The sequence below is a fragment of the Budorcas taxicolor genome, chromosome 12, assembly GCF_023091745.1.
Source record: "Budorcas taxicolor isolate Tak-1 chromosome 12, Takin1.1, whole genome shotgun sequence".
Classification (NCBI taxonomy): domain Eukaryota; kingdom Metazoa; phylum Chordata; class Mammalia; order Artiodactyla; family Bovidae; genus Budorcas; species Budorcas taxicolor.
Window position 1 is genome coordinate 32,204,620 of NC_068921.1, and position 70,817 is coordinate 32,275,436.

Genomic DNA, 70,817 nt, shown 5'->3' on the forward strand with positions numbered 1-70,817 from the left:
ACAGGAGTCTGATGTCATCACCTGAGCACCTGGGTACAGCTGTGCCTGAAGGCGTTTCCTTCCCTTGGGTGCTCAAGTCCGTCTGTACTGGCCTTCTGCCACTTGTACCCGGAAGAGGCCTGATCAATATTAGCAAAGCAACTGAAGTTCTCAATGAAGCTTCTGGTGAGGCCAATCGCACCTGAACAGTGGCCTCCCCCAGGGCCCTACACACTCCCTCCTTTTCTCAAGTCCCTTGGCTGGCAGCACTTTGAAACCCTCTGTGTCATTTAAATTTTCCATGGCCTTTCAGTAGGGACTGTCTTCACAGTGGAGGCTCCAGGAGGTATTGGGGTCTAGCTGGACTTGGAGGCCAGGGTGCAAGACTGCTCCTGCTTTCTGTAAACTGAGAACTGTACTGTTCATGCTTAGCATGGTTGCTGATGTGTGTTGTTTGCTCGGTAAGTGTTTGTTGGATGAACGAGCAGCAGGGCTGTGCAGATCTCTCCTAGGTCTTGTGAGGAAACACAAGACCTGGAAATGTAAATATCTGACCCCCATCTGAGTCCCTTGCCCCCTTTCTGCTTCCCTGCAGGACAGACGGGTTTGATGTGCCTGGGGGAAGGGGACAGGAAGGACACAGGTGGGTGGAGGGGCTGGATCTTGTGGGAATGCCCAGGTCAGCCCCAGTGGTCCTACTGTCTCCTGATGGGTTCTGGGAGGCATATCCAAGCCAACACCCGGATGCACTTTTTCCAGGATCTTGAAGCCCATCCACTTCTTCCGTCTCCGAGACTCAGACCACCATATTTTGCAGCGGGACCACTGTACCTGCTCCCTGATTCTTTCAGTGATATGTGTGTGTGTGTGTGTGTGTGTGCGCATGCATGGTGCTCATGCTCACTGCACACAGTCCCAGTGCTGCGTGTGTGTGTGTGTGTGTGTGTGTGTGTGTGTGTGTACGCGCACTAGGCAGACCTGCCATGTCTCTGAGCTGCAGGAGGCAACCGGACATGATGGACACAAACAAATATCTAACTAACCTTTCAAGAAGGATGAGAAAGCATGTGAGCAATGACAGGGAACAAAGGGAGTGGGAGCCCTGTGGGGACAGCTGTCAGCACCCCTGGAGGGAGTGGACACTTTAGCTAAGATCAAAGGATTTCCAGAAAGTGACGAGAGAGGGAGGGATGCTGGGAAGGGTGTTACAGCCAGAGGGAACAGCATGTGCGGGGCCCTGAGGTGGGAAGAGTGGTATGGGTCTGTGAAAGGGAGAGGAGACCGTGGGAGCAGACTGGGTAAGGCAGGGGCGCATGGGAGTGGGGGTGGGGACGAGCCTGGGCAGGGGTGGACCCGACTGAGCTCAGAGGGAGGCCGCAGGAAGGGATTTGGAGTCCAGCGATCATGAAGTCCTGGGAAGGCTTCCACAGAGGCCCGATCTGGATCCCAGGCGTGTTTGGCAGGGGATGGAGCCTGGGAGCCTGGTGAGGAGACCGTCTCAGCGACAGGAGAGAGGCTGGTGGCCGTGAGGAGAGAAGATGAGGAACAGATTCTGGGTGCTTAGGGTAGGTGGGAATGGCAGGTGTGTTGATGGGCTGGGCGAGGGGCTGAGATGCAGGCTGCCCGGCATATCCCAGCTTGAGCAGCCGGCCAGGGTGGGTGGTGCTGCCTCTTGAGATGGGAAGCCTGTCTGGGGGTCCCCATGGCTCAGAGGCGGGGTGAAGCCCTATGAGAGCCACCCATCCTCTCTCTGCATGTGTGCTAAGTTGCTCAGTCGTGCCTGACTCTTTGTGACCCCATGGACTGTAGCCCACCTGGCTCCTCTGTCCATGGGTTTCTCCAGGCAAGAATACTGAAGTGAGTTGCTCTTCCCTCCTCCAGGGGATGTTCCCAGCCCAGGGATCGAACCCAAGTCTCTTATGTCTCCTGCATTGGCAGCTGTGTTCTTTACCCCTAGCACCTCCTGGGAAGCCCCATCCTCTCTCTACACCCCCTCATCCCTTCCGGATTCTCATTTCCTGCCAGAGGTCCTGCCCTGGCTTCTCCCTCCACCCTGAGATCCACGGGCCTAAACCGGCATCCCCTTCAGGGCTTTGCTCAGGGCCCAGCTACTCAGGGGGGTTTCCCCTGCACCCTCAGAACTTAGCAGTCTATGATTTCCCCCACTGCATCCATCACCATCTGTAGTACACAACAACTAGGTCTGTGAAGAAAGCTGAGCACTGAAGAAATTGATGCTTTATAACAGTGGTGTTGGAGAAGACTCTTGAGAGTCCCTTGGACTGCAAGGAGATCCAACCAGTCCATCCTAAAGGAGATCAGTCCTGGGTGTTCATTGGAGGGACTGTTGCTGAAGCTGAAACCTCAATACTTTGGCCACCTGATGTGAAGAGTTGACTCATTGGAAAAGACCCTGATGCTGGGAGGGATGGGGGGCAGGAGGAGAAGGGGACGACAGAGGATGAGATGGCTGGATGGCATCACCGACTCGAAGAACATGAGTTTGGGTCAACTCCAGGAGCCTGGTGTGCTGCGTTCATGGGGTCGCAATCGGACACGACTGAGCGACTGAACTGAACTGAACATTTTTTTGGAGTATAGCTGACTTACAGTGTAGTGTTAATTTCTGCTGTATAGCAAAGTGACTCAGTTATACATATGCATATGCATTCTTTTTCATATTCTCTTCCATTATGGTTTATCACAGGATGTTGAATATAGTTTCCTGAGCTGCACAGTAGGATCCTGTGGTTGATCCATCCTGTGTGTAATAGTTTGCACCTGCTAATTCCAACCTCCCAGTCCATCCCCCCCATACACCTACCCTCCCCCATGGCCACCTCAAGTCTGTTCTATGTCTGTGAGTCTGTTTCTGTTTCATAGTTATGCTTATTTGTGTCATATTTGAGTTTCCACGTGGAAGTGATAACATATGATATTTATCTTTTGCTATCTGACTTACTTCATTTAGTATGATAATCTCCAGGTCCATGTATGTTGCTGCAGATGGTATTATTTTGTGCTTTTTAATGGCTGGGTAGTATTCCATTAGAGAAGGCGATGGCACCCCACTCCATTACTCTTGCCTGGAAAATCCCATGGACGGAGGAGCCTGGTAGGCTGCAGTCCATGGGGTCGTGAAGAGTCGGACACCACTGAGCGACTTCCTTTTCACTTCTCACGTTCATGCACTGGAGAAGGGAATGGCAACCCACTCCAGTGTTCTTGCCTGGAGAATCCCAGGGACGGGGGAGCCTGGTGGGGTGGTGTCTTTGGGGTCGCACAGAGTCGGACACGACCGAGGCGACTCAGCAGCAGCAGCGTTCCATTGTGTGTGTGCAGCACATTTTTATCCATTCATCCATCCAAGGACATTTAGATTGTCTCCATGTCTTGGGTATTGTAAACAGTGCTGCTGCGAACACAGGGGTGGATATATCTTTTCAAATTACCGTTTTGTCTGGATATATGCCCAGGTGTGGGATTGCAGAATCCTGCTGCCACTCTATTTTTAGTTCCTTGAGGAACCTCCTTGCTGTTCTCCATAGTCTTGCACCAACTTCTCTTCCCACCAAGAGTGTGGGAGGGTTCCCTTTTCTCCACACCCTCTCTCACATTCAGACAACTTATTTTTTGTGTTTATTGTTTATTGCATACCTCCCGAAGTAGAACAGGAACTCCAGGAGGGCGGGAGTGTTGTCTGCCTCATTCAGTGTGGTAACCTGAGCACTGAGAACAATGCCTGACAAATAACTGGCTCGGGGTTTGTTGAATGAATAAATGACTCACTTTGGAACATGATGGCTTTTAAAGTAAGGGGGCTGAAAAGGGTGTAAGGGAAGGAGATAGTTCCAGGATGGGAGAAGGGCTGGCTAAGCAGAGGAGAGTCAGCCACGGAGACAGGAAGGGGTCGTCCGCTGGGTCAGGGGACACCAGGAGCGAAGGTTGTCACGGAGGCTCAGCCCCTCCATCTGTTCCCTGCCAAGACCATCCTTCACGCTCTCAGGTCGTGGGTCAGTCCGACACCGAGTGGCTTCTCGTCAACTCAGCGATGCCCAGCTCCTGCGCGTGACATCCGGCTTCTCTCTGGGGCCATGTTTCTCCTCGCTTCTCTGCCTCCAACCCCAGTGCCCCACAGTCCGAGGGCATTCTTTGGCCTGTCCTCATGCTAAGCTGCCTGTCACTTCCTGCAAGTGCTAACCTCTTCTTCTGGCACCATAGACTCGTCTACCCGTCCCTCTTCCTGGGACTCCCCATCCTGGGTACCAAAGCCCTTTCCCTGATGAGTGCTGACCCCCATCCAGGGAGCAGTGGAGATGAGGCTTCCTCCTGAGGGTGCTGGCCTGGAACGTCCACGACTGGGCCAGGGACCCCTCCAGTGCCTGCGTGTGTGTGCATGTATGCGATGTGTGATGTGTGTGTGTGTGTGTGAGGTGTGTCTGTGTGTGTGGCATGTGTCTAGTGTGATGTGTGTGTACACACTCCTAGTTCTTCCCCCATCACAGCACTTTGTGATATAACTTACTAACTTGGCCACCTGATGCAAAGAGCCGACTCACTGGCAAAGACCCTGATGCTGGGAAAGAAGGAGGGCAGGAGGAGAAGGGGGTGACAGAGGGTGAGATGGTTGGATGGCATCACCGACTCGATGGACATGAGTATGAGCAAGCTCCGGGAGATGGTGAAGGATGGGGAAGTCTGCAGTCCATGGCGTTGCAAAGAGTCAGACACGACTTAGCCACTAAACACCACCACCTCCTGTTAACAGCGTGCCGGGCTTGATTCTAAGTGTGTTGGTGTGTCCCTCTCCCCTCTAAGTGAGGTGGTGCCCCTCTCCTTGTCTCATAGATAAACCGGGTCCCCTGCCCACAGGAGGTGGATGAGGTTCAGAGCCTGAGGTGGTCTGGCCTGAGCCCACATTCTCCACCCACAGCTGCGTCACCCCCTCCCGATGCCCATTCTTTCTTGCCGACTAAGGTTTCTTAGCCAGAGGTGACTTTGCCCCCAAGGGACATTTGGCCGCATCTGGAGGTGTTCTGGTGGTCACAACTCAGGGAGGAGGCACTGTGGCATCTGGGGCTGGAGGTCGGGCTGCTGCGGAGAGTCCTGCAGTGTGCGGGGCGGCCTCCAACCGCTGTGCTAACAGGGCTGAGGTCGTGATCCCCACAGAGGGCTTGAGCTCCCCTCCCCGGTCCTCCCCATGGCCTCCGTGGGCTCTGAGCACCGGGAGCTCTTCAGCTCCCCGTCCTCTGTCCTCTTCTCCACCTCGCTCAGTCCAGGGTCTCCAGACTGACTTCTCGTGACTCTCGAATTGGCATCTCACACTAACTACTCAGTGCCATGTGCGGCGCCCAGCACACCACAAGGGCAGCTGAACTGGAAATTGTAACAGGAGGCAAGTTCGTCCTTGTGAGCAACCACGTTTCTTCTCTCACCAGCTCCCTCTCATCTCAGATTCTCTCTTCCCTTTTTGTCCTTATTTCCTTTCCTTTCTGCTGACAGAGCTGTGAATGCCTGCGCCAGCTGTCTACTCAGCCTCTCCACTCGGACGTCTGATGGGTTTTGTTAGTGTAACGTGGCCAAAGCAGAGCCCTTGGAAGACGCCCCCCACCCCATCCTTCCCCACCCTGACCTCCCTCTCGCCTGTCTTCCCCAGCTCAGGAGGCGATGAGACCATTCGTCCAGTGGCTCAGGCCAGAAATCCATTCATCGCTCAGTATTCTGCTCCTGTTCTCACGTCTAACCCAGCAGCCAGCGCTGTCTTCGCCCCCTGAGCACATCCTGCCACCACACTGCCCACCTTCACAGCCCTCTCTGGCCCCTCTGCCTCGAGCTCTGCCCTGCAATACCGACGCCACCTGCCCCCTACCTGGTCGCCCTCCTTCTAATCTAGTGTCCTGCACTCTGTCCTCAGAGCAGCCTTTCAGAAACACGAATCAGACGATTTCACTCCCTTGCTAAGAACAAACCAATGCGGACTTCCCTGGCCTCCAGTGCTTCCAACACACGGGGCACCGGTTCAATCCCTGGTTGGGGAATGAAGATCCCACATGCCTTAAGGCAAAAAATAAACAGATAAAAGATCATCAGAGATCCATGAAGGGCAAAAGGGAAGGATATGCTCAGCCAAATGCAGAGTTCCAGAGAATAGCAAGGAGAGAGAAGAAGGCCTTCTTCAATGAACAATGCAAACAAGTAGAGGAAAACAATAGAATGGAAAAGACTAGAGATTTCTTCAAGAAAGTTGGAGAGATCAAGGGAATATTTCATGCAAAGATGGGCATGGTAAAGGGCAGAAATGGTAAAGACCTAACAGAGGCAGAAGAGATTAAGATGAAGTGGCAAGAATACACAGAAGAGCTATACAAAAAAGGTCTTAATGACCCAGATAACCAACCATGATGGTGTGGCCACTCACCTTGAGCCAGAAATCCTGAAGTGTAAAGTCAAGTGGGCCTTAGGAAGCATTGCTACAAACAAAGCTAGTGGAGGTGGTGGAATTCCAGCTGAGCTATTTCAAATCCTAAAGGATGATGCTGTCAAAGTGCTGCAGTCAATATGCCAGCAAAATTGGAAAGCTCAACAGTGGCCACCAGACTGAAGAAAGTTTTCATTCCAATTCCAAAGAAAGGCAATGCCAAAGAATGTTCAAACTACTGGACAATTGTGTTCATTTTGCATGGTAGGAAGGTTATGCTCAAAATCCTTCAAGCTAGGCTTCAGCAGTACGTGAACCAAGAACCAATTAATATACAACGTAGATTTAGAAAATGCAGAGAAACCAGAAATCAAATTGCCAACATTTGCTGGATCATAGAGAAAGCAAGGGATTCCAGAAAAACATCTGCTTCATTGACTATGCTAAAGCCTTTGACTATGTGGATCACAACAAACTGGAAAATTCTTTAAGAGATGGGAATAGCAGACCACCTTATCTGTCTCCTGAGAAATCTGTATGTGGGTCAAGAAGAAACAGTTAGAGCCTTATATGGAACAACTGTATTAATGGTTTTTCCAGTAGTACAGATGTGAGAGCTGGACCATAAGGAAGTCTGAGCTCCAAAGAATTGATGCTTTTGTACTGTGGTGCTGGAGAAGACTCTTGAGAGTCCCTTCAACAGCAAAGAGATCAAACCAGTCAATCCTAAAGGAAATCAACCCTGAATAGTCACTGGAAGGACTGATGCTGAAGCGCCAATACTTTGTCCACCTGATGTAAAAAGCCAACTCATGGGAAAAGACCCCGATGCTGGGAAAGATTGAGGGCAGGAGGAGAAGGGGACAACAGAGAATGAAACGGTTGGATGGCATCACTGACTCAGTGGACATGAGTTTGAGCAAACTCTGGGAGATAGTGAAGGACAGGGAAGCCTCGTGTGCTGCAGTTCATGGGATCACCAAGAGTTGGACGTGACTCAGCAACTGAACAACAACATCATAGACCAAAGAAAGAATATGAAAAATAAAATTTAAAAATAAAATCTAACTCTTTTACCTGCCCTTAAGTCTGCTTGTCATGTGACCTCATCCTGTTTTCCAGCTGGAGCCCCTCTATGCCCCTTGCTCCAATGAGATGAACCTTGTTTCTCTTCTGCTCAAGTCTCTCTCTGCCCCAGGGCCTTTACACACGCTGGGTTTTCCACACAGAGTGCCCCTCTTCCAGCTCTTGCCACCTCCATCTCCTGCTCATTATTCAAGTTTCCAGTGGTCGTTCCTTCTTGGCAAAGGCTCCCCGGACCACTCTGCTGAAAATGGCTCCTCCATAACTCCCATATTCTTTGTAACACACCCATTTCTGTATCTTGTTCGTGTATTGCTTCGGGGGCTTCTTTCACCCACTGGTCTGAAAGCAGTGACCTTGTCCATCTGGTTACTGCTGTGTCTTTAAAACCACTGGTCTGGCGCATTGAAGAAACGCGGTAGAGCATGTTTCGTGAACGCATGGGGGTTTAAAGGTTTTAAGGCTGAGATATAGGTCGGGACAGTTGTGTTTGCCTTTCAGTGGGCACATTTGAGGGCTTCCCTAGTGGCTCAGTGGTAAAGAATCTGCCTGGGTTTGAGGGTTTGACCCTTGGGTCAGGAAGATCCCCTGGAGAAGGAAATGGCAACCCACTCCAGTATTCTTGCCTGGGAAATCCCATGGACAGAGGAGCCTGGCGGGCTACAGTCCCTGGGGTTGCAAAGAGTTGGACACGACTGAACAACTAACGCTAACACATTTGAGGAGTTTTTTCCATTAAAGAGACTGGAGCTATTCAAACTCCCCTGAAAATCCAGGGTTTTACTGTTTACAAAGCAAGCACACATGGTTTCCCCTGTGATGATGGGGGATTCATTTAATGAGTGTTCATTGTGCTTTCCTGTGTGCCAGTCCCTTGCCAGTGGGGTCTGGGGTGGTCCTCACACTCATCCTCCATGGGGCCGCTGCCTGGATTCTCCAGAGTGGGCTCCCAAGAACTGTGGTTGAGGTGGACACAGCCTCAGACCTATGGCCCCCGTCTGTGTCCTGACTCTTAACAGCTCTGGGCTGTGTGACGACCTGAGGCAAGTTGCTCAGCTTCTCTGAACTGAAGCTTATGTGTGAAACAGAAATAATAGTAGTAAAGAGCTCGAAGGATTAAGGATTCAACCCTTCTCCTCCTGGCTGCACCGCCCATGCTCCTCCCCGCTCTCTGGAACTCTCTCCTGCCTCCCACAGCTGGGCCTGGTCTAGCGCTGGCCCGGGGAAGCTCGGTTCTGAGATCCTGCCTTCCTGGCAAGTGCTTGTCCACTGTGTTCATTTCTGGTAACTTGTCCAAGCTGGGCATGCAGGGGGGCATTGTCCTGCAGGAACGTTTGCATGTACCAGGGCTCCAGACTTTGACTTGAAAGAGCAGGCCTTTCATGGAAGAACCTAGCTCTGCAGCAGGCAGATGAGAGAACTTTCCGAACAGAGTGAAGGCGCCCTTTGCTGGGAGGTGATTTTGTTTTCGTCCAGGTTTGTCCCTGCAAGAACGGCAAGAACGGTCTCGACAATGCCCGCTGCTGCTGCTGCTAAGTCACTTCAGTCGTGTCCGACTCTGTGCGACCCCATAGATGGCAGCCCACCAGGCTTCCCCATCCCTGGGATTCTCCAGGCAAGAACACTGGAGTGGGTTACCATTTCCTTCTCCAATGCATGAAAGTGGAAAATGAAAGTGAACTCGCTCAGTCGTGTCTGACTCTAGCGACCCCATGGACTGCAGCCTACCAGGCTCCTCCATCCGTGGGATTTTCCGGGCAAGAGTACTGGAGTGGGGTGCCATTGCCCTCTCCGCAACACCTGCTGGCTTCCCCCTAAAGACTTTTGCCTCCCTCCCGTCGGTTTTCCGTGCTGCAGCCAAGGCGATCCCTTCAAAAGACAGGTGTGATTGAGGCAAGCCTCTGCTTAAACCTCTACAATGGGTTCCACTGCTCTTTTCAAAGAATATCTTTATTTACTTACTTGCTGCATCTGGTCTTCGTTGCGTCATGAAAGGTCTTTCACTGCAGCACAGACTCTAGTTGTGGTGTGCAGGCTCAGTAGTTGCTCTGCAACATGTGGGAGCTTCCTGAACAAGGGCTCAAACCTGCATCCCCCACATTGCAAGGTGGACCCTTAAGCACCGACCACCAGGGCAGTCCCTCCAGTGCTCTTAGAACGAACCCTCAAGCCTTAGTCCAGCTAACCAGGTTCAGTACTAGGCGCACACCTGCCCTTTGCCCTCTCACCCCTGGGCCTCCTGGCTCTGGCAGAGAGCCTCGTGCTTTGTGACCCCATGTCCTCTGCACGGGCTGCCGTGGGCGGGACTTCCTTCTACACCTAGACCTTGGCCTGGTTTACTCCTCTCCATCCTGAAGATCTCAGGTCCCTCCCAGTCCTGATCAAGTTTTTCTCTTCTGCTTTCTTCATTGGGCTGTGGGTTTTTCTCTAATTTGTGGTGATTTGCTTACAGTCTTTGTCCCCCTCTCAGATGTAAGCGTCCTCTCAGGATAGTTTTTCTCACCGTTACCTGATACATAGACTAGTTGTGCTCGGCAGGTCCTTGATGAGGAAGCAGATGCATGATCAGGGCAGGGGGTCTGAGTTTGTGGGGGAGTTTTGTAGAGGCACCAGGGCTCCGTGGCTATCTGGCCCTGCCTGGGCACTCCTGGGAAGGGCCACACACCCCAGGAGGGGCAGCTCGTGTGGCATTTCACACCCAGGCGGCCCTGTCAGAACTCCCACATCTGGCTGAGGATTAGATTTCACAGCAATAAGAGAACAGATGCTGTATGATTTCAATACCTTTCACTCTGTTCAGTTCAGTGGCTCAGTCGTGTCCGACTCTTGTGACCCCATGGACTGCAGCACGCCAGGCTTGCCTGTCCATCACCAACTCCCAGAGCCTACTTAAACTCATGTTCATCGAGTCAGTGATGCCATCCAACCATCTTATCCTCTGTCGTCCCCTTCTCCTCCTGCCTTCAACCTTGCCCAGCATCAAGGTCTCTTCCAATGAGTCAGTTCTTCGCATCAGTTGGCCAAAGTATTAGAGATTCAGCTTCAGCATCAGTCCTTCCAATGAATATTCAGGACTGACTTCCTTTAGGATTGACTGGTTGAATCTCCTTGCAGTCCAAGGGACTCTCTACTGTCAAGAGTTTTCTCCAACACCACAGTTTAAAAGCATCAATTCTTTGGCCCTCAGCTTTCTTTATAGTCCAACGCTCACATCCATACATGACCACTGGAGAAACCATAGCCTTGACTAGACGGACCTTTGTTGGCAAAGTAATGTCTCTGCTGCTTAAGATGCTATCTAGGTTGGTCATAGTTTTTCTTCCAAGGAGCAAGAGTCTTTTAATTTTATGGCTACAGTCATCATCTGCAGTGATTTTGGAGCCCAGAAAAATAAAGTCAGCCACTGTTTCCACTGTTTCCCCATCAATTTGCCATGAAGTGATGGGACCGGATGCCATGATCTTAGTTTTCTGAATGTTGAGCTTTAAGCCAACTTTTTTACTCTCCTGTTTCACCTTCATTAAGAGGCTCTTTAGTTCTTCTTCACTTTCTGCCATAAGGGTGGTGTCATCTGTGTATCTGAAGTTATTGATATCACTCCTGGCAATCTTGATTCCAGTTTGTGCTTCATCCAGCCTGGCATTTCTCATGATATACTCTGCATATAAGTTAAATAAGCAGGGTGACAATATACAGCCGTGATGTACTCCTTTCCCAATTTGGAACCAGTCTGTTGTTCCATGTCCAGTTCTAACTATTGCTTCTTGACCTGCATACAGATTTCTCAGGAGGTACGTAAGATGGTCTGGTATTCACATCTCTTGAAGAACATTTCACAGTTTGTTGCAATCTACATAGTCAAAGGCTTTGGCATAGTCAATAAAGCGGATTTTTTTCTGGAATTCTCTTGCTTTTTCTATGATCTGATGGATGTGGCTAATTTGTTACCTGGTTCCTCTGCCTTTCTGAATCCAGCTTGAACATCCTGAAGTTCACGGTTCACATGCTGTTGCAGCCTGGCTTGGAGAATTTTGAGCATGACTTTGCTCACGTTTGAGATGAGTGCAATTGTGTGGTAGTTTGAACATTCTTTGGCAATTGCCCTTCTTTGGGACTGGAATGAAAACTGTCCTTTTCTAGTCCTGTGGCCACTGCTAAGTTTTCCAAATTTGCTGGCATATTGAGTGCAGCACTTTCACAGCATCATCTTTTAGGATTTGAAATAGCTCAACTGGAATTCCATCAACTTCACAAGCTTTGTTCATAGTGATGCTTCCTAAGGCCCACTTGACTTTGCATTCCAGGATGTCTGGCTCTAGGTGAGTGATCACATTGTCATGGTTATCCTGGTCATGAAGATCTTTTTTGTATAGTTCTTCTGTGTATTCTTGCCACGTCTTCTTAACATCTTCTGCCTCTGTTAGGTCCATACCATTTCTGTCCTTCATTGTGCCCATCTTGGCGTGAAATGTTCTCTTGGTGTCTCTAATTTTCAGACCATGAAATTTTTGCACCTTGTTTTATGCCCTTGGATATGTTAGTGTCTCCAGGTTCTGTGGTCTGTGGGAACTTGAATAGAATTTGTATCCTGCTGTTATGTGAAAACTGTATGAGTCTTAATTGTGTTGAATTGGTTCATAGCGCTTTTCAGGTCTGCTGTATCCTTCTGCTTTTCTGTTCTGTCTCTTCTCTGCATGAAGAGAAGATGTGTATGTGTGCTGGATGTCTTAGCGGCTCAGGCTGCCAGGACAAACACTGCAGGCTGAGGGGCTTAAGCAGCAGATGGAATGTCCTCACAGTCTGGAGGCCGGAGGCGCGAGATCAGGGCTCGGCAGGGCTGGTTCCTCCTGAAGCCTCTGTTCTTGTCTTGCAGGCGGTGCCCTTCTCGCTGTGTCCACATGGCTTGCCCACTGTGGGTGTGGTATGTCTGTGCCCAGATTTCCTCTTCTAGTAAGAACACCAGTCAGGATGGATTAGGGGCTGCACCCATAGTCTTGTTTTTAACTTCATCACCTCTCTCAAGGCCCTCACTCCAAATACAGCCACATTCTGAGCCCCCGGGGGTCAGAGCTTCCACCTGTGAATCTGGGGGGATACTGTTCACCCCATCACAGTGGGTGATGGGAGTGATCAGAGGAGGCAGGCAGACCTGGAGGCAGGTTCAGACAGGGACCTCAGTTGTTTCTGAACGAGACCGTGTAGGACAGTTTTGGCTCCACGACCAAACCTGTACCCCACAAGGGCAGCACGGCCTAGTTCTCTCGTGGTGCCTCGGGGCACGTCTCCACAGTCAGTGGGCGGTTCACGAGGCAGCTGCTCTCCCTGTGGGCTGCCCACTCTCCACCACATGTGCCTGCTCCTGAGATCACAGGCTCTGGGGTGACTGTTGGGGGGCTGATGTCCTTTTCCAGCGAAGGCGTCTTTAGGGCTGGCCTCCCAGACAAGGGGCTCTTCAGAGAAATGGGTTCTGAGGTCACTGACAAAAGCCTCGGCGTGGGTTTGGAAGGAACAATGGGCAGGGGGTTGGATGGGGAGCAGAGCCCTTCCCCCGGCGAGCAGGAGGCCAGCAGGGAGGTGCAGAGGCTGGGTTGCAGCAGCAGGGGCACGGAACCAGGACTCCGAGGGGTCAGACCCAGCATCTGGCCTCGAGGAGCACCACTTAGGTTGGGAGCCACAGCGGTGGGGGGCGGGGGCAGCCAGGCCCAGCAGGGAAAACGCACTGATGCATTCATTAAATGAATGAGATGGACCCTTCCTGAGATGGACAGTCTGGTCCCGCCGCCCGGAAGGCCTAGGAGGCTTCCCAGAGGAGGTTGAGGAAGGAGTTGGCCGGTCGGAATGGGAGAAGAAACAGCTCTGAGAAGGTGAGCCTGGGCCAAGGCATGGTGCAGCCAGGGGTGGAGGGTTGGCACACCATTCACACCCAGCCCCCCAATTGCTGATCAAGGGGTCCATGCACCCACCCGTCTTCATGCTGGTCCTATTCCAATGGCGTCTGACGTCTCCCTTCGGCCTTCCATGTGTGCATTCCAAGTCTGATTGGGCACGCCGGCTTGTGCGGCCCTTTATGGTGTGCACGGCGCTGTCGGGCGTCTAAAGACGGTGTGACTGGGAATTTGGTATTAAGCTGTATTATTGAGTTCACAAACTCGACGTTCAGAACTCTAACCAAACAAGGGATTTGCAAAACAGTTTCAAACAGAGCAGCGCCGACTACATTTCCCATGACAATCGGCTTGTTTACCGCTCCGAGGTGCCCCGTAACTGCTGTTGACACGCTCATTTGCATGCCAATACCCAGAATGCTTTTCCAGCCCCACTGAGCTTGGGTTCTGCCAGGGAGCTGAAAGGTTTATTTATACGTACAATACATGACAACTTCATTTTCTGAAGCATCTTTCATACAAACCGTATCCCCAAAATGCCTTAAGTTGATGAAAGAATTTCAGAATCCTTTTAGAGTTTAAACCCTTCTTTCTGGGCTGAAGTGGGGTTGATATTTAATTAACATTTTAATTAAAAGATGCTGGTGGGCCAGGGGGGTTGCGGTTACCCAGCGTGTGTCATATTAGGTTTGGTGTGCTGGGCCAAGGTTATGAAGAGAAATCGCATGGCAGAGATAGATCAGAGGCTGTGAGAGCCCAGCAGAGAGGGAGCCAGGATCAGAGAGTGTTTAACTGGATGGCTTTCTCACAGCCAGAATCCCTTTGCATTCTGTCTCCCATGAAGACATCCCTCTCGTGGCACTGGGCATCGCCGCATGGGTGACAGAAACACACATAAGTACGTGCAGTTTTCCAGTGTTGAGAGTGTAACAGTAAAAAGCAAAAGCGATGGGAGCTGGTAATCCTGCAAGCTCTCAGGAGTGGGGCTGGGCTTGGAGAGTGGAACAGGACACCCTTCTGCCTTCCTGTCCCTGGTGGAAAGCAATGTAAAAGTCCCTTAGGAAAGCCAAATGGGAATGTATTGTGTAGGAAAAAGTTAGATTTTGTGCCCAAGGTAACTTTTTAAAGTGGTCTGTTGTATTTTTGAAATCACTTCTGCAGGCACTAGGCTTGGCCCTCGGACTGGGTAGGTGAGGGAGGCCGTGTTGTCTGAGAGTCCCTAGTTGTGTGAAATAGGGAACCAGGCTGTTTACCTCAACAGACAATGTCAACGAGCCCCAATTCCCTACTCTTGCCATAGAATCCACCTGACGCCATCCCTGCCCACAGCCACGGGATTGACACGTGGTCCGAGCAGAGCTGCCCTGTGGTTAGGATGGTCACCTCTAGGGTTGCCACCTTGGACAACCCCTGCCGCCCCTCTGGCCACCACCATGGGAGCAGGAGAAGTGTGGTTCAGCTGGGATGAGGTGAGCCTGGAGCTGGCTGTGTCCATTGCCACATTTTGCCTGCTCCCAGCCCCACACTCCCACCTGCAAGGACAGAACCTCCACAGCAGGAAAGGCGGGAACCTCGTGGCCAGAGAGGAGCAAAGCCAAGGGCAGGGGAGGGGGTGAGCTGTCTCCTCGGGTTGTCACGTCTCTGGAGCCCCTGAGGACAACTGCACTCTCCAGGAACTTAATTGGTTCGGTGAACCAACAAGACACCTTTTAGCCTAAAGTAGCTTGAAATCAGTTTCTGATACACATGATAAAAAGGCCTGTGATGAGTAGAGTTATTGAGTGCCTCTACAACATTAAAAAAAAAGTACCTTTATTTATTTGGCTGTGCTGGGTCTTAGCTGCAGCGTGAGGTATCTAGTTCCTGGACCAAGGATCAAACCCGAGTCCCCTGCATTGGGAGCGAGAAGTCTTAACTGCTGGACCACCGGAGAAGTCCCAGGACGTTCTTAACTAGCATGGAGCATCTTAGAGAGCCGGTAGATTCTTCCCTGGTAGGAGCAAAGTACCCCACAGACTGAGAAGTTCAATGAGTGTGTCCAACGGGGACAGCCACCTCAGAGGGCCTGGCCAGGTGGGATGGATGGAGAAGTTGTGTCCTGAGTCCCCGTGCACACCTGAGCATGGCTTCCCTGCCGCCCCCGCAGGAAGCCCAGCGGCGCTCCAGGGTGGGGCCAGCTCATGCACCAGCTGCGACTCGTGCCCTCACACCTGGACGTTGAACTCTGAAACCATCCACACAGGTCTAACTGCCCCATTGCCTTCAAGGGGGACGCATGGACACCAGCCTAAAAGCCCTGGTCCAGGGACCCCTACGTGCAGCAGTGCTGGTCACAGAGACTGACTCTGTTCCAGGGACGGAATAGTCACGCTTGTCCCAGGCCTGGTCACGGTCCTGTGCGGGATTTAAACAGCTCTGACGTGGCATGGATTCCTGAATCACTCAGAGATCTCAGCTGCAGACAACAGAAACCATTTCCCACTACCTAAGCAGAAAAGGTGTTGAATGAGAAGCCATCTGGTAGTTCACAGAATCAATGGGCAAACTGGTGAAATGGCCGGGAAACCAGGCAGGAAGGGAGGGAAGAGACAGCCAAGGTCTCTCCACCAGGCAGTCTGAGTGGACGTGGCCTCTGGGGCTCGCTGGACAGTTCGTTCCACCACTGTCATAGTTCATCTGCCATCACTCAGAGGCTCTTAGCTTCACAGTCATGGGAAATAATCTCTAGCTGAAACATCCATCTCTGAGTCACTCCCCTCCAAATTCAGACTTCTGGGGAAGATGTGGGGTCCAGGTCCTACGCCCAGCAGTAAATATCTGGTCCTCGCTGGGTTCTGTTGTGGAACATGGGTGCCTGGCTATGGGGAAGTCTTTCAGTGTGTGAATGTCTACCTCAATGGGGGCCTCCTTTTTGCCCCCATAATTCACATTTGACAATATCCCGATGTTTATTAGAAAGTGTGGGAGGGGGACTTCCCTGGTGGTCCAGTGGTTAATGCAGGGGATGCAGGTTCGATCCCTGGTCAGGGCGCTAAGGTCCGTCGTGCAGCAGGGTAACTAGGCCCTCTCGTGGCAACTAGAGAGAAGCCCCTGCACTGCAGTGAAAATTCCATGTGCCGCAACCAAGACACAATGTAGCCAAAATTAAATAAATAAGTAAATAAATATTTAGAGTAAAAAGAAGAAAGAAGGGAAACAGTCCTGGTCAGACAAAGAAAAGGAAAACCCCACTGATGTCACTGGTACCCCCTGACTTGAGAGAAAAGGAGGCTGAGATCCAGAAATATCATGATCTGTGCAAAGTTGGTGGCATAAGTGGGTGTGGACCTCAGGTGTCCGAGGGGCCTGACTCCCAGCACAGTGCCCTTGGCATCCCACTCTTCTTATATCCTTGCTTTCGTGGCGGGGGTGGGGATGAGTCTGGAGAGCTCTCACCTGAATCAGAGGTTGTCTTAGTCTCCTAGGGTTGGCGTACCAAATGCCGCACACAGACTGCATGGCTTCACAACAGAAGTTTATCTTCTCTCCATTATGGCTGCCGGAGGTCTTGGATCAAGGTGTTGGCAGGGTCAGTTTCTCCCGAGGCCTCTCTCCTCCATTTGCTTTCCCCTCCTGGGGCTTCCCCGGTGGCTCAGTGGTAAAGAATCCGCCTGCCAAAGCAGGAGCTGCAAGAGACGCAGTTTTGACCCCTGGGTCAGGAAGATCCCCTGGAGAAGGAAATGGCAACCCACTCCAGTATTCTTGCCTAGAGAATCCCGTGGACAGAGGAGTTCGGCAGGCTACAGTCCATGGTGTTGTAAGAGTCGGACATGACGGAAGCGACTTAGCAAACACACATGTCTTCACAGGCTTGTCATTCTGCGTGGCTGTCCTCTGCCTCGTCCTCTTTGTAAGGGGACACCTCTTATCTCAGATTGGGGCCCCACATTTACAAGTTCATCTAACCGTAATCACCTCTTCAAAGACCCCCATCTCCAAGCTCGCTTGCATTCTGAGGGTTAAGGTGTCAGCCTGCTCACGGAGAGTGTGGGGCAGCACAATTCAGCCCATAACAGAGCCACTCGAGACATGCTCAGCATTGGGGCGTCGAGGCAGCAGACCTCTGCTTCTCTCTGGCCCTCGCCGGGGACAGGGAGCTTGTGGAAGTGGCCCCTTCCTCTCCTGATGCAAAAGCCTGGGGTCCAGTGAGACCAGCAAGGGAAGCTCCTCACTGCAGGGCCCCTGAGCTGTGCCCTGAACTCGTGTCCAGTCCCCTGACTGTGGTGGCACCTTTCTCACCCACTCTATTGTTTAAAATTATATTTATTTATTTTTCATTGATTGATGATTGCTCTACAATACTGGTTTGGTTTCTGCCATATAGCAACATGACTTAGCCATTGGTGTACATATGTCCCCTCCCTCTTGAACCTCCCTCCCACCTCCCACACATTCCCACCTCTTTAGGTTGTGACAGAACCCTGAGTCACACAGCAAATTCCCACTGGCTGTCTGTTCTGTTACGTATGTTAGTGTACGCACATCCATGCTGCGCTCTCCGTTCATCTCCCCCTCTCCCCCGACCTTGCCCAGAAGTCTGTTGACTATGTCTGTGTCTCCATTGCTGCTCTGTGAACAGGTTCATCAGGACAATCTTTCTAGATTCCATGTATATGTGTTAACATACAATATTTGTTTTCCTCTTTCTGACTTACTTCACTCTGTATGATAGGCTCTAGGTTCATCCACCTCATTAGAATGGACTCAAATGCACTCCTTTTCGTGGCTTAGTAGTATTCCCTCATATATATGTACCACAGCTTCTCTATCCCCTCACCCACTCTTGCCTGAAACAGATGCCTTGGGCGGCACTTCCTCCTGAGCTGGGAAGGAAAGTTCGCTCACAGATGGAGGCTGGACACCAGGCTGTGAGGTGCCAAGACCTGGGGTGTCTTGGTCATTTCTAGGGAGAGTTCTACCATAGGAGCACCAGGGCTTGGGTTCATTGTGACAGGATGCCCTGAAGCTGGGTGTCCAACTTCAGGGTGACCTGGTTCTCCACGTTTCTTTACCTTCCTTTCATTTCAGCATCTCCAACACACACACACACACACACACACACACACACACACACACACACATGCACACTCACACTTTATTAGGATGTCACTATTGGAAAAGACCTGATGCTGGGTAAGATCAAAGGCAAGAAGGAAAAGGAGAAGAGGGCAGCAGAGGATGAGATGGTTGGATGGCATCACCGATTCAGCAGACATGAACTTGGACAAACTCTAGGAGATAGTGAGGGACCAGGAGGCCTGGCGTGCTGCAGTCCATGGGGTCGCAGAGTTGGACACAACTGCGTGACTATGACAACAACTAGAAGTCCACCTGTGATCACCACATACAAGACTGGGGAGACCCTGGGGTGGGGTGGGGTTACTGCCCCACTGGAATCAGCCCCTTCCTCACTTTGTGGGTGAGTCTGCTTCTGAATTGTCCGACAGCACTTTACTCACCCCCAGAGCCCAGTCTCAGGGCCCATGGCCCAGGCAACCCTGATCCATGCCAGGGAGACTTTTGGGACCCATTCCCCTGACCTCTGCCCTCCTTTTTTGCTCTTAGTTGTCCCCAGGGACTTCCTGCTCTTTGCCCTTCCAGAGCCTTTTCTCAGAAAAAGTGAATGATGTGCTCAGTGGACACTACTCTCAGGGGTCCTTGTGTTGAACCAGGTACGGGAGACCTGGTAAAAAAGAATTGCTTTCTAGCTTCAGACTTGCAGACACTGGCAAAACAGACACGGTTTGTGACCCAGAAGAACCACCTTGGTGGTGGTGGTGGTCAGTGTGTGTCCTTGACAGAGGGGGATTCCTCCCGGGCTCCTGATATCTTTCCCCCGAAGTGTGGTCCTGTGGGTACCCATGGACATGACTGAAGAGGGAGCCCAGCTGTCCACAGGTCACAGGACCACAGGATAGCGGGTTCTTGGAAAGGCCTACTGGCCCTTCCACTCCGCTCACCCAGCACGCCTCCAGAAGGATCCATGCTTTCAAGCCAGACGTCCAGGGCTGGCCAGCCTGCTCCCAGGCACCTGTGGTCTCTCCCCCCACACCCCACCACCTTCTCTTTCCTCTTGGTCCTCTCAAGCCCCTCCTGAGTGCAGAGTCCAGAGCCCCCAGTGGAGAAGGTTCAACTATTTCCTGAGGGATGCATGAAGGGAAGGAGAGAAGTGGTTGGAGCTAGGCTACCAAATGCTGGCCGCTGCAGACTAGCTAACGTCAGCAGAAAAGACACAAGTCTAAATCAGTGCTTCTCAACCTGAAGACTGGGTCTCAGAAGAGAAATGTTCCCCCACGGGGCATCTGGGAACAGTGTCTGGAGACACTGTTGGTTGTCACCACAGGGAGAAGGGTGCTTCTAGCATCTAGTGAGGCCAGAGATGCTCTGAAACATCCCACAGTGCACAGGATGGTCCCCACAGAGAGAATATTTTAGCCCAAAGTGTCAGTAGTGGGAAATTGAGAAACTGGTGTAAATGCAGGTGGAGAGTTCCCATCTGAACTTCGGTGAGTCTCAGCGCCTGGGCAGTTCCTGGCCATTACTGGTTCTCTGAACGACAGACTGACGAAGGAGTCCTGGAAACATTTGTATTTGTGTGTGTTCTCCAGCCTCTCAGTGTTAGGTTTGAGTGGCAGCCTGTGTGAGAGTGGTCATTTTCCAGCATTCGGTAAATAACTCAGCATGCCCCAGGCACAGCTATAGGCAGGAAAAGTGACAACCACAGCAAGATTAGTCAACATTTATTGAAACTTGGCAGACCTCGCTCGTGCTTAGTATTTTAGGTGAATTCAGTCCTGTAACAGTGCATGATAACCCTGCAAAGAAAATCCCCATTTACGGGTGACGAAACGGAGGCCTAGGAAGAACCAGTGGCTTGCCCGAGATCACCCAACTGACCATCTGCAAAGTCGATCACTTGGATTTTGGTGTCCAGACTCCTAGTCACTAAACCACAGAGAAAAGGAAGGTACTGTCCCCGAAATAAACCAGGGGTCCGTATGTGGATTACTCACACTCGATGATAATTTCCAGGAAATTTCATCCCGATAACTCAGTTTGATTTTAATTTCACAATTTGCCTTGCTATCCCAAATTACAGCTGAAAATAGAGTGGTGGTTAACGGGGCTGGATCCTGGCTTCCCAGGTAAGAAGCTCCGTGTCCGTAGGCGCGCGGTGCCTTGGCGCCCCAACCCAGGCAGCAGAGTCGGTCTGGACCGAGGCCGGCAGAGACCGCAGGGTGAGGAGGGTTGGACACTAAGAGCACGTTGGACTAAGAAGCCGGTAGCGGCCCCCGCTCGCCGCCGCAGCCCTGTCCGCGCTCTCCCGCGCTGCGCCCCTGTCCGCCTTGGTCACCGCTGGCACCGCCACAAGGAGGCTGCATTTATTCCCAGAAAGCGAAAAAGCCGATTTTCTGGGAGCAGGACGGGGAAATGGAGTCCTGGGTAGAGAAAGCCGAGAGGAAGGAAGGCGCGCTCGCCCTCCGGTGAGAGCTGTAGCCGTGCGGCCCCGGCGCGCAGCCCTGGATGGGCGGCTTCTGAGAGCAGCGGGGACAGGAGGAACCCCTGCGTGGATCGAACACTGAAGGGGTGGGGGTAGCTTGAGGCGGGCGGCGGGCGGCGGGGGCGGGCGAGCGATCCAGCTTCTTCAGGGCTCTCCAAGCTCCATTGCCGTCTCTCTCAGCAACGCACCTCCCCACGCCAACCCCATCCCCCAGGCCCTTCGCCCACCCATCTCCTACATCAGTCCTGGTCCAGGGGTGTGCCAACGGAGAGCCGGTCTCAGGTGCACCCTCCCCGCCCCGTCCCATGACCCAGGGAAGGGGCTGGCCCAAAGCGAGCCCTCCGGATCCACGGTGGACCGGGGCCTGGGGGCCCTCCTGCTGCCGGGTCCCGGAGTTTCAAGGCAGACAGACTGGTGTGTTGCACTGGAGCTAAGGGATCGAAACTTTACTATCCAAGGGCTCTCAGATCAGCCGGTCAGCCGTGCAAAACTCGGAGAGCGTCGGAAGCATGGATTGTAACGTTAGTTGCTATTTTGTTCACGGTCTGCCATAAAACATCTTGGGTTCGGCTTGTGCTGGCTCCTCCTGAGAGGGCGGAGAACCAGTCTTCAGTGAGACTGGGGTTCAGACAGATGGGGATACGGGGGGCAGGGGGGAGGGTGCCAGAGGGCGCACGGGACAGACTTTCCTCTGCCTGGGACACCATCCAGGCATCGGCTGCAGGAGGAACCTGGAGTGGCCTCTCTGTGGGGAGCCAGATCGCAGCCACCTCTGCTCTAGGAGACCTGGAGAGTGAGCCCCGCATGTGCTTTATCTGAAAGGAAAAGCGCGAAGGTTTTAGAAATGACCCGCAACTGTGCTGAGCACACTAGCGCCTTTCTCCGAAAGGGACGCCTGTGTTTGCTTAAGTACGCGGAGTCCGGCTCTCTCCAGGCTGTGCGTGTGGGGGTGTGTGGCGGAGAGATTTCTGTCAGGAAAAGAAGTGACCCAGGCTTCCAGGATCGGGCGGGGTTGGGGTTTGGTGGGGGTGGGGGTGGGGGAGCGGGTCATGAGAATCCGGATCCGCTGTTTCCCGTTTGCGATTTCCTGAACAGAAACACCTGGCTCCGGTGGCCACGTGCTGTGCGCGCAGAGGAACCCGCGAACCTCCAGAGTCTCTTCCTCCGTGGAATGCGTAAAACCCCAGCTTATCTCCACAGGAGGGCTGGGGTGTGGATTCTAAGTCGTCGGGGGCTGTGGGGTTGTTAAGAATAGATGAGAATGTAAGGTCTTGGAGCCATCTGCACCCGCTACGCTGGGCCCCGCGCGGGAACCCGGGCGCAGGATCCTTTGGGTCTTCCGAAACCGCGGCTTGGGAGGAGGGCCCACGCTAAGGAAATTTGCAAAGCATGAGGACCTTTCCAAGAGGAGGTCGCACCATTTCGCTGGGAATTTGCCCCTAACAAGTAAGACAGATTTTTTAAAAAAAGATTGATAAGTTATCAATCCGAGCTCAGCAGAGGACTAAGTTCACCGACTCCCTGACCTTGGGGATGGCGGTGGGAACAGGCACACCGACCGGCTGGCCTGGAGGTGGGGCCCAACCCTAGGCGGGATGGGGGCGTTCCAGGGGTCAGGACGAAAGGCACAGGGCGGGCAGAGCCCTTTCTTCCCTTGGGACTGGGCTCTCTAATGCGGGGGTGTACCTTGCCGGAACCAGACTGAGACCAGGGAGCGCACCCGGCCAGTGGGCACAGAAGTTGAAGTCGGGGTGGGGGTTGTGTGTGAGGGTGCTGAGGGTGTAGAGAGGGGCTGGTGAGCAGCAAGGTGAGAGATGGAGCCGGACTCCACCACCCAGCCCCCACCGGCCCCAGCAGGAAGCCCCAACCTGGCTTGGGATCCAGAGCTATGTGGATTTCTAAGAAAAAAAAAGTTTATTTAAAATTTTTACATAAATAAATAAATAAATATCTTCTGGCATTACAGAGACCTTACAATGACAAGCTAGGCCGGGGCAGGGCTGGGGTATGGGAGATGAGTGTCCTCAGAGGCAGACAGTGGGACTCGGGGAAACGCAGAGCGACTCCAAGACAAAGTGAACCGGCTTCCCGACAGGCAGTTTCTCTCGTGGGAGAAGAGCCATGGGCACAGAAGGGTCGGATGGGGGGGCGACAAACGAACGATGAACTTCAAAGGGGCTCTGCGGGGAGGGGAGGAGAAAGGAAAAGAAAAACACCAAAATCCAGGAGTTCCTAAGTGTGTGTGGCTGTTGGGGGGAGTGGATTAATCACCGTAGCAAAGAGGTGGGGAGGGAAAGACAAAAAAAAGAGGGAGGAGTGAATGGGCACCCTAGAGGTGAAAGGCCGAGCTTGGCCCAGGGTGGAGAAGAGCCGAGGAAGCGAGGAAGCCTGAGCCAGTCCGGAGCTGGCGGGCGAGGAGGCGCCGGCCGCCGGCAAGGCGCTGGGCTGGGCCGGGCCGCTGTGTCGCCGGGCAGAGAAAGATTCGCGCGCTTGCGGTGTGTTCATAGCTGGGAGTCCGCTTTGGATAACCGCGGGCCCTGGGATGGGGACACCAAGGTCAGGTCAGCCAAGCTCTTGACGCTTCCCAGGACGGAAGACCCCTGCAAAGTCGCGCTACCTCAGTGCGCGACCGCCTTAGGCAGTGGGTGCCTGGGAAACAGTGCCGTGTCCGAGGACCAGTCTTGGAGCCACGCGCGGGGAGTGTCTGGGGTGGGCTCCCTGGGGAGGCGTGCGCCTAGGGAGTGACCGTGAGGTCGCGGTCATCCTTCCCCGAGGAGGACGGAGACATGGGCACTTCATCGTCGTCCTCGGAGCATTTAGCGGAGGAGAGCGACGCACACTTGCAGCCCTGCGGTGCGCCCTCGCCCGCTCCCGCGCCCCCGCCGCCCCCGCTGCCGCCGCGGTGGTTGCTGCCCTTGCCCTCCTTCTTGTGCTTCACTCGGCGGTTCTGGAACCAGATCTTCACCTGCTTCTCCGACAGATTCAGGTAGGTCGCGATCTCGATGCGGCGCAGGCGGGACAGGTACATGTTGGCGGCGAACTCGCGCTCCAGCTCTAGCAGCTGCGTGCTGGTGAACGCCGTACGCATCCTCTTGCTGCTGGGCATCGGGTTCGAGCTGCTGTCTGGAGAGGGTGGGGCGCAGAGACGCAAGCCATCAGACCTCGGCGCCGGGGGCCCCATCCTCCTGTGGGCGGCCGTCAGAATCCCGGGATTCTGGTCTCTCTCCCACCCCTTCACCCCAACACAATGCACGGCAGCTAATAGCGGTCGGCCTCCTCGTCAAGCCCAGGGACCCTGGTACTCCACCAGTCACCGGGCCCCGCACTCCATGGAACGTCCTGCGCCCCAGCCCTCGCTCCCTCCTGGAAGTCTCCGCCAGGATCGGGACTTCCTGCTTCTCCCTCCCTGCCAGGGTCCAGTCCCAGCTCTCCAGCAGCACGCCACCCAGAGTGTCCCCCTCAGAGGCCCGACATGATCACCCCCAGGAGCCCAGGGTCCTCATCCCCTATCCCCGCCTGGCCAGCTTTGGTCTGTCCCCTCCCTGCCCCCCCGCGCGGCTTACCCACGGAGATGCAGTGGAATTGCCTGGGGTCGGGGAGGGAGTACGAGGTCTGGTAGAGCGCGGCGGCGGCGGCGGCGGCGGGGCTGTGAGCGACCCCGGGCGACACGGCCGAGTGCTGGCGGCCCAGGGGCGCATGGCAGTATTGCGAGCCGAAAGGCGGGAAGGACGCCTTGAGCAGGGGCAGCGCGGGCGGCCCGGGGGGCCCGTGCAGCTGGGAGGCGGTGACGCAGAGCGGGCACACGCACAGCAGCCCAGCCTTGCGCGCGTGGCAGGCGCCCGGGGAGAGGCCGTGCAGGGCGTGCGGCGGCGGCACCGCGTAGGGGAAGAGCGGCGGCGGGCTGCCCTCCGGCGCCTTCTTCTCGCCGGCCTCGCGCAGCACCAGCGAGTCCACCAGGAAGGAGCGCGGCATGGCCCCGGCGCGCGGCCGCCCCGCCGCCGGCCTGCTCCCGGCGCCCCGCGGACCCCGGGGCTGCCCGCGCGCTCGCCCGGGCCGCGGCCGCGCGCAGCTGCCCGTTCCGGGGAGGCCGCGGCTGGAGGCGCCGCCCAGAGAGCGCGGGGTGCTGGCCAGCACTAGTGGTGCTGAAAGGCGCCAGCGGCGCCGCTTAAATAGGACTATTGCCATGTGATGGGCTACGCCAGGAGCGGCCGGGGCCTCTCAATAGGGTTTTTGTGCCTTTTCTCTTGGCATTCACTCTGCACGCTTCCTCATTATTTCACTTGTTAACTAAATGAACTGCATAATGTAGTCTATTATTGTCAGCCCCACCCACGCGGTAACAGGCGCCCTCGCCCCCTCCTCTCCCTCTTGCGGGCTTATTTTCTCATTCTCCTGCGATTTAATATTCTTTTCTTTCTCTTTATTCCTTACTCTCCTTTGACTTTGCATTGGCGATCGGCCCGTTTATCTTACTGATTTTGCACCCTCGCTTCCACAGATCTCCCCATGGGCGCACACTCCCATGTTTTCTGGGGGACTCGGTCCGAGTCCCCGTTCTGCTATCCTTTCTCCCTCGCCGCCCCCCCCCCCTCCGCCTTCCCCAAGATCAGGCTGCCTCCACTGGGTTTAATCAGCTCAGTTGTGCACCCCGCGAGCGTCCCCGTGGCCGGCCACTATTTCCACCTGTGGAATTCCTTCCCCTCTCTGGGTACGGGAAGCAGGAGCAGGGCTCCTGCAGGGGTGGCGTTGCTGGGCAGACAGAAGGACTCGGTATTTGCTCTCCAGCACTAGCCGCATCGCTGTCCCTCTTTTCTCTACGTTTCTCAAATTCTCTTAACTTTGATGCTGCCCGTAGCGCCTTAGTGTTCGTTCAGGAGGCGATCGTGGCTGTAAAGAGGAAACCAGCCACGGAGAATCACAGACAGAGACAGGGAATCACAGACAGAGACGGGGAATCACAGACAGAGACAGGGAATGGGAGGAAAGCCTGGCCGGCAAAGACCTAGATCTTACACAGCACCAGAAGTGGAGCGTGTGGGCTCTCTTTCCGCTGGCCCGTGCCCCAACAGACCCGCGGGTGCGCTGGGAAGTCGTTGCCTTCCCGGGGGTTAGCCCTAGAGGGGCAGCGGCTCCAGGGGCAGCTCTGTGCCCAGCTTCTGCTGACTCTGGCCATGCTCTACCAGACTTTCTCTCTCCCCAAGACCTGCTCCTGTCACCTGCATCAGTCTCTTCTTTCTGGTCACACAATGGTTAAACAACTTGAAACGCCTGGCGTAGTATACACAGCTTCGGCTTCTAAAATCGTCCTCTGGGCTCCAAGCAGGAGCTTTTCCCATACAATGGGATATTAGCATACATTTTTCGAACGTACAGCCTGAGACTTTTCAAGGAAGACGTTTACTTTCGATTTTATTGGAACCGAGTTGCTGCAGTTACCTGCTCTGAGCCCTGAAAGGAATTGCGAGACATGGAGAGAGAAGCTTTCCGGACAGGGAATCAGTGCATGAAATAAGGGCCCCGAATGGAAGTCTTCGCACGGCTTTTCATCATCCGAGACATCTCTGCAGTAGCAACAGCAGCAGATGATAGCTGATCAAAAAGCAAAGATAGTTTATTTGAGGAGAAATAACAGATTCCATAAAAGAGAGAGGGGCGGGGGAGAAATAATCGGGATGGAGGGCCTGTCCCCTAGCAGGAAGAGTAAGGACTCGGAGCTTCCTTGATGGATCTATCAGCCTGGGGGGCCAGCGGCGTCCCTCAACTCCAAGGTCTCTTCCTCAAGGCTCCTACTATGTGAGTGGGAGAGGTGTTGGCGGACAAGCCAGGGTGCATCAGTACAGCTTAATGCCAGTTCTAATTGCTCCCTGGAAAATTTGGGCTGGCCAGGACCTCGAAGACTGGGCCCAGAGGGGTACTAGAGCTGGGAGAGGGCCTCCCTTCTGGGCAGAGGTGGGTGGGAGAGGTGCAGGGTGCAGGCAGGACCTGGAAGCCTGAAAGGGGCAGCTGGGAGCCTGCAAAGGGTCAATGAGGAGCTCTCTCCAGGGACTGTAGCCCACGCCCGGGGAGGAAGGGGTTAAGAGCCCCTGAATGTGAGCAAGGCCAAAGCTACTGGGAAAGAATATCTGGGGGTGTGGGGGGGAATAACCAGTTTTTTTTTCCCTCCAGCCTCTGGACCTTATTGAATGTCATTGAAGAAAGTTTTGAATGCCAGATAAAGAGAGGCGAATTAAAGTGTGTGACAGCAGAGGATAAGCAAACACAAAGAGAACTCTGTCACACTTTGGGGCAGAATCCGTGGGCTTTTTACCAAGTCTCTCCGCTATGATTGAATTAAGTAATAGGAAAACATTTTCTTTCAGTTTAGAGCCATTAGACAAAAACTTCAAAGCGAATAACACTTTTTAATGTGCAGCCCACAATGGATTGGGTTTTGTGCTGAAATGTTTAAATGGTTTGTTGTGCAACTCGGCGCGGGAGAGAGCCAGGCCCAAGCAGAATAGCATCCTTGAGAGGAGTGTTTTTGGGAAGCCTGGAAAGAGCGCATACTTAATCCCCCATCCCTAAACTGGGCAGGTTGTGGGCTGGAAAGGGGACTCCCTCCTTTTCGGTCCTGGGCCACTGGCTGCACCCCAGGAGTTGGGTAATGTCAGGAAAAAGAGTTCTGTGCCCCCGGAGAAGGCCGGCCCCGAGGGCTGGTCAAGAACGGAGGGACGCCGGCCTCAGGGAGCTGAGTGCGGCCCAGCAAGGGTGCCCAGTGCCCTTCGGCCAGCCCCTGAGGCCTGTGTCCTCGCCTGGCTTCCCGTCTCTGCCTTTAGAGCCCGGCGGGGTCCGGGGTCCCTCGCTCCCTGGGTGTAGGCTGGCGGCTGTACGCTATCCCCTTCCAGGCACCCTGAGCTGCCTTCAGCAGGGTGGGGTGGGGATGGGAAGAGGTGGCGGGATTAGCCTGATAGCCAGGGAGAGGGGCCCCAGGGAGCCTCTCACCTGTGCGCCCTACTCGGGCCCCCCAGCGGGTTTTCAAGTGTCCATTAGGGACAATTCAACATGGAATCATTTCTGCCATGTTGGTCTTTTCTTTTACTTTCAGAATGCCTTCTTTCCTGTTGATATAGAGAACACACCATCTTTCTCCTGGAAATGTAATTTCAAGCTATTTGCAGCAAAAACTGCACAGATTTCGAGGGGTGGGTGGAGTGGGGTGGAGTGGGGCACGCTCTTGTTACCTTATTTTATTCACAAATTTCTTCAAATGTCATTTTCCTTCTTGGGAAGGCCAAGGACCCTGCTTAAAAATACTTCCCCTCTTCTCCAGCGCCCCCCACAGTGTTGCTTGCTCTATAAACACCTTGCCACTGTGTCACTGAGGCATTCGATTTTCTGCTCCCTGCCCCTGCCCCTGCCCCACCCCCACATGTCTGCTCCACTGAGGACTGGCTGTTTGTCTATCTTGTGCATTGCTGTACTGTATCCCAACTCAGAACAGTTGTTCCTGACACGTGGTAGGTGTTCAGCATATATTTCCTGCATAAAAAAAGGAAAGAAAGTGGCCTGGCTTGGGAGGTGGCTTGGGGAAGAAGATATGCTGGTTTGCCTGTTTAGTACCCTGGACACTTAGGAGTGTGGCCAGGGTAACTGACCTGCAGGGACTGCTGACCCTCTCCCAGCCACCACACCCTCCACAGGGCTCAAACAGGACTGGAAGTCTGTGTGCTTGTTGAGCGAAAGGCGAGTCTGTAGGCAAGATGGCCTTCAGAGAGGCAGGATGGTTCCCTTCCAGGCAGCTCTGTTGTCCTGCTCTGAGAAGCTGGATGAAACTTTGGTAGCTCAAGCCTAGGGTTGTCGTTCCGTGATATATCGGAGAAAAGACTGGTCAGAAAGAGAGTGATGCAGTGTATGCTCTGGAATTACCAGCAACCTCGTCTGTGCTTTCTGTGGAGGGGGGATTCTCATTGTTATGGGAGGGAGAGGCTGCTCGCTTGACCAGGCTGGTGGTAACTCAGACCACTCTGGGAGAGCAACCCGCTCAGTGGAGCTGAGGGGACCGAGGGCGCCAGGCCTCCTAGGGAGTGATGAGTGCACGTGGGAGGCAGCAGTGGTGTCCACCCACCGCAGGGGTGGGGAGAGGTGCCTGGACCTGGATGTGGTTGGGGAGTGCAGGCCAGGCCACGAAGGGTCACTGTAAGAGCTCTGTACCTGATCCTACGTGGAAAGCGTTAAGCAAGGATAGTAACAGAGTCAGATCTGAACTTGAGACGTAACTGGCAGAAGCAGTAGGTCCTGTTGATGGGGACAGAAAAAAGCCAGAGTCAGCTTGCAAATGAATGTTTATGGAACTATCCAATGAATGGAGGTAGGGAAAACGCACAAGGAGAAAATTATATCAGTTCAAGTGATGGATAATGACCACCTGGGCAGGGGTGGAGGCAGGAGGGTCAGAAAGGGGAAACATGTGAGAGAAGGGAATGGATAAGATCAGTTAGGGGTGTGTGTGTGTGTGTGTGTGTGTGTGTGTGTGTGTGTGTGTGTTGAAAGGGCATGAGAGAGGGAGTCATACACATCGCTTGGTCTGAGGGGATGGGAGGGTGGTGATGCCACAGGCAGAGACCAGGACCGTCAGAGCAGGGCCCATTTTTGCTCATGAAGCTGCAACCTGATGTCAGATTTGGACATGTTGCATTTTCATCCATAACCTCAGAGTCTTCTGCTGATGTCCCATGGTGAAAATGTGAGTCTAAGGCTGAGCAGAGAGATCAGCGATGGAAAGAGAGATCTGGGACTAACGTAGACAAAAATGGTAGCCTTAGTGTTAGGATGGATGAGCTTGGGGGTGGGCAGGTACAGAGAAGAAACGCAATTGTAGATGTATTCCTAGGAACACCCATATTTAAGAGACAAGTGGAGAAAGGCTCTTTCAAAGTCAGGGAAGTTTTGCATCCATCTTAAACCAGAAAATAATCCTGAAGATAGAGCTTCATGCTGGGAATAATGGAGCAGAAAGATGGCAAGAACCAGAGTCTTTGAGGATCCAGGAGCCGCTTTATCTACTTTTTTGGTTGTAAGTGAAAGATGTTTATCTTTTAAACTATTGAATTTTTTATTACATCTGGCTGTATTTAATCATAATTAATATGGTCCCTTGGCTACCCTGGTGGCTCAGGCAGTAAAGGATCCATCTGTAATGCAGGAGATGTAGGAGACCTGAGTGCGGTCCCTGGGTTGGGAAGATCCCTTGCAGCAGGGCACAGCAACCCATTCCAGTATTCTTGCCTGGGAAATCCCATGGACAGAGGAGCCTGGCGGCTCATGGGGTTGCAAAGAGTCAGACACGACTGAGCGACTAAGCACAGCACAATATGGTCCCTAAGCCCTGATCCAGCCAGATAATAAGAATCAAGCCCAAATAAGGAATCAATGGGAATCACGTCAAAGCAGCTGTGATGTCCTCCTGTTTTGTTTTTTGTTTTTCCCCCAGCTAGATTATAAAGCTGTCAGGGCAGGGATAAAGACTTACTTATATAGGTATCACCAACCTTTGTCACAGTACATGGCATGTTAGATATGTTGTTCAGTTTAGTCGCTCAGTCGTGTCCAGCTCTTTGCAACCCCGTGGACCACAGCACGTCAGGCCTCCCTGTCCATCATCAGTTCCTGGAGGTTACTCAAACTCATGTCCATTGAGTCAGTGATGCCATCCAACCATCTCGTCCTCTGGCATCCCCTCTCCTGCTGCTGATATGTTGAGTAAATGTTTGATGTGGGTGCTAATGGCCATAAAGGGGCTGTTCTTTCTTGGCCCCTGTTCAGTGCACCACAGGTAGTGCTAGTGGTAAAGAACCCACCTGCCAATGCAAGAGATGCAAGAAACTCAGGTTCCCAGAGTCGCGAAGATCCCCTGGAGAAAGGCATGGCAACCCACTCCAGCATCCTTGCCTGGCGAATCCCATGGACAGAGGACCCTGGCGGGCTGTGGTCCATGGGGGTCCCAAAGAGCCAGACACGACCGAGCCACTGAGCACACACAAACCACAGCTGCATCTCGATGAGCACTGCAAGGTTTCAGAAGCTCTCGGAGCTTTAGCTTTCTTATAAATAAAGTGAGAATGACCCCTCACCTTCCTTGTAGGGATTAAAGATGATGCACGCGTATCTTGAATGCTATCAGCTTTTCTGGTTAGTGGGTGCAGATGAAGGCAATTCATACCAAGAACCAGAGCTTCTCGGCTTCCCCGGTGGCTCAGTGGTGAAGAATCCACCTACCAATGCAGAGGACACGGGTTCAATCCCTGGCCCAGTAAGATTCCACGTGCTGCGGAACAACTAAACCTGTGCTCCCTGACTATTGAGCCTGTGCCCTAGAGTCCATGCTCCACAAGAGAAGCCACCGCCGTGGGAAGCCTACACGCCGCAGCTAGAGAGCAGCCCCTGCTTACCGCAACTAGAGGAGAGCCCATGAAGCAATGAAGAGCCTGCACAGCCAAAAGATAAATAAAGTTATTAAAAAGTAATGCAATCCTCTGTTAAAAAAAAAAAGTATCAGCCGTTCTATTTGAATCTTGTGGGGCCTCTGGGCTCCCTCTCCCATATGACTTTTCTGGACGGCCGTCAAGGGTTGCCTTACCAGTGCCCACAGGCCAGTCTGTTAGCTGGCACCTACCCTGATGCCCACCACGTGCTGTTTCTTTCCAGAGCGACAGGCTGCAGGAGTGTTCAGTGAGGCCCTCTCTTGGCATGGATTGTCTAGTCTGAGTAACTCACTGTAAACCTTTTCCTTTTCTCTTCCCCCTTGAGATCGATGGAAGCAAAGATGATTTCTGCGGGATGAGGGTATTATCCTACTCAGGGACCTAGAGGGTGAATGTGGCACCTCTTACTGAGGACTTCAATAGGAAGTGTTTGTAGATTTAAAGAAAACTTGGAGGGTTTGGAACAAGCAGAACCAGTCTCACCTCAAATAGTTTTCCATGGATGAGTGAATTCCTTACCTTTAAGCACAGCCTTTAGAATAAATCGCTGTTTTCCCCTAATGGATGACAGTGACTCTTGAGTCACAAGGATGGACTGGTCTGTGGCCTGAAGTCAGATTTCCAGCAGGAAACTTGGTTTTGAGACCTCGCAGTGTAAGCATTTCCTGTCCTGTATGCCTTCCTTTCTCTGCCTAGGGGAGCTCCCGACTCAATGATCAGCCAGGTGGCAGCATAAAGCAATAAACCCGGTGACGGTGGAGCCCTCCTTTGCTCAGGTGTCTCCACACCCTCTCCTCCTCCCCTATTTTCACCAGAGCAAACCCGGGACACATCTCCTCCCCCAAGCCTTTGAAAGCCTTTGGCTCAGAAACAGCAGGACAGCAAAGATAAGCCACTGGAAGGGAAAGAGCCGAGGGCTTGTTTACAGCTGGTATGACATTCTGTGGTGTATCATGCAGAGTAGATCAACTGAGAAGGTCTGGGGGCTTCTATGACCATCACCCCAAACCCCACTCCCGACTAACACTGCCAAGCTCTTGTTTTGTTCAGTGAAGTACTTGGCGCACGGTTTCTCAGAGGCACAGTGAGCAGGTGATGAATGCTGACTGTGCCTTTATTACGTTTTGGAAGAGAGGAAGGGGCGGGAGGACGGCAGGCCTACCAGGAGACCTTGAGTCTTGCAGGAGCTGCTCTGGAGTTTTCATAGCAATGTCCTTACGCTGGTAGGGAGCTGGGTATTTCTGCGCCAGTCCACCAGTGGGTTCTGGAGCCCTGCGGTCTTGCAGTCATGTACAATCCCAACGGATATGGTGCTCACCATTTGGCTAGTGTTCCTGATCCTCCAGGGCCTTAATTCTTTATATATATATAATATTTAGAAATTAATGTTGTAAGAGAGAAAGAGGGAACCTCAAGAGCTCAGACTCTGAAAAGGCGAAAGGGAGTGGAATCCTGTACAAGTGGAGGCATTGTGTTTAGGAATAGAGGTGGATATAGGGAAAGACAGGGGTCTGCTGAAAGATATGGTCATGGGAAGATGAGGTTTTTTAAAAAATTAAAGTCACTTATTTGGCTTCACTGGTCCTTGGTTGTGGCACACAGGTGCTTCAGTCTTCATCTTGGCCTGTGGCTTGATCCCCTGACCTGGGTCCCCTGCATTGGGAGAACAGAGTCTTAGCCGCTGGACCACCAGGGAAGTTCCAGAACTCTGGTTCTTAATTCCCACAGAGAACATTGTGTCTGGCATTGCTACTTGAGTAATTGTAACTATACAGATCTCTGTGTCATTTTGGAGCACCAGGCTAATGCCTTGTTAAAAAAAGGAAGAAAATTAAAGTTAGACTCCACGGAGAACTGTTGACTCGTGGATCTGCTCTGGGTAGTCCCAGGACCTCGGAGAGAAGTCCTTTTTCTAGCTAACAATGTAGAGTTGTGAACAAACTGAATCCCTAAGAAGAGTCACTTTCTTTTCCTTCTCTAGCTATTAAGTGGAGGCCAATATCATGGGGCAGTTACTACCAGCAGGAGCCTTAGTGCTAAGGCTAGCTGGTTCTCTTCTGGGATGGCAAGAAGATACCACTTCTTCTTTTTTTAAAAAATATATTTTTCAAGTCTTACTTGCAGCAGATTCAGGCTTGGGTCTGCCTGACTCCACCGCCTGGTTCCGCTCACTCCTCTGTGTACCAGCCTCACACAGCACAAGGTGGTGTGTGCCAGTGTAGTCCCAGTGAGTTTTACTTCTGGAAGCATTCAGAGAAGAGTTCTTGCAGCCTGGGGCCAGGAGGAAGCGTATCTCTGAGGAGGGGAGGCTTGACTTTGTCCTTCAGGAAAGACAGGACTTAGACTGAAAGTAAAAGTGTCACTCAGTCGTGTCCCGCTTTTGACGACCCCACAGACTGCAGCCCGCCAGGCTCCTCTGTCCATGGGATTTCCCAGGCAAGAACACTGGAGTGGGTTGCCATGTCCTCCTCCAGGAGATTTTCCCAACCCAGGGATCAAATCCGGGTCTCCTGCATGGCAGGCAGGTGCTTTACCATCTGAGTCACCAGGGAAGCTGTCAAGACTTGGATGCATGGGCTGCACAGGGATGGATGAGATGGGGAAGAGAGAGGAGTTGGAAAGGACAGTATGAGACGATGCACAAGAGTATATGTTGGGGACATAATGAGTTTATGAGGCTGGAGGGACAGTTGAGGGAGAGCTTGTTGAGGGGCCTGGTGTGTAAAGAGTGTTGGGCTTCAGGGTAAGACTGGTCTTATGGTTGGTGGTAGGAATACCAAATTGCCATTCCATGTCTCTCATTACCTTCTTGTTCCCACTGACTTGTTTTTCTTTTCTTTTCTTAAATTTGTTTGGCTGTGCTGAGTCTTAGTTGCAGCATGTGGGATCTAGTTCCCTGACCAGGGATCGAACCCAGGCCCCCTGTATTGGAAGCTCGGAGTCTTAACCAGTGGGCCACCGGGGAAGTCCCCCCTCTGACTTGGTTTGCAACCTGGATAATTCCTGGGGAGAGGAGTAGTTGATCATTTCTCCAAGCTGGGAAGGAGGAGATGGCTGCTGGTCCAGTCCTTGCTGCCGCCTGCTTCGGAAGGGCAGGGAGAGAGTGTCTTCCCGGCGCTGTCCGGTGCAGGACCAGCGGAAGACAGGCGTTAGCATAAAATGAAGAGAGAGAGCACAGGCCGGACTTGCATTAGCAGACAATATTGCTTTGATTGCAGACAACACACATGAATTGAATTGATAAAGGAATCTTCCCATCAAAGCCAGAAATGAGTGGAAATTAACTTTAACAAAGTAAGCAACTGTGATCGAGACAGATAGAAGAAACCCAACCGCATACTTTGTACGTGTCAGAGGCGTCGAGCCGCAGAGCGTTCAGGCCCATCAGCGCTCGGGCATGATTAATAAACACTTACCCGGACATTCATCTGACGGGAGACTGACAAAGCCCCACAATGATGGAGAGAAGGGGCATTGCCTCTTGATAGATGCATCTGAAATGCTCATTTACTCCTTTTTGATGGATTTAAATGTTCAGGTACTCTCTCTCCATAGAAATTGATTCTGAAATGGGGCTGGGTTAAAAATAAGGGCTAGAGATGTAACTGTGTCGACGTGGCAGAAATGTATCCCTCCTAGACATCCATGCATAGACGGACACAAGCTGGAGTTAACCAAGGTTTGCGAGATGGGGGTGGGGAGGGCTGCTTATTTTTTAAGTGTGAAGTGGGATAGATAGACACAAAAATCCATCTGAGAGTCTGTAAATAATGTTGGAGGCTGTGACCCAAACACTAGGCTTTTTCTTTCTTGTCTGAAACAGTTTAAAAATTATCTATTGGGGAAAAGATCTCAAAGAATAGGTTTACGTTTGGACTTACTAAGATCTGCACCAGATCTGAATTTTCCACAGGAGGAGGCACGGATGTGGCCATGGATGAATGATGAATGTGGTCCCCAGAGGCAGGAAGCTCATTCATTCAGGCCCCCATCCACCCTCTCCAGATAACAAGGCAGGTCTGGGTTTGCTACGTTGAGTTTGCAACACTGGGGCCACTGTCCCCTTGGGTGCAAAGCCCAGGCCAGCAGGCTCCTGGCATGCCATCCGCAACTCTGTGTCTGCTCAGGCAGAGTCCTGGAGGACTGTGTCGTGGCCCAGGCATGGGGGTCTTGTTTGTTTGAGGAGTGATGTTTCAAAAGGTACTGCCAGGTACAGGATTCCCTGGGAGACAGAGTATGTCTCCATCACTCTCCAGACTCTTTAAGACAAGAAAAGTCTAGTTTGGGGGCTCTGTGTAGGGCAGTTTTATTTATCCAAACAATACCGTTCCCAGACACAGATGCCATGAATCACCTCGTGAATCTTCCTGTAAAATACAGGAGGTGCTCTTAGAGTCCTGAGATTCTGTTTCAGAGAATGTCTGAATGTCTTGTCAGCCCTGCTCAATCCCCACTGGGACTGAACAGACTGTCATAAGCAAGACAGTCTTCCTTAGGCCTCCATCTCTGAGTGGCTCAGATGGTAAAGAATCTGCCTGCAGTGCAGGAGACCTGGGTTCTATCCCTGGGTCGGGAAGATGGAATGGCAACCCACTCCAGTATTCTTGCCTGGAGAATCCCATGGACAGAGGAGCCTGGTGGGCTAGAATCTGTGGGGTCACAAAGAGTCTGACATGACTCTGTAACTGACTTTCACTTTTCTGAAAGAGTCAAAGGACCTGGATAACTTAAGGAATGCTCTCCAGGGTTCTGAGGGGTGGCACTGGGGCCCTTAGGAATTCTCCCAGATACAAAGGACAAAAAAAAAAAAAAAAAAAAAAAAATCTGACAATGGTTTAAACACATAGGATGTAATTTTTTTCATGAAAACCATGTGTGGAGAAGCTGTGCAATTACGCTCTTAGGAAATCTAGGCTTTTCTTATCTTTCCTCCCCAGCATTTGTGGTCTGTTGTCTTTCACGTTCACGTTTGCCCCCGTGGCAGGCAGAAGGCTGCACTCCACACCTCATCACGTTCCAGGCAGTGGGGAGAAGGAGACAGACAAAGAGTGGCCGCGGGCTTCTCATCAGGAACCAAAGCTTCCTGGGAGCTCCACCTATGCACATGCCATCCTTCCTGGAGGGAGTGGGGAACAGGGGCAGGGTGAGGATCAGGCGAGTACTGAGACCGCAGGAAGGAGAAGGAGGAGGTGCCTCTGATTCAGAGACTGTGGTCGGGGTGTCACAGTCTGCATGGGGTTAGACAGCACACATTTATTTTCTCACACCCTGGAGCCTGGAAGTCCGAGGTCGGGGTGCCAGCAGGGTTAGGTTCTTGGTGAGGGTCCTCTTTCTGATTTGCAGACAGCTGTCTTCTCATTCTGTCCTCAGATGGTGTCAAGCAGGAGAGAGAAAGCAGGTTCTCTCCTGTCACTCCGTTGTGTCCGGGTCTTTGTGACCCCATGGACTATACAGTCCAGGGAATTCTCCAGGCCAGAATCCTGGAGTGGGTGGCCATGCCCTTCCCCAGGGGATCTTCCCAACTCAGGAATTGAACCCAGGTCTCCGCATTGCAGGCAGATTCTTTACCAGCTGAGCCACCAGGGAAGCCCTGTCTCTTCTTGCTGCTGCTGCTAAGTCGCTTCAGTCGAGTCCGACTCTGTGTGACCCCATAGACGGCAGCCCACCAGGCTCCCCCGTCCCTGGGATTCTCCAGGCAAGAACACTGGAGTGGGTTGCCATTTCCTTCTCCAATGCATGAAAGTGAAAAGTGAAAGTGAAGTCGCTCAGTCATGTCCAACTCTTAGCGACCCCATGGACTGCAGCCTACCAGGCTCCTCCGTCCATGGGATTTTCCAGGCAAGAGTACTGGAGTGGGGTGCCATTGCCTTCTCTGCTGTCTCTTCTTATTAGGCTGTTAACCCAACCGTGAAGTCTTCATTCTCATGACCTAACGATGGCCCAGAAGCCCTACCTCCTAATACCATTGCATTAGAAGTTAGTGTGAATTTCGGGGGGACAGAAACGTTCAATCCGTAGCAGGGGTGGTGAGAACTGTAGACAGGGTTTTTGTTATCGGAGTGTAATTGCTTTACAATGTTGTGTTAGTTTCTGCTGTACAACAAGGTGACTCAGCTGCACGTATGCACATATCCCCTCCCTCTGGGTCTCCCTCCCCCCTCCTCCTGCATCCCACCCGCCCAGGTCCCCACAGAGCACTGAGCTGAGCTCCCTGTGCACTATGGCATGTTCTATAGGATGGGCTTTTAAGTGAGGTTGACTCACGATTTGCCACCTGAGGGTTCAGAAACCCTGCAACCTGCCAGACACACATTTTCTTGCAATGCTTGGTTGAACTAGCTTACCTCTCACCCCACCCCGGGAAGTCCAGTGCCCTCCCAAGCCTTCTGGGGGTCCCTGCAGCCTGCGTCCACTGGAGCCCCCCTTTCCTCTCTGCAGAATGTCCCCGCAGGCTCCATTCTCTCCCCGCCTCGTTCTCGCTTCTTAGCACGGGGCTCTTACGAGCTGAGCCGTCGTGTTTTCTTTTCTATGCCCATCTTTCATTCTTTTCAGTTAACTGGTGTTTGCTTTAATCAGCGTCAGGACTAAGGAATAAAACAGTATTTAGGACAAAATTTTTCTCAGAACGGTGAGTCCTCATTTTTCAAGAACGTTTTCTGAAGGGTGATTTACCTTTTTCCATCTGTAATCTGATTCTCAACGCCTTTTCAGAGCAGAGTTTCCCTTTTTCACCTTGAGATAGTTTTTCCTTTTCTTATGGACTCTGTGAGGCTGACATGTTTGTGGACTCAGTACATCCATGAGCTCTAACTAGTCTCTCCCTTTCCAATAGCCTTTGATGTCAGTCCTTTCCAAAGGCCCAGTAGTCACATTTCATGAAAAGAGAAATAAAGAGGAAGGTTTTTATCCCCCTGCCACCGATCAGAAATATGAAAACGATGTCTATTTTCTTTAGTAACAGCTAAGGGCAGAGACTGCAAATGAACCTCCCTCCATTAGGCACAATCAATAGAGATTTGGAGGTTTTCCCTCTAGTCTGGACTCCCCTTTGGGAACAAATGTGAGAATGAGGCCCATATCCTGCAAAGGCCAGAGGACAAAGGGAGCTGCTGGTCGCCGTCCATGTGACTCCAGTTAGGGCCAGGCCTGGAGCTCAGGTTCTGGGCTCTCCCGTGGCAGGTGGTAATGATGGATGGAGGTCTAGTCTGAAGGTCTGAGCTGCCATGAATGAGGGAGGCCTGCTGCGCTTGCCCGGGGCCGAGCTTTCTCAGCAGTCGCTTTACAGCTTGCTGGGAAGCCCTGCACTCTTTCTGTGATGGGCAGGGCAGCCTGTCGGGTGAGACTGGACCAGCGAGGGCTGGACAATGAGAGGAAGTAGGCCATCCAGGGTTTGGTAAGCCTCCTGCGTAGAGAGGGGACACAGAACTGCCCCCCTGTTGTGGGAGTCCCTCTGAGTCAGCTGGAGACTCCTCTGGGGCAGCTGGAAATGCAGTCCTGAAGGCTGCCCCCACTGTGTCCTCCCATGTACCCCCAGCTTCCGCAGAGCCCCTCAAAAGGGGCAACTTGAGGTTAGAAGGGGAGGCTACCCTGGGGGAGGGGAGGAGGTGGTTAAAAAGCCCCTCTCTAGGCTAAAGCACTGAAGTCCTCTGGGGCAGCCTGCAGGGAGATGCCCAAGGGGCCGAAAACAGGCAGGCACTTCTCCCAAGGATGCTTGGGCGGACAGACGGCAGACGCGTGCCGGCCCCAGAGGATGCTGCAAGGATACAGCTCTGCCCAGGGCTCAGGCACTCCTGTAAACAGAGCATCTCCAAGACTTCCTTAGGACAGAATTTCGTATTCCAGAAGGGCTTCCTTGGGCTCTCATTTACCTTGAGTGTCTGGGGCACCCATGTGGCCCCGAGACCTGACGATAACAATGCTTCCAACAAGCGCAGTAATGATGGCTGATTCCACCGACCCAGAGGAGAACAAAGGAGGAGGCCACATGCACAGCAAAGCTCATCTACCTGAACAGCGAAGGTGCAGAATTGCACAAGTGATGGACCCGCCTGGCTTGCTGCATGCGATCCCTTTGTCTGTTCCTCCAGCCTCCCTGATGGCTTCTAAACCCCCCAGCTCCTCACATCTCCAGCCCCGTGAGGCAAGACTGTGCCAGCCCCGGGTGTCCTTGCAGAGGGGACTGAAGGGTAGGGACAGAGGTTCGGTCCTGGAGACGAGGAGGAAGGGCAGAGAGTCGGGCTGGGAAGGGGACGGGAAGAGTGCTTGGCAGCCTATGCATATGCCCACGGGGCCCTCTGCACCCTTGCCGCCACCTTGCTGGCACTAAAAGGGGAGGGGGCACGAGGTGGGCGGGATGCAGCAGAGCCGGTGGCTGCGCTGTGGGGCCTGTGACTCAGTGAGCCCAGACAGCCCCAAGGTGGTGGGAAGAGGGCGTGTGCTTGTGAGTGCCGCCGTTGGCAGGGTTCTGTGCCCAGCCGCTGTCCTGCATCGTCACTTTTGTGCCTCCAAACAGCCCCACCAGCTAAGCCGTGGGCTCTGCTCTGGAGATGAGAATACCGAGGCTCAGAGATACTGTCCTGGGTCCCGCGTGAGTGGCTGGGAAAACATAGCTGTACCTGTCCTGTGAGGTTCTGGGCTCTTTCTCTGGCTTTGAGGGGAGGTGGGGGTGCACTGCCAGCCCCCCACCTGCCCATGCTGGCTCCCTCCTCAGAGCCCCTCACCAGCAGCTGTAAGAGCTGAGCCCTGACCCACTCAACAGACTGCCCTGTAGGCTCGGGGTGGCAGGGCCAAGCCCCTCTCTGCACCAGGCTGGACTCCAAGCTGATGACCTGGCGCTCAAGGGCCCCCAGGCCTGCTCTCAGCCCTGTCCCACCCTGGGGCTTCTCTTCTTCTCCATATAAGTAACAGTGGCGTGAAGATGCTGCAGCTAGAGAGATCGCTGGGCTCTGGGAGGGAGATGGCTTGCTGCCCCAGCTGTGGAGGGTGGTTTGCCTCCAAAACCGAGAAGACACACAGCATGGTCAGACCATCCGTGCTTCTCATGGAACACTTTGGTTTCTAGGCCTCCTGTGAAGTGCATTTCCTTAGAAGGGTGAGCGCACTCCCCTCCTTCCCTCTCGCACACCCTCACACACACGTGGCTCTGTTTTCAAAGAGCCTTTCTGCTTGGGATGCAGTTCTACTCCTGCCAAGGCAGGAACTGTGTCCTAAAGAGTGAGCAGGCCTGGGGGGCAGGGAGGGAGGGCAGAGATGACGACCACAGGGCCTTGGTTCCTCCCTCCTGGCCCCATGGCTCACCAGTTACAGAGGAAGCCGCAAAACCAGCACCAGTCACCACAGATGCCACGTGCTGCTGGGGACTGGTTTGAGTTGGTTCATGGACTGGGAGTGGTGGACCCTGCATGTGGTGGAGCCCGAGACCTGCAAGGGTCAGGAGGCACCAAGGCTGCGAGAAAAAAGGCCTTGGAGAGCCTCTTTTGGGGAGCAGGAGCTGTCGGCAGACGTGGGGAGAACCAGTGCTAACACCGTGGGCCAGACCGGAACACTCTGGTGTTTTCTGGAAAGCTGTTAGCCAGGTCACGGGGAGGTCAGGGCCTGCCTTGAGGTCTTCTCCCTGTGCTTGGCTCGTCCCCAGCAACTTGCTTTGGGAACAGACCTAGGAATTGTTTCCCTGGTCCATGAATATCCCTCAGCAGCAAGTCAGAGATTCCCCGAGAGGGTAAGTGGTTGAACGCATTGGCTTAACAGACAGACGTTTGAATCCCAGCTCTGCCACCTGCTGGCTGTGGGACCAGGCAAATCAATTAAACTCTAGCCTCCTCAGTTTCATCACTGATAAAATGGGTTCCTCATTGGTTCCTGGTGGGGAGTCAGTGCCACAGTCTAGCATGAACAGACCCTCTACGTTATTTGTTGATGGACAAAATGAGATGATGCTCGTAAGATTTCTCAGGCAGTGAGTGATGTGTCGTAAATGGTAAATGTCCAGCGATGATAACCGGCATTAACATTATCACCTTTTGGACTGCAGTGCTCAAGGCAGATGGGCCACCTGAGCCCATACTCACAGCCACTGGGGGCAGAGTGCGCCATCCTCAGTCCCCGGCCACATGCGTGCTCAGTTGCTAAGTCACGTTCAACTCTTTGTGACCAGCTCCTCTGTCCACAGGATTCTCCAGGCAAGAATACTGGAGTGGGTTTGCCATTTCCTTCTCCAGGGGATCTTCCTGACCCAGGGATCAAACCCACATTTCTTATGCCTCCTGCACTGGCAGGTGGGTTCTTTACCACTGAAGCTACCTGGGCTTCCCAATCTGGCCATGTGGCCACAGTATAAAGGTTTAGTCCAGACAATCAGGAGACAATTTTCAACTCTGATGGCTTGTTTGAAGTATGCGCCTGGTCAGGAATCCACACCCACCAAGGGTCAGCTTCCTCCTCCTTCCCCCCAACCCTCCACCTTTGCAGGAGAGTCCATGGGAGGGCACACAGTCTTGAATCTTTTATCTCTTGAAGCTTGGCAGCTCCCCAGCGTCTGCATTTGCTCCCTCACAGAGGTGGCAAGAAAAGCCAACATCTGCTCTCCATACCTTTCCTGCTGACCTTGGTGCTTCCTGGCCCTTGGAGACCTCGGGCTCCATAGCAACAACAAAGCCACATTGCTTTCTCCTGTAGCTAAAAGGATAGAAGCCCATTTTCTCCTCTCCCTGTTGCACGGACAGCCTCGGAGGTTCTGTTGAACATTTCGTGTCCTGGGGAGGCTTCATCTCCTGGAACTGACGTGCCTGGAGCCCTCACACAGCTCCCGAGATGAAACAGAAGGCTGTCAGTTGCCCTGAGGACCTCCCACCTCCAGCTTGAGGTCCCTGTTTCACCTCCAAGTGACCCAAGTCCCCACTCCATCATCAGATGGCTTTTGGCTGGAGACAGATGCAGTTTGGGGGTTGGCAGGGCCATTCTAGCCCTCTGTCATGCCAGCCTCCCCTGCCTGGTCAGTCTTCCTCTGGAGGCAGCCACCAGGTCAGGGCAGTGGACATGGTCTAGATCGGGCTGGCATCCGAAGGCTCCTTTGTCCCTATTGTGCTGTAAGTTCCCTGCTCGATTCAGAACCCTCTGGCTTCACCCCCTTGGTGTTGTTGCACAGTGAGGAGAATTTGGGAGACGATTCCGCGTCGGAAAGCCCTCTGCCTAGTATGCTTCAGACTATACATTTCAGAGAACTCACATTTGATATCAACTGGCATTGATTGGGTGGATTATTCTAAAGGGTCTTTCCTAGTAGTAGGTAATAATTACCTCCAAACAAAACACAACTGTGGTTCTGTCTAACAAAACTTAAAAGCAGGGGTTTCCCTGGAGGTCCAGTGGTTAAGAATCTGCCTGGCAATGCAGGGGACATGGGTCTGATCCCTGGTCCGGGAAGATCCCACATGCCATGGGACAGCTATGCCTGTGAGCCGCAGCTGCTGAGTCCGAGAGCTGCAACTACTGAAGGCTGTGTGCTCTAGCACCCGTGTTCCATGACAAGGAAGCCCCCACAATGAGAAGACTGCACACCGCAACGAAGAGTAGCTGCCCCTTTCTTTTGTAAATTCTGGCTCTATATTGATATTTCTTTTTGACGAATCACTGTCACTATATTTTTCTTTGATTCTTTAAGTATGATTTCCCTTGGTTTAATTCTTTACCAGAGGATTCTTTACCAGCTGAGCCATCAGGGAAGCCCAAGAATACTGGTAGCCTATCCCCTCTCCAGAGGATCTTCCCGACCCAGGAATCGAACTGGGGTCTCCGAAACTACAGATGGACTCTTTACCGACTGAGCTATCAGGGAAGCCCCTTATAATAATTACTCTGAAGGCTTCGTGAAGTTTAACATCTGAAATTCCTCAGAGACAGTCTCTAATAACTGCTCCCCACCTCCCCGCCTCAAAGTATTGATCTCCTTTCCCTGTTTGTGTATTTTGTATTAAGTAATTTTCTGTTGGATTTTCTAGATATTTCAGATTATGTGTGCATGTGCTCAGCCATTTCAGTTGTGTTCTACTTTTTTCGACGCTATGGACTGTTGCCCACCAGGCTCTTCTGTCCATGGGGTTCTCCAGCCAAGAATTCAGAAGTGGGTTGCCATTCCCATCTTCAGGGGATCTTCCCAAACCAGGGACCAAACCCAAGTCTCCTGTGCCTCCTGCATTGCAGGTGGATTCTTTACCACAGAGCTACTGGGCAAGCCCATTTCAGATAATATATTATAGCAACTCTAGATCCAAATTCCACCCGTTGCCCCTTTCACATGTTGTTGCTACTGCTGGGGTTTGTTTGTTTGTTCACTTGTTTGGTGACTTGACTAATTTCAGCGTCTGTTTCCCTTGCCATGTGCACCTGCTGATGCTTTTTGTCAGTTTTACTTAAAGTATTATTTTTATTTTTGATTCTGGCTTCCTAGGGGTCATCTCCATGTCAGTATAGCTTATTGATCCACCAATGATTGATCAGAGGTTGTGTCTGAACACCTTAAGGCTGTAAGAATTTCATCTTTTGCTAATAGATCTGTATGGAGGTTGGAGAACATACTGAAAATTTAGACCACTTACAGATCTTCCCTGGATTGTGCTTTTCATCTGGTCCCTGTGTCTCTCCTCTGTGTTTCCACAAGAGCTGGTGTTCAGCAGGAATGTGTGATAGTGAGGGTCCGCTCCGGTCTCCCTTGCTCGTGTTCAGAACTGCAAACGTGTGCCGCTTTCGAGACTGCCAATCGTGCCTGTCTTCTTGTGTGGAGCTTTCTGTTACATTTCTGGCCAGTCTGACAGTATGTTATTTGCCCCGACCTCAGGCTCTCTGTGATGTTACCCTTTCGCCTTTGTTTGGAACTGGAACTGCTACCATTTCTGACAGTGCCCGTGGCATGGGCTTTTTCTGCATTCTCCTCACAGTCAAGTCAGGTCTGTGTGCTTGTGCTGGAGAGGGTGCTAGCTGTCATGGGCCACCCTGCCCTGGTCAGACTACCAAACCAGAGCTGGGGTGGAGGGGAGACAAGGAGGTGACAGCTGGGATCAGCTCCAGGCTAGAAGGCCAGAGTCCCGGTGTTCTATCCCAAAGTTCAGTGGTCTTTCTTGAAAAAGTATTTTGCAAGTTTTATATGCCTTTGATTGCATCCCGAAATGGTTGTTTTTGACCATTTTGCCTAGTTTTGTCATTAGCTTTTAAATTTTTTTAAAGAAACTTTAACTTATTGTAAATTGAAGGATAATTGCTTTACAATATTGGCTTCATTTCTGCCAGATATCAACATGAATTAGCCGTAGGTGTACGTGTGTCCCCTTCCTTGTCGTTAGTTTTTGAGAAGAGCTTCTGCCGAACTTCTCACTCTGTCCTTATGCTTTGTCATAACCACGTGCACCCTGAACTTTATAGACAAAGTGTTTAAAAACTCTACATTGACAGGATAGGAGGAAGGAGAGTGAAATCTTTATATTCCCAAGTATGCAAAGGAGGCAACTTGGCAATGCCTAGAACTGAAAACACATCAAGAAGCAGCAATGAGAACATGTTACTTAAAGATAGGAATGTGAATAAACCAACCAAAAGAAGTAAAAATGGCTACTTTTTGAGGAAGAGGAAATGGGGAGGAGGGACATGAGTGAGAAATATGTAGATTCACTAAACTATGTCTATATATAAGTTTCACAAAAATAAAATATTTCAAAAGTAGTAGGGAAAAAAGACTGAAAGAAAATGAAACCTTTAAGGTCATCCATACCTGAGTTTAAATCTTGGCTTCACAACTTACTAGCTGTGTGTTATTTTATCATGAAACTGAACATCACCAAGTTTCCGTTTAGTTTTCTATAAAATGCAGATGACAGCCGCTTCAAAGGGTCATTGGTGACATTAGCTCACATGCTGTGAGACAGGAAGCAACAGGGACAAAGGAGAGAACAGGGTCTATTTCTCCATCTCCAGCCAGGGCCGTATGCCTGTCACCTTTCTCACCGGCTCAAAGCTTTTGAGAATGGATTTTTTAAAAATGTCTTTATGTTGCTGTTCAGTCGCTCAGTCATGTCCAATTCTTTGCCACCCCATGGACTGCAGCACGCCAGGCTTCCCTGTCCTTCACCATCTCCCAGAGCTTGTTCAAGCTCATGTCCATTGAGTCAGTGATGCCATCCAACCATCTTGTCCTCTGTCATCCCCTTCTCCTCCTGCCTTCAGTCTAGCTTTATTTTAATGTTTATTTATTTACTGTTGGCTGTGCTAGGTCTTCAGTGTCACACCGGCCCCTCCAGCTGTGGAGAGTCGGGGCAACTCGAGCCACGGTGCTCGGGCTTCTCATTGCGGCCGCTTCACTTGTTGAGGAGCACAGGCTCCCAGAGTGCAAAGCCTTCAGTAGTTGTGATTCACTGGCCCAGTTGCCCTGAGGCATGTGGGATCCTCCCAGACCAGGAATCAAACCAGTGTCCCCGGCATTGCAAGAGGGACCCTTAACCATCAAACCACCAGGAAGCCTGAGAATGGATTTTTATATCATTCTCTAGTTAATGGGCTAATGAAGCCCCGGTATACAGAGCACTGTCTTTTTAAAACAATTTATTTGGCTCTGACAAGTCTTAGTTGCAGCATGCAAAATCTTTTCTTTTTCTAGTCGCAGCATGCAGGCTCTAGTTTCTTGATCAGGGGTCAAACCTGGCTCCCCTGCATTGGGAGCGCAGAGTCTTAACCATTGAACTAGCATATTACTGAATTTGCAATTCCCTGTGAGGCACTCTGTTAATGGCCAGCTCAGTTATATCCACTCTGTCCCTATCTGGAATATAATAGTCTGTACAGGAGTGGGGACTAGTCTGTCTGCTTGTGTTGTTAGTCACTCAGTCGTGTCTGACTGTCTGACTCCATAGACTGTAACTGTCCAGGCTCCTCTGTCCATGGGATTCTCCAGGCAAGAATACTGGAGTGGGTTGCCATTTCCTTTTCCAGGGGATCTACCTGACCCAGGGATCAAAGTTGGGTCTCCCGCATTGCAGGCTGCCTAACAATTTGCTGAATGAATGGATGAACCCAGGCAGTCTGATGGGGGATCATATTCTTCATGTGACAGTGTTTGGATAAACATAGCACAGGCTGCTCTCCAAGCCTGCAGAAATATGATGTTGTTTTGAAACCAGAGAGTGGATTCCAGGCCAGATCTGTGTCATGTATGGGAAAACAACTCAAAAGCAACATACCTTCCAGGGAAGAAAAGAATGTTGCTTAGAGGCAGCCCTGGGGGTTCGGGACCCACACATGTACTGATGGGCCCAGAGAGCCAAGGGGCCTGAAAGTCCAGCTTGAGGGACTTGGACTTGACCTTCAGACTGTGGAGGCCCACAAGCAGCTTTGTGTCATGGAGAGGCATGACCACATCCCTGTGTCGGAGAAGCCCTCTGGCCTAAGTACAGGATGCTAGCCTCAGCTTTTCTTTTTTCTTTTTTACTTAATACATTTACATTACCTTTTCCTCAAAGCTTTTGGTTCTTATCTTTGAGACTGTTTTAAAAAATTTTTCCATGCCCCCTATTCTAATACTTTATATTCCTGTTATGGGTTAGAGTCCAGAATTGAACTTAAGAAATTCATAAATAGCTTGTGTTTTCATTTAGAAAAATTTGATATCCTAAAATTTGATTTTATAAGATATGTAAATACAGGCAAGGTTACGAGCACTTCAAAATGTGGTAAACTTGCAAAAGCAATCATCTCTGAATTCTGGTAAGAAATCAGTCCATTGGCATATAGAACATATTACTGAATTTGCAAAATTTGACTTACAATCACCCAAAGATATCTAAAGTCCATGTGTGCGTCCTAAGTCACTTTAGTTCTCTCCGAATCTGTGCGACCCCAGGAACTGTAGCCCACCAGGCTCCTCTGTCCATGGGATTCTCCAGGCAAGAATACTGGAGTGGGTTGCCATGCCTTCCTCCAGGGGATCTTCCTGACCCGTGGATTGAACCTGTGTCTCCTGCTTTGGCAGGTAGGTTCTTTACCACTAGCACCACCTGGCAAGGCCCATATCTAAAGTGAGGCTCATGTAAATTGGGATGTACTTGCATAAACATTCTGCACGACTATTGATGTTAAATTAATGCTTATTAACACACAGCCACATCACCCTTATTCCAGCATCTCTTATTATACAAAGACTGAAAACTGCCATTTTAGCTTTGTGCAGTATCCTTGTGGTTAGAGAAGAGGAGAGAGGAATACAGTGTCTTGTGCTCAAGCTGGCTTTTTCCAGGCCAGAGTGTATTGTCTACATGAAAATCCCCTCATGTTGGCAAAGAATTCGCAAAGGCCACTGCCAGACTGCTGGCGCCGTCTAAGGAGTTATTCCCTGGAGGAAGCCGAAGCACATGGATTCCTTCGGGGCCCCTCTCTGGTTGGGCTCCTGGAGATGAGCAGAGAGGCCTCTGATAGTCCTCTGACGTCTGACAGTCCTCACCTGGATCAGCATCTTGAACAGCAGACCTGCCCCTGGCTCAGATCTGCTGGCAAAGAGCCGCCTACCCTGTCTGATCATCTGTGAACTGACGGCTCCTGAAGGGAGACCTAGTCTGGGTGATGATTGGCAGGGGGGGTGGGGTATAAACCCGTGGGTCTTCTTCAGACCTCCTCCCTGGAGGTGCAATGTACAGACCAACTCACACACCCTTGAAACGCTTGCTCCAGTGACCTGCCAGGTAGGGATCAGCCTGCCTGCTCTGAACCCCAGATTTGGAGAGAAGGACTTAGCTTCTCTGCTCAGCTGGCCCTCTCTGACACCAGAGGTGATAATGCTCTCCCTCTTATGGGCTTCCCAAGTGGCTCAGCAGTATTCTTGCCTGGAGAACCCTGTGGACAGAGGAGCCTGGTGGGCTATAGTCCATGGGGTTGCAAATAGTCAGACATGACTTAATGACTAAACAACAGCAACCCTCTTCTAAGGCTGATCCTAAAGTCCACAATGATACAAGTGGCACAGCAGCAGAAACTTCTGGGGAGGCCAGCTCTGAGCAAGGCTGTGTTAGGGCTCTTGCGGACCCCTAGAACTTTTGCCTTTGCAGCCTCTTCCTCCATTAAAAAAATGTTGATGATAATTTTATGACTGTTGGTATAAAGGTGAATCTATAAATATGTTAAAACACATATTTGTGAATCTATGCTGCTGCTGCTAAGTCTCTTCAGTCGAGTCCAACTCTGTGTGACCCCATAGACGGCAGCCCACCAGGCTCCCCTGGTGGGATTCTCCAGACAAGAACACTGGAGTGGGTTGCCATTTCCTTCTCCAATGCATGAAAGTGAAAAGGGAAAGTGAAGTCGCTCAGTCGTGTCCGACTCTTAGCGACCCCATGGACTGCAGCCTACCAGGCTCCTCTGTCCATGGGATTTTCCAGGCAAGAATACTGGAGTGGAATGCCATTGCTTTCTTCGTGTGAATCTATAAATATATGTTAAAAATATATGTGTTTTTTTTCAACCTAAATGTTAAATTTTTCTTCTGATTTAAAAAGTGATGAAAACTTTGTCATGGACCCTGAAGGTATCAGGAGCCGTAGGCACTGGGCCCACTCTTCCAGTAGAGAAACAGGCCCGGCTCACAAAGTGACTCTGAGATGATGCTGTTACTTTGACTGCGTCTGCTGCAAGGTGGCAGGTAAGAGCTGGGGCTTGGGCATTAGTCAGATCTAGATTGAATTGCGGCTCTGCCCTCTCCTAGCTGTGGTGTTTTGGGTAAATGGCTTTCCTCTGAGTGTCACTTTCATCATCTGTAAAATGAGGAGAGGGAGATTTCCACCATAGGTCTGGTGTAGAGATGAAATACTTCACACAGTGCTTGTCACTTAGTAGATGCTCAGTAAACAGAATGGCAGCAGTGATGAAAGCTCCCATCAAGGGCTGGTCTTCAGAGTGTAACCCATCTGGGGTTCCTTCTATTCCTTCTGTACCCAGCAGCCAGCATTCTGGAAGTGGGACTGGACCCCCAGCTCAGAGGGTTAGGGGTCTACAGCAGAGTCTGTGAGCAGGTGGCGGGCAGGGAGCAGCTGGGCTGTTACACACGTCAGAGCTCGTCTCCATCCTCGTCTTGCTGAACGCCACCAAAGACGCGGCTCACCCACAGCCAAGCTGACTATCTGGGGTACTTCTGCTGGTCCTGCAACGGTGCAGAGAGGCTCGACGGGCTCAAAACTCCCTTAGTCCAGGTTTCGATTTGCAGGAATCGCATGCAGAGACCGAGTTTATCTCATCATGTTGCTTTGCCATGGCAGGACCCAGGAAAGCATTAGGCATGCGACCATGAAGATAGTGTAATAAATAATAATAAAACTCCAGTGGTTTAAACTGAGCCAATGAAGTGATTCTAAGTGATGAGAAGGACTGATCTTTTATTGGACAAGTTCCAAAATTGTTTGTGTGGTTTAAAAAAAAAATCTGTGCTTCCCTAGCTTGTTGTTGTTCAGTCCCTCGTTCATATCTGACTCTTCGGGACCCCGTGAATTGCAGCACACCAGGCTTCCGTGTCCTTCACTATCTCCTGGAGCTTGCTCAAACTCATGTCCATTGAGTCAATGATGCCATCCAACCATTTCATCCACTGTCGTCCCCTTCTCCTCCTACCCTCAATCTTTCCCAGCATCAAATCCTTCCCAGTGAGTTGGCTCTTCACAGGTGGCCAAAGTATTCCTTGCTTGAAATACATACAAATAGAGATTTCCTAGGGTTCTTGCCTGCATACTGTCACGTCAGTCATGTCTGACTCTTTGTGACCTCATGGACGGTAGCTCTCCAGGCTTGTCTGTCCATGGGATTCTCCAAGCGAGAATACTGGAGTGGGTTGCCATGCTCTCCTCCAGGGGATCTTCCCAACCCAGGGATTGAACCCACATCTCTTGTGTCTCCTACATTGGCAGGCGGGTTCTTTACTACTAGTGCCACCTGGGAAACCCCAATACGGTTCATAAGATCTTTTAAAATGTAAGTAGCTATGGGATGTTTATGGGACTATCAGTCATTCACACCTTAGAGAGATTGGCTTAGTGAGCCTGATTTTTCCTCAACACTTCTTAACCGGGATAGGCATTGCCGCTAGACAGGAGTTCAGATGAGGTGAGGAGATAGAGAGTGTGTATCTTGCACCCTGAGGTACTTCATGGAAGGAAGAGTGGAAGTTTCCTGGGTTAGGGACCCCCCAGTGACTAGGAAGCACCAGCTGGTATAGGGACCCTGGAAGGGAGGCTGGCATGGTGAGAGGGAATGTGGGGACAGATGGGAAAGGTTCTGACCTGGAACTTAAGTCAGGCTCTTTAAGTGTTTTATGAAAGAATAAATTGTCATCCCCTTGGATCCCATGTCCACATTAGCTGCTGCTCTAAAAATTCTTTTTTTAAAAAAAATTATTTATTTGGCTGTACCAGGTGTTAGTTGTGGCTGCTCTGGGTTTTAGTTGTAGGACCTAGTTCCCTGACCAGGGATGGAACCAGGCCCCCAGCATTGGGAGCATGGAGTCTTAGCCACTGGACCACCAGGGAAGTCCCTTGAAAATTCTTTTCATGTGGCTTGGAAAATGTCAGGAATCAACAACCTTTTTCTCATCTCTCTGTTGAATTATATTTTAATGTTAGTTGGAAATAGTATACTTCTTAATTTCTTGGTAGAATTGTAACAGTGTCTGCATGAAATAGCTATCCTTTCCTGTGAATCCCCCTAAAGGAAAACCTCTTTAGAGTTTAGCTATTTCATTACAGTGTATTCATGCATTCATTTGGGATGGTTATTTATTCTGATACAAAAAAAAGTTCCTGCACAATTCTCCTATCCAGCTTTAAAGGGAAACTCTACACTGGCCGTGGAAGTGAGAATGTGAGAAACTCTCTGCACAATTAGTGATTCTAGCCAGAATCCATGTTCTTTCCAAGAATCATCAAAAGTACTTACTCTCTTGGGACTTGCCTGGCTGGTTAAGACTCTGTGGTTCCTATGCAGGGGAAAGGGGTTCAATCCCTGGTCCAGGAATGAAGATCCCACATGCTTCCACTAAAGACACTGCATGTTGCAATGAAGATCCCTCATGTTGCAACTAAGACCCGACACAACCAAATGAATAAATAATTTTTATTTTAAAGCTTGAGAGGGATAATAAGCTTTACAAGAAGTCTTGGAAAACCTCTTACCAAGTATAAAGGAAACATAAATTTGAGAAGCTCCAAGTTTGCTTAGAAGTCCTCTATGTATAGCCTCACTTGAGTTAAAAACTCTGAGGGGGAAAAAATCATACTCTTTCCTTATCCTAGATTTAAAAAGAATCCTGTGTCCGTGCTTCTCTAACTTGGAATGCGTGAGAATCATTTCTTGTTAGAATGCAGGTTTCGGGCAGGAGGACTGGGGTAGGGGCCAAAGTTCTCCTTCTGTAACACGCTTCTAGATGATCTGATGCTATTGGTTCGTGGGCTATACTTTAAAGAGCGAGGGAGACCTCGCCCAGTTGGTGCTGGATCCAGTAACAATGTCCTCTTCTCAGTCAACACACAAGACAGCTGTAAAGTATTTAATACAGCGCCTGGCATCTAGTCAGCCTGTCACTGTTGCTGCTGTATTAGCTGTGTAGGGTACACTGGATGCACTATTATTGCCTGTGATCCAAACTGGGGCCAAGGTTTTTGGTAATATTTATTTATTGGCTTGGCTGCACCGGATCTTAGTTGCAACACATGGGTGTCTTTGATTTTTTCAGTTGTTGCACATGGGATCTAGTTCACTGACCAGGGATAGAACCCGGGTCCTCTGCACTGGGAGTGTGGAGTCTTAGCCTCTGGACCATCAGGGAAGCCCATTACTGGGTCAAAACTGATTCTCCCCTTCAAGGGCTTGGTAAAATGGCTCCCTGTGATCCACTGTGGGGAGACCTGTCCCTTGAGAGTCAGCCTGTGGTATGCGGTGGTCATCTCGTCTCCCGCAGGATGGACAGTGAGGGGTGATCAGGTGAGGGAGGGCCAGGGGGCGGGATGTAACAGAGCTGGAGCCTGGCCTGCTGGGTCCGTGGTGGAGCCTGGCTCACAGAGCAGATCAGAAGAGCCACGGCCCTGATGGGGGCACTGGGGCCTCGGCCCAGCCCCGTGCCCCAGCGATCTGCAGCAGTGCACTGTGGAAATGGAGGAGGGCACGAGGGGCCTTTATCCTGCCTTCTGGTGCCGGTGCCTTCTGCTTTCTGGCCGGGCAGACACGGCGCCAGGCAGCACAGGTAGCTGGTAGAATCAAGGAGATATGTCTGCAGGATTGCTGAATGTCCTGTGTGCAGCTCTCCTGGATGGCATTTTTATTTCTTTGAGAGACTATAATTGCCCCACATTTGAGTGGGAAATGTGTGGGGTGAAAGAGACGGGAAAGTGCATTGGGAAGAATATCGGACTCTGGGGTCTCTGAGGGTGGCTTCCGACCTTGGCTCTGTGACAGTGAATCTCTGGTCTCAGTTTTCTGATTTGTGACATGAGGGGTCATCGTGAGGAGCAAAGGGGCTGATGCCCTGTCAGATGGCACCTTTTAAAATTTTTTTATTAAAGGTTTAGTTGATTTACAATGTTATGTTAGTTTCTGCTGCACAGCAGTCAGCCATGCATATGTCCATTCTTTTTCATAGTCTTTCCCTTTATGGTTTATCATGGGATATTGATTATGGTCCCCTGTGCTGTGCAGTTGGGCCCTGTTGCTTATCCGGTCTATACCTAATAGTTGGCATCTGCTCATCTCAAACTCCCACCCCATCCATCCCCACTCCTCTCCTCCTCGGCAACCAGAAGGCTGTTCTCTGTGACTGTGAGTCTGTTTCTGCTTTGTAGATAAGTTCCTCAGTGTCATACCTTAGGTCCCACGTATAAATGATATCATATGGTATTTGTCTTTGTCTGACTTGCTTCACTTACATGGTTATGTCTGGGTCCATCCATGTTGCTGCAAATGGCATTATTTCATTCTTTCTGATAGCCGAGCAGTATTCCATTATATATATGTGTGTATGTATGCGTGTGCGCACGCCACATCTTCTTTATCCGTTCACCTGTTGACGGACATTTAGGTTGCTTCCACGTCTTGGCTACTGTGCACAGTGTTGCACTGAACACAGGGCTGCCTGTGTCTTTTCTAATGATAGTTTTGTCTGGATATATGCCCAGGAATGGGATTGCTGGACCATATGGCAACTCTTTTAGTTTTTTTTAGGAACTTCCATACTGTTTTTCATCATGGTTGCACCCATTTACGTTCCCACCAGGCATGTTGGAGGGTTCCCTTTTCTGCACACCCTCTCCAGCATCTCTTATTTGTAGACATTTTTGTGGTGGTTATTCAGATGGTGCCTTTTTTAGTGGGTTCTGCAGGTTTCTGGAGAACAGCATCCACTCGGCAACTCAGGCAGGCTCACTTGGATTATCCACATCCATCATCATTCCTGCAGTCACCCTCCAGACACGGTCTCGACCCTCAAACCTGACTGTCGTGCTTTGTAGCCCACGGTCAGGGGGCCTGGCCTGGGATAGCTCTGTTGTCTGCCCAGGCCACTCCTTGGCACCCTCCTTTGCTCCTGTCCAGGTGTAAGCCTCCTGGGATTGGCAGGACATCCTGAGCCAAGCAAGCCACCCTCATTTGACGGCCCTTCCTGCGGCCCCCGCTGGTCACTGCCTTCCAGACTGGGCTCCACCCACCCCCTCCTGCTGACCTGCTGAAAGGAAAGCCAAAGGTTACCATCAGTTAGCCAGGGAGCTCGGGACCAACCTATAAAGTGACCCACCTGCTGAGTTACTAAGGCGTGTGTGCTCAGTTGTGTCCAACTCTTTGTGAATGCATGGACTGTAGCCCACAGGGCTCCTTTGTCCATGGGATTCTCTAGGCAAGAATACTGGAGTGGGCTGCCATTCCCTTCTCCAGGGGATCTCCCTGACCCAGGGATCGAACCCATGTCCCCCCTGAATTGGCAGGCGGGTTCTTTATCAGCTGAGCTGCCAGGGAAGCCTGCTGAATTACTAAAGCAGCCTTGAAAGAAAACACGGTGCAGAAGATTTTAAAGAGAACTGTTAACTGTTACAACACTTGGCACAGAACTGTGAGGTGAAGGTCAGGATCGACTTGCAGACTGGAAAGCACCATGGTGGCCAGCGCTGTGCACCTGATTTAAAAAAGTGCTTTCTGGGCAGCTGGTGGTCTCAGGCAGGCACTGGAGAACACCCACCCCTTCACCCACAGAAACCCCTGCCCACAAGAGTCTTCAGGTTTTGCTTTCACATCAAAAAGCCACTCATCACAGATTATTCATTAGACTCGATCCCAAAGCTCTCTCCCGCCTGCAAACCCAACAGCAGCAGAAAGAGGAGTGTTGACCATAACCTACCAGAGAATTATCAGTAAAAATCACTGCCTCCCCTTTTGAATTCCACCTCCTCTGGAGTGGATGCACTCCTGGGGGTATACATAAGTCCTCTGTAGGAATGTGTTTAAATGAAAACCTGGGGAGGCCTTGACCCTGAGTGAATCATTCTAAGGCCTGCAAACACTCCAGCCAGAAATCAATGAGGACCCCCAGCCCCAGCAAGAAATCGAGGCTACTGTCTTCATATGTTGTCTTAGGTGGGTAATGCATTCAAGGGCCTTTCCTGGTGGCTCAGTGGTGAAGAATGCAGCTGACAATGTCAGCCACACAGGTTTGATCCCTGGGTTGGGAAGATCCCCTGGTGGAGGAAATGGCAACCTACTCCAGTATTCTTTCCTGGAGAATCCCATGGACAGAGGAGCCTGGTGGGCTACCTACAGTCCATGGGGTCGCCAAGAGTTGGACATGACTAAGCAACTAAGTACACACAGTGGATGCAGAGCCACCAGGGAAGCCCCAAAGAGAGGGACACGGCCCTTCAAATTCTTCGTGCAAGAGGGAGACACAGGAGGTGTGGTCAGGGAACCGCTCTCCCAGCCAGAGGTCTCCGCGGAGCCAGTGCCCCATGAGAAATCATAGAGCCTCCACCTAGGCACCTACAGCTGAGGGAGTCATCCCAACAGAGAGCCTTCTCACAGGCCCGTCCCCCAGCATCCTAGAACTTGGCTCCAGCATTCCTCCCACGCACACCCCTACCTCTTCCTGCGCTGGGTGCCCCTGCGCCTTTGGAGGCTGGGCGAGGAGGATGGCGGGATACAAGCCGGTGAAATAGACCTTTTTTTTTTTTTTGGGAAAACCTCCAGATTGTTTCAGAATCAGCAGGACACATGGGCCTGCCACAATAGGTTCACTTTCATGTGGAGGCTGAAGCAGGCAAGACTTCCAAGTAAAAACTCTGAATGTGAATTTAGCTAGTTTTGGATAAAGACGCCTTTCAGCGTCAATAAACACCATGAATGCAGCGGCGGCGGAGTTACAACTTAATGAGATGAGGGGAAGTGCAGAGGGTCAGGCCTCATCTCCCAGCCTCTGTCATGCTAATCAGCTGGGCAGCCGGCAGCTGAAAAACTGCTGGAATTTTTATTTGCATTTCATTTACTTGGAAGGAAATTGACCCAGATGGTCCACAAAGGCCCTGGAAGCCTGGCCAGCAGTGTAGGGCTGCACACTTCTCAGAGGGCCTGCACTTGTCTGCCCATCCTTCTTTGAGCCCAGGGCATAAAAGATTAAAACAGCGTAAGGGAATTGATTTCATGATTTTTTAGGTAATTTCCCCAAGATTTCAGAAAGGACCTCAACAAACTAATTTAATCAGCCAGGAGCTCAATAGTAATTAAGGGGAAGAAAAGCTGAGATAATGAAAGAGGTGGTGAGGATTTCTTTTGCTGTTGCTGGTGGGAACCTTCCTTAATTAGGAAAAGTCTAAAAAACTGGATGATGTTATGGAGATAAGTGCAGGCAAGGAGAGCCAGTGGCCAGCGGCTCCGGCAGCCCGTGATGGATTGCTCATGCAGTCCATCTTCTTCAAAGAGAGTCCAGACGATTGGCCACGGAGGTGACCACTGGACATTTCCATGAGCATTTGCCTGAATCTTGAAGTCTGGGGTCTCTGCGGGAGGCCAGGGCTCGTTTCCACCAGGCTCCTTCCACCAAGTGATGCTCACGCCTTATCACACTTTGGGTTGGACAACAGGCACAGGGATGGAACAAGGTCAGTTTCCCAGAGCCAGGTCCTCAGACTCCACCAACAAGCTTGGGCATCTCCGTGATCCAGCTGGATCTGAGCTCCCCTCTGCATGATAATGTAGAATTTGGGAATGCAGGCTATAGGGTCAGGTTGTCTGCTTCCAAATTCAGGCCCTGTCAGCTGTTAGCTATGTGACCCTGGGTGAGTTAACCTTCTACTCACTGTCCTTGGATGTAGGATGGAGGTAATAATAGCACCCTCCCTATAGGTCTTTGTGTATCTGGAGTGAGGTGAGGCACAGAGGGCGTTTAGCACTCAGTCATGTCCGACTGTTTGTGACCCCATGGACTTGTAGCCCACCAGGCTCCTCTGTTCATGGGATTCTCCAGGCAGGAATACTGGAGTGGATTGCTATGCCCTCCTCCAGGGCATCTTCTCGACCCAGGCATCGAACTGGCGTCCCTTACGTCTCCTGTATTGGCAGGCGAGTTCTTTACCACTAGCACCACCTGGGAAGCCCAAATACATGTCATCTATTATTATTCTCTTTCAGTCTTTAAGTAAAAACGTCCTCTGGGATCAATGAAAAATGGGTTGGTATAAAAATAATTGGTGCCCTCCTCCTATCTATTCTAATGCTGACAGATAGATACCTACAACATAGAGGACTTCCAATAAATGTTGGTCAGATAAATGCATGAAACACCAAATGTCAAAGAATAAGCACGTGCTTTGGGTTGGACAGCAGATACAGCGAGTGAACCCAGGGTTTGTGTCCAGGAGCCAGGTGCTCAGTATCCACCGACGAGCTCAGGTGTCTCCCTGACCCAGCCGGATCTGAGCTCCACCTGGAGGACAGGCGCTCCCTTCTGCCGACTGCTGCTTCCAGGCATTGGAGTGAATGGATCAAGTCCGTGGCCTGATTTTCTGACCTGAAAGCAGGCAGGAAGAAAATACTTATGTGAACGGTCATATCTTTGAGGACAGTGACTGCAGGAGCTGGAGGAGAGTGTCTGATGGCTGGGCCAGCCCTGCTTCTCTGACTCTGTGCTTTGGACTCCTTGCCTGAGCTGGGCGCTGACCCCGGGCACTGAGAGCCAAGCGCTCCCCCGCCTTGAGGTTCACCACCTTCCCTGTGATTTTGCCTTTTCTGACTCTCCTGCTCACATTCTGCCTCACGTCCCCCCGACCCCCAGGGCCTGGGGTGAGGGCCTCGCCGAGAAGAGGAGCCTGGTTCCCTTGCTTCCTCATCCCAGACTTTGACATCCAGCTGCTCCTTCTCTGCTCCCTCCTGAAGGGCTAGAGAGAACCCCAGGCCTCCGCTTTCACGAGCTGCATCCTGACTTCACCTAAATCTTCATCTCAGAGTCTTTTCAGAGTGGCGATGGGAAGCGTGGATGCCATGAGAGGGCTAATCAGTGTCTCTCTTCCCTAGAATGGTTGTGCTTTGGTTCTCAGTAACCAACAGTCTCGCGTTGTCTTTCAGATGAAAACCAGCTTAAACTGTGTGATGCAAAACGTGAGTCTGTTGTGAAGATCCAGGAGTGGGTCAGAAGTCCCAGAGACAAGGATCCATCGTAGCCTTGAAAATGTACTGGGAGCTGGGGCTTGAACTTGAGGCCGCTCTCTGCCACTCCCCTCTGCGCCTCTGGGGCTTCCTCGCACACTGGCTTCCTCTGCTGTTTCAGCCACGCAGCGGGAAACGTGGCCCCTGGTGACCATGTTGTGACGTGCAGAGAGACCTTGAATCTCCTGATTTTAATTCCATATCCAAGGGGAGGGGCTCTTGAGGGACTCATCCTCTGGGGGAAATGGGGCTGCCAGAGTGAACTGGTTCGTATTGGTGAAGCGCCTTTACTTTGCACATACGGTGCATTCTGGTGGTGGTTTAGTCGCTAAGTCGTGTCCAACTCTTGCGACCCCATGGACTGTAGCCCATCAGGCTCTTCTGTCCATGGGGGTTCTCCAGGCACGAATACTGAGGTGAGTTGCCATTTCCTTCTCTAGTACGGTGCATTCTAACTACTTGAAAATAAAGGTTCAACTGGTTTTTAAGGAAGAGAGAAAAGAAATGATGTTTCTCCTCATTCTCACTTTCACACTCAAGAATGGGGCAGACCTTAGAGACCTGCAACCCAGCTTCCCTTTAGACGGCTGGGGGCACTGGTGCCAGGAATGGCTCTCCACTGAGGGTCAGTGGTGGAGAGAAAAAGCAGGAAAAGACCCCAGATTCCTCTTCACAGCCTCCTGGGGGTATGTGTTCCCCCAGGAACCCTGCGTCTTAGTCCAGCAGGGCAGAGTGAGCTCGGGGGCTCTGTGTCTGTCTGGGGAGGTATGGGGGGCCTTCACTCCTGGGCGATGGGGGCGTGGAGTTCTGATGCACACGCTCCTGAAAGGGAGCCTGACGGATGATTAAGCTGAGTCCCCCAGGGCTGTCGGAGCTCCCTAAGAGGGGGTCGTACATCACGGAGCACATGGGAATGGTGACAGGAAGCCTGGGCAGCGCCATCGTGGAGACAGGCTTTGTCTCAGAGATCTTAACTTCTCAGGAGCTCTAGTGCAGAAGCGGAGAGAGAGAGAGAGCCAGCAGCATGAGTACCCGAGGGCAGGAGGGTCTCAACCAGGAGGGTGTTTTGCCAGCCTCCCAGCCCCCAATTTCCCCAGGAACATTTGGGGGATATTTTTGTTTGTCAGCTGGGGTGGGAGATGCTTTGTGCGCCAGTGGGAATGGGGAGAGGCCAGGGTGCTATCTTGTGTCCTCTGGTGCCCAGGACAGCCTCCCCCCGCCCCGCCTCCACCCAGTGAGGGACTCTCTCTAGCTGTGGAGAGCCAAGGGGGACTACTCTCTAGTTTCGTGCAGGGGCTGCTCATCGCGGGGGCTTCTCTTGTTGGGGAGCACAGGCTCTAGGGCGAGAGGGCTTCAGTAGTTGTGGCGCTCGGGCTTAGGTGCTCTGCAGCACGTGGGATCTTCCCGTATCAGGGATTGAACCCATGTCCCCTGCTTTGGCAGGTGGATTCTTAACCACTGGATCATCAGGGAAGTCTGCAGTTACTTTTATTTTTTTTTATTTTTTAAATCTTTATTTATTTTATAGAAATATAGTTGATTTACATTAGTTTCAGATGTACTACATAGGGATTCAATATTTTTCTAGGTTATACTTTATTCAAAGCTATTAAAATGTTGGCTACCTTCCCTGTGCTGTACATTACATTCTTCTATCTTTTCTGTTTTATATTCAGTAGTCTGTACCTCTTAATCCTCTATGCCTATCTTGCTCCCCTCCCCCCAGCCCTCCCCCTACTGTTCTCTATATCTTAGAACTAGTTTGTTCTCTATATCTTTAAGTCTGCTTTTATTTCATTATTTTCATTTGTTTCAATTTTTAGATTCTACATATAAATGATAACATATAGTATTTGTCTTTCTCTGTCTGACTTATTGCAGTAAGCTTAATATCCTCTAGGTTCATCCATGTTGCAAATGGCAAGATTTCACTTTTTTGGCCAAGTAATATTCTGTGTGTGTGTGTGTGTGTGTGTGTGTGTGTGTGTGTGTATACCACATCTTTTTTATTCACTTGTTGGCTAGAAGGTTGCTTCCATTATCTTGGCTATTGTAAATAATGTCACTATGGGAGTTCCCTGGTAGTCTAGTGGTTAGGATTTGGCATTGTCACTGCAAAAGCCTGGTTGGGAAACTGATATCTGACAAGCCACACAGTGCAGCCAAAAAAAAAAAAAAAAAAATTTGTATCTTTTTGAATTAGTGTTTTCATTTTCTTTGGATATATATCCAGGAGTGGAATTGCTGGATCATATACTAGTTTTAGTTTTAGCCACTGAAAATTTTAAAGCCCTGAATATAATTTAGCAGGAACACCATCACAGGCAATCAGTTTTTGTTCTGTTGCTAAAGCTATTGGACATATGCTAAAGTGATTCTTTTTTTTTTTTTTTGTCTGAGTGTATGACAAGAAAATAAGGTTTAACCAATATGCAAATCAAATGGTCTCCACTGGTATTATTAATCTAGAAAGAAATAATTGCATAGTTACTAATAAGAGGAAGGACATTTAGTCTATACTTTCAAATGGGATAATCATTCTAAAGAGCTGGCAAAATTTCTCCCCAAGTTAGTATAGATTATATGCTATGTCATAAAAGATAGCAATCATGAAGTGGGTTTCTTTTTTTTTTCAGTATTTGCTTTTAGAGAAAAATCCTAAAACTTGTAGGGACTTCTGATGTCAGAAAATTATGAAATGTAAGAGTATATTTAGCAATCAGGGTGACTTAGCTCATGGTAATTGGCATATGTATAATTATAATTTGCATTCCAGTTATTGAAACTGAGATATCCTTGATCAGGTTGAACATACTGTGAATAGAAGATCTCTTTTTCCAAGAAGTAAGGTGCAGACAGTCTTTGGAGAATGGCCTCACTGAACTGGTAAGTTAGCTTTCTCCGGATTTTGATGATTTCCCCAGTTCTTCCATAATTCCTCAGTGCTCTGGCCATTTTCTGGTAAGTCATGGTCTTCCAGTTGCCTTTTCTTTTTCCCCAGAGTTGGGCAAGTTTTTCTTTGTTTTTTGATACAAACTGAAAGATTCCTTTGGTTTGATCTATCCACTGAATACAAGATGCCATCTCTGGATTACATAGGGATTCATGAAGGTATTCAAACAGTTGGAGCTTCTTCCTGCCTTTTCCTCCCTTTTGCTGGAGAAGAACAGGTTGTACCAGCTGGTTTTTGGGGACATTCTCCAGAGATTGATGAATATTTCCTTCAAAATAGAGGTCCGCAGAACTGTTTATGACTGTTCTCCAATTATAGATGGGTTCCTCTGCAGGCTGCACACCATAGCTGTTGGAATTTCCTCTGATATGAGAACAGTGGTTGATAAAAGCCAGGTAATCTTTGTAATCTGAGGAGTATTGAAAGTCTCCAGTTGAATGCTGCCTCAGTACTTCAAAAGCATCTTCAAATGCTTGACCCAGCTTGTCTTGTTCAGCACAAGCCGTGCTTCATTGAAAAATTGACAATTCAGGAAGACACTTCAGCCCTTTACCAAGTTCTTTCATTAATATCAGAATCCTTAGGACAGAACTGTCAGGAGCTCACTGACAGAGTTGCATTAAGTAGCTGTTTTTAAGGAAGTGCCTGCAGTTACTTTTAAAACCACTAGCAGAACCCATTTTTCAGTCCTGGCTGCTTCAGACACAAAGTCCAGCGCATACAGACAAGCTCTAAGGAAAGTGGCTGATTCATGTTAACATGGCAGGAACCAACACAATATTGTAAAGCAATTATCCTTCATTAAAAAATATGCATTTGAATCAGTTCTAATGAGGTGGATGAAACTGAAACCTATTATACAGAGTGAAGTAAGTCAGAAAGAAAAATATTAATACAGTATACTAACGTATATGTATGGAACTTAGAAAGATGGTAATGATGACCCTATATGTGAGACATCAAAGGAGACACAGATGTAAAGAACAGTCTTTTTGACTCTGTGGGAGAAGGCGAGGGTGGGATGATTTGAGAGAATAGCATTGAAACATATATATTATCATATGTGAAACAGATCGCCAGTCCAGGTTCGATGCATGAGACAGGGTGCTCAGGGCTGGTGCACTGGAATGACCCTGAGGGATGCGATGGGGAGGGAGGTGGCAGGGGGTGGTGTTCAGGATGGGGGACACATGTACACCCATGGCTGACTCATGTCAATGTATGGCAAAAACCATACATATTCACCATATTGTAAAGTAATTAGCCTCCAATTAAAATAAATAAATAAATTTAAAAAATAAAATAAAAGGTAAATTGTTGGGTTGGAAAAAAAAAATAAAAGGCTCTGAGAAATACTCCAGGAAAAAAATTAATTTAAAAAAAACTGAAAAAAATATACTGAAGTGAAATGTAATTGTTTATGAAGTAGGATCTGCTTCAAAGAAAAAGAAAGAGGAGAGGGTCTCTTCATGCTGATCGCATTTGCTGGCAGCCCCAGCCCAGCTCCTGCCGCTCTGGAAGTGGCCTTTGGAAGGAGGCGGCCAAGGGCCAAGTACTTGGTGGAAGCCCATGGTGGAGGCCACAAGGGATCTGAATGAGAGGGGCAAGGCCAGCCCCCAGAGGCGGGTATCAGAGTGTGGCTGAAACACACCTGTGCTTCCATGGATGTCCCAGAGTCCCCAGTCCTCTGGAATCCAGAGTCCCCACGGCAGTGCTTCCCAGCATGTAAGATCTTTCCGCACCAGGGGTCAAACCCATGTCCTCTGCATTGACAGGCAGATTCTTAACCACTAGACCACCAGGGAAGCCCACTGCTTTCTTTATTATGGCTGAATCGCATTCCATTGTTTGTATATACCAGAATTTCTTTATTCATTATCTGCTGATGGACATTTGAACTGTTTATCCCTTTCGGCTACAGTGAATAGTGCTGCTATGAACGTGTGTATACAGGTGCTTGCTTGAGTATCTGTTTTCAATTATTTGCGGGATATAAACCTAGGAATAAAAGTGCTAGATCACATGGTAATTTTATATTTAACTTTAAAAGAAACCCCCAAACTTTTCTGTAGCAGCAGAAACATTTTACATTCTCACTAGCAATGTACAGTGGTTCCAATTTCTTCACATCCCTGTCAACACTTATTCTTTTTTTTTTTTTTTAATTGTAGCCATCCTAGTGGGTGTGAGGGCTTCCCTTGTGGCTCAGTTGGTAAAGAATCCACCTGCAATGTGGGAGATCTGGGTTCGATCCCTGGGTTGGGAAGATCCCCTGGAGAGGGGAAAGGCTACCCACTCCAGTATTCTGGCCTGAAGAATTCCATGAACTGTGTAGTCCATGGGGTCACAAAGAGTCAGACATGACTGAGCGACTTTCAGTTCACTTAGTGGGTGTGAAGTGGTACCTCACTGTGGTTTTAATTTGCATTTTCCTAATGACTAACAACTTTGAACATCTTCTGACATGCTTTTTGGCCACTTGTATATCCCTTTTGCAGAACTGTCCATTCAGATCCCTTGCCCAGATTCTAATCAGGTCATTTGTCTTTTTGTCTTTGAGTTGTAAGAGCTCTCTGCAGATCGCAGCAGAGTACTCTCATCTGATGGAATGGTTGTCCTCAGCTGATCCAGAGAGCAGGGCGGGGAGAGACACAGAAGGGAGAATAATGACCTCCCAAGTTTTTGTCTCTAGTCTGGACTTCTTCCTTATGCTCCAGACTTGTATGCCTCTGCCTAATGACATTTCTGCCTGAATGTAAAATAGACAAGTCAGTTTCTATAGACCCCAAACCATGTTCAAGTCTCCATTCTTTCTTCTCTTGGCATCATCTGTAAGTCACCATTAATTCCCCTCTTTCATATTCTGCATTGAATTTATTAGCAAATCCCACGAGTCCCATCCCAAGATTATAGCAGAATCTGATCTCTTCTCAGCCAAAAAAGACTGCTTAAAACTCAACATTCAAATAAGTAAGATTGTGGTATTCAGTCCCATCACTTCATAGCAAATAGATGGGGAAACAATGGAAACAGTGAAAGACTTTATTTTGGGGGGCTCCAAAATCACTGCAGATGGTGACTGCAGCCATGAAATTAAAAGACGCTTGCTCCTTGGAAGAAAAGTTATGAACAACTTAGACAGTATATTAAAAAAAAAAACAAACCAGAGACATTACTTTACCGAAAAAGGTCCGTATAGACAAAGCTATGGTTTTCCAGTAGTCATGTATGGATGTGAGATTTGGACCATTAAGACAGCTGAGTGTCGAAGAATTGCTGTTTTTGAACTGTGGTGTTGGAGAAGACTCTTGAGAGTCCCTTGGACTGCAAGGAGATCCAACCAGTCCATCCTAAAGGAGATCAGTCCTGGGTGTTCGTTCACTGGAAGGACTGATGCTGAAGCTGAAACTCCAATACTTTGGCCACCTGATATGAAGAGCTGACTCATTTGAAAAGACCCTGATGCTGGGAAAGATTGAAGGCGGGAGGAGAATGGGGCGACAGAGGATGAGATGGCTGGATGGCATCACTGACTCAACGGACATGAGTTTGAGTGAGCTCTACACTGGTGATGGACAGGGAGGCCTGGTGAGCTGCAGTCCACGGGGTCGCAGAGTTGGACACGACTGAGCGACTGAATGAACTGAACTCCTCTCACTGTTTCCTGGCTCATCCTGCCCAACCTGCCAGGGACTCCTCCTGAGTTATTTCAAAGAATTTACCCTCATGAGGGTAAGGGTTTTGTCAGTTTTGTCTACTGTTTTATCCTCAGATAAGCTTGTAGAATTCCTCTCTTCTTGGTGTCTGTTTCATTCCAAACGACTTTCCTCTTTTGGGGTGCTGTTGGGTGTTGGTTAGTCCTTGACGTGTGCTAGTGATCTAAAGTTGAGTCTGCAACGCTGTTTGGAACCTCTGGCTGTGAATGGACCCGTTGACTTTGAGGTTCATTGACTTCGCCCTACAGTGTTCTCTCATTGGATCTACTGCCAAGGAACCACCCATGTCCGTATCTTTATTTTAAACTCTTGGACTAAAAGATTCCCAGTCTCCTGGCTAGCGGGTTAGAGTCTGGCCGTGCATGTTCTGGGAGCCAGGTGGGAGAATGTAACTGGTGAGGGTGTGGGGGAAGCAGAGCAGGGTGGAGAGGGAATGCTGGAACTTTAGCATCTGGCATTCCTTAAGCACAAGAGGACCTAATCCTCCTATTCTTAGAATCACACTGTCTCCAGTTCTCTTGTCCAGAGTTATTCTTTTTTTATATATTTATTTGTATTTGTTTTAAATTAATTACTTTTAATTGGAGGATAATTGCTTTACAACGTTGTGCTGGTTTCTGCCATACATCAGCATGAATCAAACCTAGGCAGACATGTGTCCCCTCCCCTTTCATTTGTTTATTTATCCGGCTGCACCAGCTCCTAGTTGTGGCATGCAGGGTCTTCTAGTGGCATCATGTGGGATCTAGTTCCCTGACCTGGGTTGGAACCCGGGCCCCCTGCATGGGCAGTGTGGAGTCTTAGTCGCTGGACCATTAGGAGGTTCCCAGAGTTCCTCTTCACACAGTAAACATCTCATCTTCTATGACAGGAGAGGACTGATGCCAGGTGGAGCAGGGTGGGTGTAGGGGTCCTGGGGTAGAGCTGCTTCCTAAATGCTTTCTCCTCTTGGTTTCAATTTCTCTCCTTCACCCCGAGTCCCAGAGTTACCTGGTGCTTCTAGTCCTGTGCCTTTTGAGCGATCTGTGATACAAACGGAGCAGATGGGGGGATTCAGCTCGCTTAGTTTCCCAACGTTTGGTGCTGTTTGTCTCTCCAGTTTAGGACATCTAAATTTCACTTTTGTTTGTCTCCTATTCTCCTGGATTCTACAGGGTTGCTGCTACGTGTTCAGTCACTTCAGGCTCCTCTGTCCCGGAAGATTCTCCAGGCGAGAATACTGGAGTGGGTTGCTGTGCCCTCCTCTAGAGAATCTTCTGGACCCAACACCTCTTTCATCTCCTGCATTGGCAAGCAGGCTGTTTACCACAAGGACCACCTGGGAATTCCTTCTACAGGGTTACGTCTCAAAAAAAAAAAAAATCACTTTATATGGTTTTAGTGGTGTTTCCGGAGGGTTTAAGTTGAATGCATGCGTTTAATCTGTTATATTAGCCTAGAAGTCCTTGCTTCATCTTTTTTCATTTAACTGTCATAACTTGGCACAATGTTATATATTTGACTACTCATTTACAACATTTCATGCACTGGAATGGTAATTCTTGGAGGACACAGACTTGATCCATCACGTTTATGACTATATTGCTAGTATCTAATATATAGAGAATGTTCAACAAATATATTTGAATAAATGAATGTCCAAAGGGGGATTATTTTATATATATATATAAAATGGTACATACACAGGGTGGAAAATTGTGCAGCCATTAAATGTTTCTGGTGAATGTTTAATGTGTGGGAAAACACCATAATATAATGCTGAGTGAAAAGCACACTGTACAAGTGCAAGGTATGGGATGACTCCAGATAGATAGGCAGATAGATAGATGTCAGCCTTTAAATAGAGTGAATTTTAGCAGTGATTCTCTCAGTCTTATGGGATTATAGCTAATTTGCATTTTCTCTGCAATGTTTTCCTGTATTAAAATATGTTCTACCAAAGGTTCAATCCCTGGTCAGGGAACTAGATCCCATAGGCCACAGTTAAGAGTTTGCAGGCTATCACTAAGACCTGAAGCAGCCAAATACAATTAAGACAAACAAAACAAACAACAAAAAAAAATTAGAAATGGGTCAGAATGTTTTTAAAAAGGTAATGTTGGCCTGTGACATTAGAATCAAGTATAGTTGTTTGCTAAGGCTGCCATAAGAAAGTCCCACAGAGTGGATGCCTTGAACAACAGAAATTTGTTTTCTCATGGTTCTGGAGGCCGGAAGGGTGAGATTAGGTGATGGTAGGCTGGCTGTCCTCGGAGGCATCTCTCCTTGGCTTGCAGACGGTCATCTTCTCCCCGGGCCTTCACGTGGTTTTCCCTCTGTGCACGTCTGGGTCCAGATTTCCCCTGCTCCTCAGGACACCCACATGGTTGGACTAGAGCTCATCCTAGTGACCTCACGTTAACTAAATTGTCTTTTAAAAGACCTTGTCTCCAAAATGCTTTCGAACTGTGGTGCTGGAGAAGACTATTGAGAGTCCTTTGGACTGCAGGGAGATCAAACCAGTCCATCCTAAAGGAAATCAACCCTGAATATGCATCGGAAGGACTGATGCTGAAGCTGAAGCTCCAGTACTTTGGCCACCTGGTGGGAAGGGCCAAATTCATTCTTTTCCAAATTCATTGGAAAAGATCCCAGTGCTGGGAAAGATTGAAGGCAGGAGGAGAAGAGGGTGGTAGAGGATAAGATGTTTAGATGGCATCACTGACTCGATGGACATGAATTTGAGCAAGCTCCAGGAGATAGTGAAGGAGAGGGGAGCGTGGCATTCTGCAGTCCATGGGGTCACAAAAAGTCAGACACAACTTAGCAACTGAACAGCAACAAGAATAAAATCTCCAAAATATAGGTACATTCTGAGATACTGGAGGTTATGACTCGAACATATGAATTGAGAGGGGACACAGTTCAGCCTGTAACTCTCTGCCCTCTGGTTCCCCCCAATTCATGTCCTGTTTGCATGCAAATACATCCCCCTATCCCCACAGCCCCCAGATCAGCCCGTGTTAGCATCAACTCCAAGTCCAAAATCTCATCTAAAGATGGTCTGAATCAGGTATGGGTAAGACTCAGGTTTGATTCCTCTGGAGGTGAAATTTCCTTCCAGCTGTGAAACCAGACAGGGGTTGTGTGCTTCCAAAGTACTATAGTGGAACAGGCACTGAACAGATATTCCTGTTCCCAAAGGGAAAAATCAGGAAGAAGAAAGGGGTCATGGGTCCCAAGTGAGTCCAAAACCAAGCAGGGCAAAATCCATCAGATTTTAAGACTCAAGAGTTATCCTCTTTGGTGCCACACTCTCTCCTCTAGGCCCCCTGGGGTGATCTTGCTTTGGGGCCCACAAGGGCAGAAGCCTGACCTTTCTGGAACTCAGGAGGAGATGGGCCTGGCTCTGGGTTTCTTAAGTTAGTAATGAACAGAAGCAGTGGCAACATCCAAATATGCAGTTGCAGGAAAGGAAAAAATTGCCTTTTTAACACAGGGCATATACCTGCCCTGGAGGCAACAAACCGAAAGACCCAAGTGTCCTCGTCTCTAAAAGATGGATATTGAACTCAGAACTGTGTTCCAGGAGAAAATATGATCGGTAGAAAAATAGGAAGTAAGGCAGGAACTTTCTAGAGATGTTAAATCAACCCAGACTTTGTCCTAGAGGAGGTGGAGAGACCACAGGTCTCAGGTAAGCAGAGCAACGTAGCCTGAGGAGGGACAGGGGACAGTGGCCATGCCCATGCCCCTCGGGGCTCATCTGACCACTCACTGTCCCCATCATAAGGACCATACTCTGGGGATTCATACATGGGTGTAATTTTGCTATTTCTTTGAGGGTAAGCAGAGTTGGACTGTGAAGAAAGCTGAGCGCTCAAGAATTGATGCTTTTGAACTGTGGTGTTGGAGAAGACTCTTGAGAGTCCCTTGGACTGCAAGAAGATCCAACCAGTCCATCCTAAAGGAGATCAGCCCTGGGTGTTCATTGGAAGGACCGATGCTGAGGCTGAAACTCCAATACTTTGGCCACCTCATGCGAAGAGTTGACTCATTGGAAAAGACCCTGATGCTGGGAGGGATTGGGGGCAGGAGGAGAAGGGGACAACAGAGGATGAGATGGCTGGATGGCATCACCGACTTGATGCACATGAGTTTGGGTGAACTCTGGGAGTTGGTGATGGATAGGGAGGCCTGGCGTACTGTGGTCCATGGGGTCGCAAAGAGTCGGACACGACTGAGCGACTGAACTGAACTGAAGCAGAGCAAGAGCTTCCTTCCCAGGTGGTGCCAATGGCAAAGAATCTGCCTGACAATGCAGGAGACATAAGAGACGTGGGTTTGATCCCTGGGTCAGGAAAATCCCCTGGAGAAGAAAATGGCAGCCCACTCCAGTATTTTTGCCTGGAGAATCCTGTGGACAGAGGAGCCTGTCCATGGGTAGCCCACAAAAGAATCAGACACAACTGAAGGAACTTAGCACGCATGCACGTAAACAGAGCAAACACTTTACTTTCTGGGCTTACCTTCCTGACTTCTATTTACAGCTGTCATAAGACACGGTAAAGAATCCGCCTGCAATGCGAGAGGCCTGAGTTCTATCCCTGGGTTGGGAAGATCCGCTGGGGGAACATGGCAACCCACTCCAGTATTCTTGCCTGGAGAGTCTCCATGGACAGAGGAGTCTGGTGGGCTACAGTCCCTGGGGTCACAAAGAGTCAGACATGCCTGAGTGACTAAGCACAGCACAGCACAAGAAGTGTATTTTTATTCTATTTTTAAAAGTAGCCTCAGAAAAATATCTCTTATCTCATGGCAGTGACCCCCAGTTGGTGCTTACCAGTATTTAATCTAAGGTAGTCTTTCTTAGCTCTCAGCCAAACTCACAGGTTCATAGGAACTGGCAAGTGGAAGATTTTGCACAGTTTCCCTCTGAGTGTGGGCTCTGTGGTCACACACATCTGAGTTCTATTCCTCGGTAGGTGATCTTGAAAAGTTACTTGACCTTCAGATCTCAGTTTCCCCCTTTATCGAGTGAGGATGAGAATATCTCGTTCAACAGTGATGCTGGGTCATTGTACTGGGTCATCGTTGCCCATGGCAATAGTTAGAAGAGAGCTTTATGGGCACAGAGATAATGTCACTGTGACTTTCAAGAACTCTGTCCTAGAAGGTTTGTGATGTTCACAAGTGATTCATTTACTCCCTGGGCTTCTTGGCTCCTTCTTGGTTTGACATGGAGCCCATTGTCCACTTCATTCTGCTGTCTCAGGCACACTGCTTCCTTGAGGTTCAGACTCCTTGAGTCTTGAACCTTCCTTGAGGTTCACATGTCAATGGTGTGTCTGCCATCTTCTCTCCTGGCCCTATTGTGTTTCTTGAATTAGTTGGGAAAGAATATCTCCTGAATTATGGTAGCTAGTAGGTGGTACCAACAGTTGGATTTGTGTTGTGTTTCTACAAAGAAATGGGTGGATGGTTTTTCTGCTCTTCTTTAAAAATTTTTTTATTTATTTTTTTGTGGGGTGTGCTGGGTCTTCACTAAGGCTCGGGCTTTCTCTAGTTGCGGCGAGTGGGGGCTACTCTCTAGCTGTGGTGCTTGGGCTTCTCAATGTGGGGGCTTCTCCTGTTGCGGGGCACAGCTTCTAGGACATGTGAGCTTCTGTGATTGCAGCTCATGGGCTCAGCAATTGAGGCTCATGGTCCCTAGAGCTCGGGCTCAGTAGTTGTGGTGCAGAGGCCTAGCTGCCCCGCGGCATGTAGGATCTTCCCAGAGTAGGGATCGAACCTGTGTCCCCTGCATTGACAGGCAGATTCTTAGCCACTGGACCACCAGAGAAGTCCAGGTTTTCTATTCTTTTAAATTGGAAAGTAAAGGAGAATGATGAAGGCTAAAAATGAGAGAGAGAGGAGCAATAGCAGGCTGATGTAGACTCATAGATGAAGGGCCCTTTTCTGTTTTTTTTACTGAAAATTCCTCTTCCCTTGTCTCCCACTCCCTCCACCAGGACCCCACCCCCTGTTTTCAACGAGCACTGTTTGTGGCCATTTTAGCCATAAAAACACACACAAGAAAAAGATAGGGCTTTGAATGCTGACGTGCCTCAAAACGTCCAAAA

At 50.4% G+C, this 70,817-nt stretch overlaps 2 protein-coding genes across 2 annotated transcripts in view; both read right to left on the bottom strand.

Annotated features, from left to right (window-relative positions):
- Positions 1-23,639: 23,639 nt before the first annotated feature.
- Positions 23,640-24,877, bottom strand: GSX1 (GS homeobox 1). The gene is made up of 2 exons (XM_052650352.1): positions 24,469-24,877; positions 23,640-24,028 (listed from the first exon to the last, which is right to left on the bottom strand). Exons 1-2 carry the CDS (start codon positions 24,875-24,877, stop codon positions 23,640-23,642), a joined length of 798 nt encoding a protein of 265 aa, XP_052506312.1.
- A 35,882-nt stretch (positions 24,878-60,759) lies between these two features.
- Positions 60,760-70,817, bottom strand: part of LOC128057570 (transcription factor Spi-C-like) — a 21,011-nt gene continuing 10,953 nt past the window's right edge. The window contains exon 2 of the mRNA XM_052650029.1: positions 60,760-61,507. Within this exon, the coding sequence (XP_052505989.1) occupies positions 60,760-61,507 (748 nt within the window). The remainder of the gene's footprint in view (positions 61,508-70,817) is intronic.

Coding starts and splice junctions, on each gene's coding strand:
- GSX1 (XM_052650352.1), bottom strand. CDS start 24,877: ATGCCGCGCTCCTTCCTGGTGGACTCGCTGGTGCTGCGCGAGGCCGGC. Junction 24,029..24,468: donor ATTCCACTGCATCTCCGTGG/GTAAGCCGCGCG, acceptor CACCCTCTCCAG/ACAGCAGCTCGAACCCGATG.